General features: G+C 41.4%; 2 protein-coding genes across 4 annotated transcripts; one reads left to right on the forward strand and one right to left on the reverse strand.

The window, feature by feature from the left end:
• Positions 1–418: 418 nt before the first annotated feature.
• LOC146629127 (putative E3 ubiquitin-protein ligase HERC1) lies at positions 419–44456 on the reverse strand. 3 transcript variants are annotated; one of them, XM_085359865.1, is made up of 80 exons: positions 44396–44456; positions 40694–41711; positions 39611–39706; positions 39333–39515; positions 38742–38954; positions 38169–38267; positions 37932–38028; positions 37685–37828; positions 37418–37545; positions 36949–37093; positions 36673–36844; positions 36359–36493; positions 36099–36264; positions 35181–35306; positions 34543–34764; positions 31137–31289; positions 30833–30965; positions 30391–30594; positions 30061–30282; positions 26982–27155; positions 26684–26801; positions 26430–26547; positions 26017–26215; positions 25631–25931; positions 25490–25538; positions 25355–25400; positions 24626–24879; positions 24324–24518; positions 24065–24185; positions 23735–23975; positions 23453–23610; positions 23195–23347; positions 22998–23095; positions 22749–22844; positions 20898–21065; positions 20546–20785; positions 20373–20456; positions 19887–20112; positions 18476–18764; positions 17366–18126; positions 16790–17003; positions 14944–15113; positions 14223–14306; positions 13313–13499; positions 13103–13230; positions 12769–12977; positions 12290–12549; positions 12119–12171; positions 11822–12019; positions 11120–11285; positions 10768–11017; positions 10066–10294; positions 9705–9979; positions 9080–9207; positions 8778–8905; positions 8204–8431; positions 7820–7947; positions 7404–7603; positions 7190–7295; positions 6934–7065; positions 6684–6782; positions 6370–6543; positions 5997–6281; positions 5828–5893; positions 5591–5716; positions 5360–5498; positions 4959–5140; positions 4573–4728; positions 4358–4480; positions 4168–4270; positions 3753–3922; positions 3525–3663; positions 3267–3436; positions 2982–3151; positions 2587–2752; positions 2412–2488; positions 2063–2315; positions 1752–1904; positions 1070–1375; positions 419–965 (listed from the first exon to the last, which is right to left on the reverse strand). In XM_085359865.1, exons 2-80 carry the CDS (start codon positions 41678–41680, stop codon positions 780–782), a joined length of 14430 nt encoding a protein of 4809 aa, XP_085215991.1. In that variant the 5' UTR covers positions 41681–41711; positions 44396–44456; the 3' UTR covers positions 419–779. The 3 variants fall into 3 exon arrangements, with proteins under 3 accessions (XP_085215991.1, XP_085215990.1, XP_085215989.1); XM_085359864.1 differs by lacking the exon at positions 14944–15113 and adding an exon at positions 15572–15600 and having other exon boundaries at positions 13103–13245; XM_085359863.1 differs by lacking the exon at positions 14944–15113 and adding an exon at positions 15572–15618.
• Positions 44457–45643: 1187 nt separating this feature from the next.
• On the forward strand, positions 45644–47011 carry esm1 (endothelial cell-specific molecule 1). The gene is made up of 3 exons (XM_085358356.1): positions 45644–46074; positions 46362–46505; positions 46691–47011. The coding sequence occupies exons 1-3, from the start codon at positions 45768–45770 to the stop codon at positions 46783–46785; spliced, it is 546 nt and encodes a 181-aa protein (XP_085214482.1). The 5' UTR covers positions 45644–45767; the 3' UTR covers positions 46786–47011.
• Positions 47012–51866: the final 4855 nt, after the last annotated feature.

The following is a 51866-nucleotide window of genomic DNA, read 5'->3' on the forward strand; positions in this document are numbered from 1 at the left end:
CTTCAACGTCAATAAATTGATCTGAAGCTCAAAGTGATAATATTCCCATATAGAGCTTTTTACAGGGAATATATGGGGATTCTAAATACCACTTTACTCTGGACCTCTGATTTTCTCTTAAAGATCAAACTTTCAGAAAATGTCTTTTTATCTTTAAAACTATTTTTAAAATTCTATCGCAAATGGTATATGTCAATTCTACACATCACATTATATTTTGCATCTACATTTAACATTTGTACTGATCTCCAAACTTTTTAAAGTGCATTTAAAGACAACAAAGATAAACCAGTTTGTTTTCACTTAATTAATACATCATATGTGCATTTCAAAATCTGAATCTGTACATTTGATCTTTTGTTTTTTATTCCTACATTACTTCAACTTGAAAATGTTATTTAGACAACATATTCCTTATTTAAACACTCTTTATTTTACAGTTTTACTGATTACAGTATGTTTCAGAGGTCAATAAATTATTACACATTTTCGAACAACAGGCACCTTAACTCCTTAACTGTGGCTTATTCATGTAGATTTTTAAAAAAAATCTTACTGTTTTCCCTGTAGTAGTTTTGATTCAGAATAAGCACTGCAATAATTACAACATCTGTCACAGCTGGAAAAGAAACTCAAATCTACGCATATCTTTAAATTAACCAACATATAAACATCACAACCGTATAAGTCTGGTGAATAAAAATCTGTGTTCAGTGCATAATGTGCATGGCATCGGAGAAAAACATTCACCACCCCGTTGGAGTCTGGAGCTTTCTGCTTCAGTCCTCGGTGTCAGAGCTGTCTGCTGGGTCGGTGTTGTGAGTCAGCATGTAGTTGTCCATGTCAATGGAGGGGCAGTTGTGAAGGGAGTAACGCAGGCGCTCGGCAAGGATGGCCTGGCTCGTGTAAGGGGGCAGGCGAAGAAGGAAGAAACAGGTCTGAGCGGTTGGAAGTCCGTTGATGGGCTAAATATGAGCAGCAGAGAGAAAAAAAAAAGCAAACCTTAATAATCTTACTCTTGGTATTTGTTCATGTAACCAGCTTCGTCACCTGGTTGTGATCTCCTTACCCTATCCACCTTGATGATCTGGAACTTCTGCGGGATATCAGTCAGGTTGGAGGGCAGCCTGGACCTGCCAGAGACGAAGCGTAGGAAAAGCACCCGCTCCTCATTCGTGAACTCCTCCAAGCTCTGCCAGAGCCAGCAAATGAGCTGGTGGCTCTCGGTGATATCGCGGTAACGCACCAGCTTCTTTAGCATCTCGACGGAGACTTCTGGCAGGCCGCAGACCAGCTGCTCGAGCTGCTGTGCCGTCAGCAGGGAGACGAGGGGCAACGGGATGATGGTAGACATGCCCTCTCTCACTGCTGCCACCTGGACATAACAGAACAAGCTCAGCTTTGATACTTCTGAGGGACGAGAACAACAAGAACAACAAACAGGGTGAGCAGCGAGCACTAATGGAAGCTGGCGGGCAGACCGGGGCACAAAAAATGAAGCAGAATTAAACTAAAATGAAACAAGCAAACACAAATAAACTGAACTGAAACAAAAATGTACTAAATAAATGAAATACAAAACTCTACTCAAAAGTTTTTGTAACATGAAACATTTACTCTTAACTATAGGCATAAAATAAGCGACCTGATCAGTATGATTGCAGGCTGCATGCTCAGATACATTTTTTTCATGTTAACACTTGACTACATTTTTGCCAGTCACAGCCAAATCATCCCACAACACTTCAAACCTGGGAATCCATCTCATGCAGTCTGTATTCCAGAGCTCTCTCCACATATTCAGTCCGGTTGCCAAAGGTCAGAGAGATGTTTTGACCTCCGGGAACTACAGGTACCAGCCTTCCATCTGCACTGTGGGCCATGAATGAATCCAGTGGGATCATCTTCAGAGGGAGATAACACAGAGGAATAATAATGGGAATAAGGTGAAGGGTTGAGAAATAAAGGACTTGGAAAAAAAACACAAAGCTCAGGAGGAAGGCGTAAAGGAAACATTAATATTAATTCATTCTGCAATAACCCAGTTCACACAATATCTTACCACATGGAAATTGTCCTCAGTGATTTCACTGTTTTCGAGGTGAAGGATGCCTTGGAGGTTGCGGTAGGTGAGCAGGTCCACCTCCTCCAAGTCAGCTCCCCCGAGTGGCATCGAGCAAAGCTGCTTCCACACCCAAGGAGCCAGATGAAGGTCCAGAGGTTTCTTAGTGCGCATGGCCACTGCCATCAAGATACCCAAGAAGCGAAACTGGACCATGTGATCATCCGAGTGCGCCGCTGGATTAAGCAGGAACCTGTGAAGATACTCAGTTAGTACAAGAGGCTGTGTGTTCTGTTACACTTCTAAAACACTCAGAAATGTTTTTATTTTTTTTATTTTAAATGTGCACCTGTCAGTGTTACTGCCCACATCTGCAAAGCTATTGGGAGTATGAATCAGAAGATCCACCACACCAGACTCCAGCTCCTGGTGTAAACATATTACCATTTATCAGTTAAAGTAAAGAACGTTCCAGCCTGCATTATTAGCAATCGCTGATGTTAATGTGCGGCTTTCATCCCCACCTGGCACATCTCGGTGATGGTATCATCAAACACTCCGCCAGCATCGTCAGCTCCCTCTCCTACCAGCTTGACCTTCCAGGCTCGTGACGGCAGCCGCAGCTCCAGAGGATTCAGGCTCACCACTTGTTTTGCGATCTGCACGAAGATGGGTTTGCTCGAACGCCCTCTGCAGAGGAGTAAGAGTGAGGGAATATGACGTTTTAATGGGCACACAGAACAAGTAACAGGTCAAAACAACAAAGGTGCCAAACAAAAGCCCTGAAATTCCATTATTAATCCTGGCCGGCCAATTGGAAACACAGCAAGCTGTTCTGGCCAAGTCCTGTTTTTCCACCAGCTGGCTCCTGAAGACATTCACATGCTGCCAACACGCTGAATGTCATGGTCATTCTTACCTTGTGGAAAGCCGTTTTACAGTGATCTGAGGCCCATATGTTTTGCCCTGGGTCATTGTTCTGCCAATCGAGCGCACAAGAGGCAGAGTGTTGACCTTGGGTGATAGAAGGCCTCTGAGCTCCCCTCGTATAATGGCTGTTGTTCCTGAATTATAGCGCGAAGTGGACACCTGCATATAAGGATGGAAGGGACAATAAAAAGGAACAGATGCACAATTATTGCCAGGAAGTATTTATTACTCTTTTAACACATTAAAAAAGAGCAAAAAAGGGGATTACAGGTACCGGATTTTTGGTGTCCAGGTTGAGCAGCCTCCAGGATTTGTACATGAGATCAGAAAAGTGGTAGAGTACCCTGAGGCGCATGCTGAGAACATCAGGGCTACAGTCTTTCAGAGTGGTGTACTGGGGAGGGACTGACTGTGGAAAGCCTAACTGGAAATTTCCAGAGCCACCTGGAGATAAAAGTAAAACATGCAGTACCAGGTGTGTTTCCATTCATCCATCATAGCGTGTGCAATGTAACGCCGTATGTGTCTGTACCTGAGTTCTTCATCGAGGTAGAGGGGGTGGTCCACGCCGAACTGTGGCAGCGGCCAGCAGAGATCTGCCTGATGTTTTTACCCTGGAGGGCTGCGACAAGCGTGGGCTCTTTCACTGAGTTGGTGTGCCCGAGGCCAAGCTGGAACACACGCATTAAAACACAACATGGCAAGATGTTAAAATCTGCAATGTAAGCACAGCCTGTCATTTTCAGAGCACGCCGATTACCTGTCCATTGCTGTTGCAGCCCCAGGCATAGACGTCTCCAGTGGAGGACATGGCGAGCACATGGTCAGAGCCCACAGCAATGTCTTCTATAAACAGTCCTTCCAGGGACGGCACCACCTGGGGGCAGGATTTGTTCTTCAGCATGGAGTCCGGCAGGCCAATCGCACGCTCTGAAAAAAGTAATGCAATTTTTTTTTGTAAGTTTTAGTTTCCTTGGTAGCAGGAAATTTAAATTTTTTTTTGATGTACGCTCAATCATTCAGGTAAGGAAGCATTTTCAGTCTCCCACTGAAAACATCCAGATGCACAGAATCAACTTTTGGGGATTTAGGGAAGCTTGCAAAGAATATTTCAACCAATAATGCAAACACTGTTGGGTTTACATAACATGTTTGAATTTGACAGTAAAATGTACCTTGACCAAATGTGTAGACATGTCCATCACAGGCCAAGGCCACAGAGAACTGAGTTCCACAACAGACCTTCTTAATTCTCTTATTGCAAAGTTGCTCAACTTTCTACAAACAGGAAAAAAAATAACACAAACATAAACTTTTTGTCCTTCCAGGATTCCTAAAAGTGAATCTTTGGTAGCGCTGACCTACCTGAGGGTAGTATTTTGCTGTGGAAGAACCAGTTCCCAATTTACCATGATCTCCATCTCCAAATGCCCACACAACCATGCCATCAAGAGACACCACCAAAGTGTGACTGAGACCACATGACACCTGAGAAACGTAACCAAAGTTTGATTTTTTTCAGTATAAAAATTGACATTTAAAGTCTTTTACATTCAAAGCCAATGCTGTCCATGATTTACCTGTCCAACATGATATCCCTCTAGTGCAGCCACCCTTTCAGGTAGCATTTTGTTAGATGTCGACCTTTGACCCAGACGGCCAGATTCACCACTACCGAAGGTGAACAACTTCCCATCTGCTGTAACCACAGCAGAATGCTTGAAGCCACAAGCGAGCTAACAAAGCAAAGCTGTGTTTAATTCATCTATGACAACAAATATTTGTGTTTAAATTCACTCAGTCAGTGAACTTTGAAAATATTCATTTTTTTAAAGCTACAAAGTAAGAAGCACTGCAATCAAACAGTGGCTGCATTTAATAAAATACAATAAACTCATGATTAGCTTTATTGAAAAAAACATTAAAATATCACATGACAAGTTTGGTGCAAAGACTTCCTCGATACCTGAACGACCTCTTCTCCTTGCAACGCCTCTATCTGTTTGGGTCTCCTCTGTCTTTCACTGCTGCCATGACCCAGTTTTCCAAAATCTCCGTCTCCCCAGCTGAATACCTCCCCAGTCTCAGTCAGGGCCATCGAGTGTCCGTCTGACCCACAAGATGTCGCCAGCTGTGTCACCACGTACCCTGCCCACAGACAAGTGTAAATTAGACTGATACAAATTAGAGGAAATTAACAGTTAAGCCTAATTACAAGCGAATACATCCAACTGCAGTACTACAAGGAAACTAGTTTTCCTTCCAATCTCTTGAGGACAAAAAACCCCGAACAAAAAACCAAAACACTGAGAGATTCAAAAGCAGACCAGCGCCGACTGGTTCTTACCCCCTTTGGGAATACTTTACCTTGAAAAACAGAGATAATAGTTGGAACATAGAGATCATCAGAATTCCCTTGGCCCAGTCTGCCATATTGTCCTTCTCCTACAGCCAGTACAGTCCCATTGGACTGGAGCAGAAAGGTACAGTTCTGACCACACACAACCTGAAAGACAGTTGAATCGCCCAAAAAAGTGAAGTAGCATTATAAAAGAGCAGCAATCAGGAACAAAGACTGCACCCTGAGTGAAACAGTACCTGCTGTGTCTGTAACAGAGAGGGTGCCAGTGTAGGCATCATAAGATTGGTTCCCATTCCAGCCAGCTGCCCGAAACGTCCATTGCCCCACAGATACACCTCAGTCTTTCCCCCATGTTGCCAATCCTTAGAGACACAGGAGGGCACACAGCACTTTCAGTCAATCGAACAGCCTAATGTTTGTCTTTTTCGTTTCCTTCACACCTGAATTGTTTTTAAGAATGGCACAACTATTACCTCCGGTCTACTGGTGGCCCACGACATCAGCTGCTCATCCATCCTGAAACTCCACTTGCTATTGTCCTAAAGGACAAAGGAGAGCATAAAGTTGCAAGAAGTCAATACAAGAGAGACTATAATATAATAGAGACAAAGCAACAGCATCAAACAGAATGTCCCTGCTCACCAGTGCCTTGGCAATTTTATTGTCCTGCACATCCTGAAATGCTGAAACAATGAAGGCTTCAGGGAAGGCAGTGCCACTGGCTATAGCCTCAGCGCTGCGCACTGTGGTGGCGTAAGTGACTAGCCAGGTCCACTCTGGAGGGCAGGAGTGAGCATCGGGGTAAGTGTGGTGTGGCGGGTGTGGGTAACTGCACAGGTGTTTCTCCAAGTACAACCCAACTGTCAAGGAGGCCAGGCTCTGCAAGAAGGCACTGTGGACGAGCTGGTCGCCAGCTCCCACATGGGTCTGCAGAGAAGACATTCGAAGTCATGTCTCAGTTGCAGAACATGAAACAGCTCCAATATAGCTTCAACATGCAGTTTAAATAAATTACCCGCTCATAGTTGTACTGCTGCTGCAGCAGCAGGGGCAGCCTCTCCAGGAAGACAGCCAAACAAGGTGCCCGATTTAGACCCGAAACGTTTTGGCTTCTGAGGACCATACGACAGGAAGCTAGCACGTGATTTTGGTTGATCCAGTCAGGGGTGCAGCAGATCAACAAAACATCCTGGGAAATGACAGAACAGATATTTTTACCCAAGCAGTACTGAGGGAATTAAAATGATTATAGATGTTAACGTTATTATAAATATAGAAATAAATGAGATATACTAGCCACACATTAGGGCTTTGAGGGATTCATATTACCTTTGACCTTCCAAAACAGGTAGCAACCCCCATGTTTGGTATCCACGTAGTGCTGACAGCTGAACCCAAACCGGTAACAGTTTGTAGCACCGAACCATCCTGTAACAAGCAGAAAGAAACACATGGATTACAATTTTGCAGTGAATCACGGCAAGCAGTTCCTTCGTTACCACACAAAGCAGATGGACTTAATAATTAGGGATGTTGGCACTAATTTAAGGGGCAAACAGAAATAATCTTTTTTTCTGACCTGTAAGGACCAGATGTTGAGTAGACCCCCTATCCCGCCAGACACTAGAGCTAATCCACTGGAACAAAATGAAAGGGACTTCACAGCCATAATGTGGCCATGAAGTACAAATGCACACTTTGCACTATCCTGCTGTAAAGAGAAGAAGAAAGATGATTTCATAAGATAAAATTGGTTACACAAACAGGTGACTTTATGAAAGCAACGAAATAAAATTAACAGCACCAAAGAGCTTTAGCAGCAGATCCAAACTCACCTTGGTCTCAGTGTCTCTCTCCTGGCTGTTCAACATGCTGGGCAACGATACAACAGTGCCCCCCTGTGGTAGTGTCCAGACATACACAGAGCCATTCTGACAACCTCTGTCGAACCACACAGAAGGAAGACAGAAATCAATGATCAGCATGAAACCTACCTGAATTTTTCTTCTTCTTCTTCTCTAAAATGTTACAAAACTGTATTAAACATACGCGGCCAGCATTAGTCTGGGATCAGGTGCTCTTCCAGGGAGTGGACACCATTCGGCAATGTTAACAGTACTGGTGTGGAAGAGATTGTGGAGGGTCACCCAGGAGCTCCCAGAGCGTCCCAGTACCTTTACTACCTCTGACCTCCCCAAACAGAGCAGCAAGTGTCCTGTGGGGTCCCACTTTAAGGAGCACACGCTGTCCTATATCGTAAAGAGCAGGGCAGATGAGCAGTCAGTAAGCATCTCATGTTAGGAAAGTGAAATCATGTGGCACAGCAAAAGAGAAAAAACATGACAGATTATTTTATATTTTTTTAAAAGAGAACCCCCCCCCCATAAAACTGCCACAATATCGAGACCAAATTTTCTGCAGTGCTCACTAATACATCGCAGTTAGAGTGAGTGTGGATGGCAAACCTGGAAGAGAGACAGCACTACAGGCTGCTCGTTCTCATAAGTTTCTGTTGTGGACAACAGGATCTTCCCACTGGGATAGCCCGCTGCAAACGCTTTGTCCTCACTGTGCCAGGCTACACACTGGGGAGCTAGAAGACATATGAGGTTATTGCACGTCTCTGCATGATGAGAGTTTACTAAGAATATTTGATAGATATCACTCTTAAGTCTGTAAGTCTTCATAATTTATATTTGTGAATTTAGAGCAAGCAGGCAGTTAGCATAGCATTAAAGCAGGAACAGTTTAGCTGTGTCTCAGATTCAACACCTGTTAATATATTGATTCAATTTTGGTCACCAGCTTTGTTTTTAAGCAGCAACAGTTGCGTGTAAGACTCTCCTTACCCTCGTTCCTGTGGCAGGCAGTGAGTTCAGTGCTCCTCACAAGCAGGTCTGTTTCCTGCATTGTGACCTGCAGCCAGCACAGTGAGCCATCCAGCCGTCCCACCAACAGGCTCTCAGCGGGTCTATTCTTACAGGCTGCAGACTGGTCAAGCACCCACAAACTGAAGGCCTGAGCCCAGCAAAGAGCAGTGACCCGAGAACCCTGGTTCTCCACGTGACAGAGCGATCCTAAAAAGCAGCAGAAACACAGTCACATGGGCTAAAGTCTGTGTTTTTGTTTGACAGGTCACAGAATAATGTACCTTGATATTGTCAGTCGTGTCATATTCATCTGCAGAAAGTGAGAATTTTCTCTACATTTTCTCTATTAATTTAATTCTTAATTTTTTTTACTTTTTATTATTATGATATAGTTATTTTATCCTTTTAATTTTAATATAAAATGCAGAGTACTGAAAGAAAGAGTTCTTCATTAATCTGACATTATTACAGAACATAAATATAAATTTTACGTTTTTATTATTAGCTGCAAGTAACTGTAAAATCTGAAAAACAAAAGACTTGTAGGAACTACCTCTAATGTTCATGATGTTGATGTGTTTGTTCTCGGGGGCAGCCAAAAAGTTCCCCCCTGTACTCCAGTACACAGGAGACATGAGATGACATCTGCCAGCCCTCTCACTGCTTGATCGGTCTGTCTTACTGCAAGTATCAACGGGAAAAAGGACACGTTACAGCAACACCAGTCCATTCAGTATAATTAAAACTTTATGAGCAAGTATATTAGACTTTGAAATGTAAATTAAGGCTTTGTTAGATTTGGTAGTTAAAATGAGAAATCTGTGTATAAAATGCAAAACTACAAAAAAGTATAACCTGGTAATACAGGAGAAGGTGGTCTGTAGCTCCACGGTGTTGTGGCTAATGCTCCATAGCTGTACCACTTTGTCCTGAGAACATGTAGCCAACAAACTCTGCTCACTGCTCCAGGAACAGCTGGCCACCTAAACAGAAGAGAAACAGTGTAAATGTACTTTTAATTTACATCCACTCATCCATCTATCTTCTTAACTGCTTATCTAATTCAGGGCCACAAGAGGATCGACTCTATCCCTGCTATCACAGGGCGAGAGGCAGGTTCATCACAGGGTTAACACACAGAGACAGAATTACTAATCAACCACTGAGCATGTCTTTGATGTGGGTACCTGGAAGTGAACCCACACAGGCAGAGGGAGAACATGCAAACTCATTTTACTATATACTTCACATTTACCTGGGAAATGCAAGATCCCAAGCAGTGTAAGGTATTATAAAGTCATAGTTACAGCTGTGAGTGTAATCATTTATATTCTAAGTGGTGGTTTTTTTTTTTAGCAACAGGCCTATGGTAATAGAGAAGATTAAAACTCAATCTTTCCAGCAAAACAAACCACAAAACACATCTTACACAACACACAAAAAACAACAACAACAAAAAAAGGATGCACATATGACTCACCTTGTTATAATGTCCTTCCAGTCTCTTAAGGGGGCATTTCCGCAGGTCACCAGCCAAGTCGCTGTATGTTTGAGGTCGATGAGAACTGTCCCTTCCTGTGGCAGCCAAAGCCTGCACCAGCTGTTGTGCTGCCCACTGGCGGTGTTTACTGGTTAGCCGAGCAGAGAGGACACATGCTGCCAATGCATTTGCCAGCTCCAGAGGGCCAACTTTGGCACTGAGGTGTGGCAAAGAGGAGGGAGTCAAAGAGGAAGAGCCCCCCTGGTTTCCTGCATCTGAGCCAGAGGAGAGCTATTTTAGTAACAGTGCATTAAATCATTACACGCAGTGCATCCAGTACAACAAACAGGCTCTCTCTCACCATTAGTCTCGTGTTCAGCTTTGTCTGGGGTGTAACAGTGATGGCTCTTTTCAGTGAGCAGGGACACCAGACTTTGTGTGACCAGGAACGTTGGCGGCGTCTGGTCATGATAGTCCCTCTGCTGCTGGGCTCCCGGGTTTGCAGCTGTTAAGCTGGCATTCAGGCATGCTCTTTGCTGTGGGTCACTGATGGCTCCAATATTAACCCCTGTAGCTGCTGCCATCAGGTCCTAACAGAAATAACGTTAAACATACGTTCACGTTTTTAGAATTACTTGAAGTTCAGGCAAACCATATTAATAAACAAATATTGTTTTGATGTTTGTGTTCAGTCAAACAAGAGCAAAGTGTTGTAGTTATGAAATAAAAAAATAGGATTAAGTTTATTAGCATTTGTATTTGTTTTCCGTTTTTTGGTGACTCATGCAAAATACTGGGACACTAATTTTTTACTTTTCTCGTATAACTTGAGTTATCTTTATCTATAGACAACACTCAGCTAGATCATCAATAAAGATTTAAAGAGGACATCCTTTACTGGATGTCCATGGAGGCTATAATTACTTAAACCTTCTACACACCAAAATTGCACATAAGACTCAACTGAACCTGATTTTAAACAAGATCACATGACTTTATCAAGCTTTTAGAACTCAGAAACCTGAATTATCTATAATCAGCAGACTGACAGGAGAAAACTAACCTGAGTGCATATCTCCACCAGCTCTCTGTAAGCAGTAGGACTGTGGGACACCACGCTGCCAATGGCTGAGGTAAGAAAAGTGAGGCAGGTGGAGTTGCTGCCATCTGTCGCCAGCCCTCTCATACTGGACCGACCGTCCACCCAGGTGTGAGCCCTGCCACCTGCCGCTAAAGTCATCAAACGCACCAGAATACGGATGTCTGCCAGACCCAAGGACTCAAGTCCATTAGACTGGCTACTCACTGATGCACTGAAGATGACAATAGGAAAGGACTCTTGAAACTACTCAGCAAAAGAATAAATTTTAAAAAAAGAATACAGAAAATGTTGTTGATTTTATAATCATACTAACCTTGAGGCAGTCTGGGACAGCGCTCTCATCACGATGCTGTAAGCAAGCAGAATCTGGGCTGTGGATGTGACTCTCCTTAATGCTTTCAGTCTATCATGAGAGTCCCTCAGTGATACTGCCTGCTGTCCGAGGCTCAAAGAGGTCTTCTGCTCGACAAGGGCATTCCCTATTGGGAAGAAATACGTAAAAACATTTTAATTAAAAGGAAAAACATGATTTTGAATGGAACGGTAAAACCTAAGAACACTTATGTAGTGTGGGTGTGCAAGATATTCACAATCCTAGATCCAAACAGACAGCTGGAAGTACTGTTTGTGTTTCAGATGTCGCGCTATGATAAGTGAGCGATGAATCACCACCCAGCAGTGAATAAAACTAGGTTTTGATCCTGGGGTCTTGCTGCCAACATGCACAGAAGGAATGTGGGCGTGTGTTACAAGTCGAAAAACTTAGCAAACCATTCACCAAAATATAAAAAACAGTGGACAGTAAGCTTCTGAGTCTTTATGGCTTGATTCTTTGTGAATGCCTGGCAGTTTATGTACAAGTCTGCAGACACATTTTTGTTTTTTATCATTTTGTTTTTCAGTTCTGTACCTGTTAAAAGACATCATTTTATGCATCAAGGTTCTGTAATTCTGTTTTAACTTAAAAAACTACAGCACTTGGTTCTTTGTATAACAAAACAAAATGAAATAATACCTTTGGGAACAGGTGCTCTTGAAGGACAAGCTGAACTGTAAACTAGCGCTCCAAGTGGATCTGGCTCTGTAAAGGCAATGGGGTCTGGTACCAACTTCTTCTCAGTCAAACCGAGTGGTCTGAGCAGGAGCCCAAAATCTTCCAGTCCTGTCAGTTTCTCTGTGTCATACTCATCTTGGTGGCTCATCTCCCAGTCATCTACACAAGCAGAAGGACCATTCATATTGTATATTCATTATAAAGTCAAAGATAATTGTTCTGTTGTACCTCACGCTAGATAAAAAATACCTTCCATACCATCAGATGTGCTGTCCATCTGGCCAATTAAATCTGATGTCAGGCCTTTAACCCTAAAGCAAAAAGTAGGACACAACAATGATGAAAAGTGAGAAAAAGAGTAAATCCAAAATACATGTGGAGCATGTTCCATGAGTCTACCATTTCCCATCTGTACATTATCTCCTGTACCTTTCATATTTGGAGTTTGGATTGCTTGGATTTGCAGCCAGGTACTTTTCCCTGCAGGTGCTGCAGAGGAGGTAGAAGGGGAAGTTGGAGCCACATTCCCCTTTGAACCAAACATCCACGTAGGCCCCAGTGCTGTCATAGCCCTTACGTGCAGCACTCTGCCCACAGCCTGGGTGTCGTCGCTTTATGTGATTGTTAAACTGCAAGGTGAGGGTGTTGCACAGCTCACATTTAACCATCTGACTGTGTTCCTCTCCAGCCTAAAAGGGGCATAGTAAAATGCATGTAAGGACAGTAAGAGAAGAGCCTAAAAAGTTATGCATGTGGACTTGGACTGTCAAAAAGCATTAAAGTCAAATCTTTGTTTAACTGGACTAACTGCATATCAATTCAGTCACTTATATTTATTAAAGTCTTTAAAGAGACTGAGATAGATTAAAATGATATTTTTTCATGCACATTAAGTGCTTATGTGTCACCTCCACTATCTGCAGTGTGTCTCTCTCCAAGCTGAAGAATGAAGGGGTGAGGAGGTCCTCGTAACTTTCTTCATGGTATGGATCATCCATGTAGCCAAGCTCTGACTCTTCCTCAGCAGAGTAAGGGTGAAACTCTACCTGCTCCGGCCAATCACTGACAGCTGTGTGCTGTTGATACAACTGGGGGAGGGGGCTGGGTGATGGCAAGTCTGAAAATAAAAAGTTTTGTTAGAATTGAAAATACAATATATTAAAAGGAACTGTTGTCCGCAGCTGATCTTTGAACATAGTTTAAATGTTTTGCATTTCATTTTGATTTTCCTCTGTGTCTGACCTGCCCTTCGGAACGAGGTCCTCTGAGTGGGGCCTGAGCGTCGCCGCCGGGCCGGAGGAGGTCTGTTCCTAGTGAGGTGGACATCCAAGAAGTTCTCCCTTTCAATCCAGTCGAGCCCGGGCAACAGGCTGTAAATGAAATAACTGAGGCTGTCAGTGTACTCATTAAATGTACTGAATGTACTGAGTGTATGTTCATTGGATCCCTCACCTTTCAGTGGTGTGACTGGTGGGGCGCTCGGGGCACTGAACTGTCTCTGGCCCATCTGGGGACGGAGTCTCAGGAGCCCCCTCTGGTCTTGGTGACTCAGCTACTTGCTGCTCCTCAGTCAGAGGGTGCTCTAGCATCCAGCTGGCCAACACCTCAATGGTTTGTGAGTCCAAGTCACCTGCTACATCTGGGGGAACCACAGGGAAGTTGAACTGTCAGTTCAAAAGGAAAAGATGCATCGCAGAGTGCTGCATTGCTAATTCATGTCAGATATCACCATGCGACCACTACTGTTTATAGTCTGAGATCACCAGGCACATCTGACACACGCAAGTGTGACAAGAGAGTGAAATCTGTGATATAAAGGGTGAAGGTCTAAAATTTAGATGAAAAAAAAGGTGGTGCCAAAAATGTGACAATATTCGTATACTTTAAGTTGCTTACATGCTCATAATGTATGTGTACCATATGAGAACAATATATTGTGAATTGGTCCATTTTTATGAAAGCAAATCTTCTGTGAAGATGAGATTTTTATGAAATACTGCAAATTAAAGAAAGTGAACTGTGCAAAAACTTTTCCACAAGTGGTGAAGAGAATCTTAAACCGATCAGTAAATTGTAATGCTAAGGTGGGGAGCCATTGAGGTGTGGATTGTTCACAAAAACCCAGTTGAAAAACTGGAAAGTCTCAGTTGATGTCCACCAATGAACAGCAACACGAAAATCCCAAAACTAGAAAACTGAACTTCTTATCAAAGAAAAAAGAATTTTCTCAATCAAAACGACACTTATCCTATTTTAGATACTACAGGAAGGTTGAAACATGCAGTAAAAGGACAGCTATTAAGAAGATAAAGCACATGAAGCAAAAATGTTGTGGCATCAGACACACTACACAAAGCAGTACCTGCTGCCTCCATGGCCCAGTAGATATGTCTCATAGAGAATCCCATTTCTAGCAACCGACTGGTGACAAACATTTGTGTCCGTTCTGGTGATTGAGGAGATAAGAAAAAGTGCACAAAAGAACAGAAAACAAAAACAAGCCCACAGCTCCATTTCGGGAAGTATATGTGTAATTTAGCAATTGTTTTTATTTGTTTATGCTGCCTCTTACAAGTTTAGATTATGAAAGGCCTCCTCATCTTATGTAAAGAACTCCACTTTCTTGCAGGCTTGTAAAAATAAATGATTAAAGTTGCAAGTCAACTAGCCCTTTAATCCAACTCTATCCCATGATATGAAACACAGAGGAGACCTTTAGTCTAAAGGACCTAGCTCAGAATGCCACCAACATAAATGACAATGAAAAACAAAGGTGCCATTCAAGCATGTGAGTGCATGCATTTGATAGTATTAATATCTGACTAACAGCAGAGCAAAACACATGCTGTTTTGAGCAGCAAGTCTGCTGTGACCAAAGGCTAAACATTTATAACCATGCATAAGACAGACGATTCCAACTCAGTTACTACTGATCTACTGTGTTCCTTTGAATAAACCTCTGAGACACTAAGACATTTTCTTTTACACACTCCATTATTGATCAGAATCCTTAAAATGTGATCTTTTTCTTAAATTAGATGACTTTTTTTCTCGTGGGTTTTTGTCTCTGTGCTCATTCTTACCCAGGCTGCTTCTGGCCTGTGTGCTGCAGGGACCGGGTTCCATGAAGCTAGTCTGCTGTTCTGTGAAGGCATCACAAGAAGCAGAGCTGGCAAGGCTGAAGCAAGGGTGCAACACAGGGGGAGTGCTAACCAGTCCCGTAAGCGTAGGGAACCGAGTTAGCACCATGTGCCTAGAGGAAGTGAGGATACAGCATGTAGAGTAATGACAAAGCAGAAGCAGCGCTGCACCAGTAGGGTTACATTTTCAATAGACATTTAACATATTAAGTAAATGAAAGGATCAGTTGAGCTTTATTCATTCTGATTCACTGCTATATATATGAAAGTCACAGTAAAACTAATTATGTATTCATCTATATTAACCTATATCATTCTGAAGTCTTTGGTCAAAATCTTCTCCTTCTTCTTGTTAAAACAAGCAGAAGTGAGGGCTTTAAATGTTATCTGCAGTTTTAACACATGTGACTAGAGCTGTGTTTCTGTTTGCTTCTTGAAAGCAGACGTAACACTGACACTACGGTCAGCTGGTTGAGTTAGAAGAAGAACAAGCAGGCAGAGCTGCAGCCTTGGTTAAAGAGAGTGCAGGCAAAATCTCTCACTCTCACTTTCCATACACATCCTAACTCACCCATTCCCTGGACTTCAGAATAGCTGTTGCTGCCAAAAGACACAGGTCTGCAGCAATCAGCAACAACATGAGGACTGACAATAAGACTAATTATTGTGATATTTGTCAGAGAAGTTACCAGACCTGGTGTTTCATGTGGATTACACAATCACTTTAAATCAAGTTAAAATTAGGGATGGGTACCGGTATCCGGTGCCATTATGGCACCAGTTCTGACATAAACGATAGTAACCAGACCGAAAAGCAGTGCACATTTCGGTGCTTTATTTCGGTGCTTTTTTTCCTGAGATGTCACACACTTTGGATTCTAGCCAATCATTTTACCTTTGCAAGCATAGTAGGCGGGCCCAGGTACGCATGTTCTTTTAGAGCAGAGCTACAGATTAAAAATGCCCAAGGCGAAGCGGTCAAAAGTCTGGCTGTACTTCACAGCAAAAGATGCAAACTCAGCAGCCTGCAACAAGTGCTTTAAGGTGATACTGTGCAAAGGAGGTAACACCTCGAATCTGATGAAACACCTGGCGACGTATAGCATTTTGTTAAAAGCCGAGAAATGCACCGTATTTGATAGCTTGCTGCGAGACCTCACACCGTGCACTACTACTGTGGGTGTGGTGCCTGTTATCGGACCCGGAGCAACATCCCCCAAAAACCTGAAGAGGAGAGTCCTGGCCCCTAGCCCTGCCAGTGTAGCAGAAATGATGACAGATGATGATGCAGCAGCAGCCGTTCTTCTCTGCGTGAGTAGCTTAATGTTGTTCGTGTGTAATTTACGTTGAGTAGGCTAACCACGTTATTACATTAATGCATGTAAGGTGAACTAGCAAACACCTTCGTAGTTACACGCGGCTGTCTTCTTGTTTGATGGCAGATACTCCCTTCACCCTGGCCAAAAAGGCTAAAATGACCAAAGAAAAAGTGGAAAACAGCTAAACATGAAAAGTTTTTGGATAAAGTTTGTGTTTTTTCCATTGTTTAAGCACTGCTTCCAGCCAAGAGTGATGCCATATATGCCCCATAGCTGCAGAAAAGGCTAACATTGTTATCTTTTTACAAAAATACAGCTGAACATGGTAGGTTTTTGGACAAAGTTTGTGTTCTCCATTCTTTAAGCACCGGCACCGTTTCAAAAGTACCGGTTTGGTACTGGTATCAGATAAAACCTAAACGATACCCATCCCTAGTTAAAATAACATATTTGTCACAATTTATACTCACTGGAGGAGGCTGATGGGAAGGAAAGGGTTAAAATTATCAAGGCTGTCAGCCTGAAGATTTATTGGAAGAGAGGATGCCAAATCTGTGTTAGAGGATGAGGCAGAGGCTCTGTTTGACTGGCCAAAGACAGCAGTGCCTTCGGAGCCCACGCTGTACAAGGACACAGAGCTCGAGGACTTGGAGATGGGCTGAGAAGACAAGTGGTGGCCTGATTCTGCAGGAAAAGAAACCGTGAAGGTTTTTATGACTCCAAGTTTCTTACTATACAAATGTTTCTATTTATTTATTTTTTCAAATTAGTGGTGACAAGCACGGGTAAACTTCAAGTCTAACAGTAGAACCGGGTCAAGTTCATCATAAGAAAAATTCAAAGTTAAGATACAAATATATATTAGGTCTGAACAGTGATCATTAACATACTACAATAGTTTTTTACCTTGTAGCTATAGTCTGTTTAACATAGTAACTATGGTCTTTTATTAAGGCTTAATGATTAAATATTTATAGCATGTAGGTTTTGCATTATATATTTTCTATGAAGTGTTTTCTGTCTGGTGAATATAAACATTGACATACCCTTGTTGTCTTTGTCCTCCTGCAGTCCTTTAACAGCTCCCTTGTATATCATGACTTGAACTCTCTCCAAATCAGCAAGAGACACAGTCTGTTTGATGGGGCAGTGTCTGACTGCCCACTTCACCATGCTCTGCACCACATACTGCAGCACCGATCTCAGCTCAGCACTTTCATCCCACTGTTTACTGCCGGCTTTAGCTTGGTCACAGTTTGGACTGGACAGGGAACTCCCCGAGGAGTTGGGGGGCTCATGTTTTGGCACTAGAAGCAGATCTGACAGTTTCTCACAGCTAAAAATGACAGTCAGGGATTTCAAACCTCCAGTGAGAAGGTATGACACTCTGAGTGCCCTAAGTTCAAGTGCAAAGGCATCCATTCTGGAAGTCTGGAATGTCTGCAGAGGCTGAGCTTGAGAGGTCAACTCCTGCAGGTCAGTGATCTTTGCTGCATCTTTGGTTGAGGATGGTGACGAGACACTCTCATCTTTTTGCTCCTTTTTCCTTTCATTTTCTGTCAGCCACGTGACATCATCTTGTATGTCTTTATCCAGGTATTCTTTGATGTTCTCCCCAGAGTACTTCCTTCTCGGGGGCACGTGAGCACCTAGCCAACCCTGTTCCTCCAGCAGCCCCATCAAATAAATCAGATCTAACAACACTGTTGGTTTGAGGCCTCCCAGGCGGGTGACATCACAGCAGGATATGTCACAGGGATCCAGTGAGATGATCGGCGTGTCGCTGGGTGACCAAGAATTCATGGAGCTTAGTTATTGGGAAGGATGGGAAGAACCCACAGATACAGCATGGAGTGATACCAGGACGGATTCAACAGGGATTAATGGATTTAAGAATGAAGAGGAAGAAGCAAGAAAAAAAAAAGTAAGATCAGCAGGCTAAATGATGAAAATAAAGTAAAAATGTTAGACAGACTGTAGAGAGAGTGAAAAACAAACTAACAGAAAGGGAAAGAGTAGAATCATACACATGCTGAAAGGACCAAGACAAGAAAATATAAGAATCATTTCATGGAGGTTAATGAGAATCGTCATTTACGAAAAAGAGAAATAAATTCATCAGAAGTAAGTGGGAATATGATCTCATTTTGTAATACCTGACAGAGAGGTCTGCTTCTTCCCACTGTAGCTTGGCGAGAGAGCTTCCTTCCTTTAGAATGCCGAGAAGAATAGCTCGACGCCCGCTGGGTTTGTGCAGGCAGAGGCCTCCAGCACGGAGACCGCCATCGACTCCTCCAATCAGAGCAAATACCGGCCACACTTCAGTGCAAAGAGCAGCCAGCTTGGCCTCAGACAGACACCGACAGTGTGACAGCACGTCCTTTGTGTGATCACCAGTCAGGTCCTTGTCGTTCTCTTCCTTCTCATTGTGTGACGCACTGAGGCCTGCAGAGGAACATAAGACACTGACAGTAAAACAAAGCGTAACATCCATTTGGCAAACAAGTGCCACACACTCCTGGCATCCCACTGCAAGTTGATCATGAATCCTTAAACCTAAATAAAATCCTAAACAAGTGAAATGGACTTCAAGTGAATATTGATAATAAGGACAAAAATGTTACAAATAAAGCATAAATATAAGGGGTTAGTATTATTTTGAAATAAATAAATAGACCAGTGTGGGGAAAGCAGCTTGTTTAAAGATTAATTAATACTGCAGTTGGTGTACATCACTACATTTGTATACAGATTCAGTGGTCCCTTGATATAATGCGGTTCACCTTTTGCGGCCTCGCTGTTTCTCGGATTTTTTTGTATGGACTTTTCCATGGTTATTTTTTATTTTTTGGGGTTTTTCCAGCGCACTGTGTTCTGCGTCTTGATTGATTGACAATGGTCTACAGCCAATCTCGTGCTGTCTCTTGTACAGTACAGAATGCGTTCAACTTGTCAAATTTACAATCTTCGATTGCTAGCAGTGTGACTCTGAAGTGCTGTACTGTATGTTTGTAAGTTTTCTACCCAACAAACACAACAATGTCCACGAAATGTTTTGTCCCTGCGGGTTCCTTTGGTTTCATTCTATAATACTGGACTTATTTTTCTACGGTTTGAACTTTGAGACTGTTTAAACAAGAGAGAAAAGTGTGAACATATTCATGCCTGTCTGAGAAAAGTGTATAAAGTGTGTAGTGAGGGGTTTTACAGCCTTAAAACATCTATAATAATTGTAAAAAAATAAAGTTGGCTACTTCGTGGATTTCACCTATCGCGCATTATTTTTGGAACGTTACTCCCGCGATAAGGGACCACTGTAATATCTGAATTAATGCCCATCAGTCTTTCTCCTTACAGATAAATACAGACAGATGAATAGAGTTTTCTATACTAGCAAAGTGTTACTTAACTTTTTAAAGAAAACCTAAGTTAGGTGTGTTTAAAAGCGAGCAAGTTAAACATGTGACCGCTGGGCACGCTGTCTTCTCCCCACTGTCCTATCATAATAAAAGATTAAAAACCTAAAAGAAAACAGAGGCAGAATCACTATTTAAGGGGGTAAATGACCTGTACTGAAGTTTCCTGAGTTATCCTCTCTCAGCAGGGGACCAATGAGCTCCAGGTGGGTATGAATATACTGGTTTATGTGCGGGGACCACTGGTCACACTGGTGGAGCCGACGCAGCAGATGCACTGTTGACTCGAGTAGCACAGTAGCCCGGGGGCTGCAGAGAGGGTCTCCAGGAAGCAGACTGCTGGGCATGCCTCTCATCTGGAGATCACTCAGAGCCACCTGTGACGAGTACAGAATTTCACGTGTTTGGGGGGTTTTGCAGTACAAAATATTTTTGAAACATATTGTGCAGTATGTGAAACAACACAAGTTTTTTCCATGTATAGCCCAGTGCAGCAATTATCCAGTAATATGATGTTAGGGCAAAGCCTGTATGCGTAGCTGCTTGTGTTTCCAGATATTTAACGTTGCCCATGCTTATTATAAATCTGATTCAAATAAATAATAAATCTAATAAATCTGTGCAGTACACCGAGTACCTTCTCTCCAGGGTTACTGCTGTAGAATAACACACAAGGATATAGTTCATTAGCGACCACACTTTCAAATGCCAACTTTGGCTCCTAAAAGAAAAAGAAAACAGGCAGACAAAGATTAAACAAGAGCACAGGACTCAATCTGAGGAATACTGACAGTAAATATTTGACCAAACCTTGTCATTCTTAGCAAATGATACAGTATGAGCCTCCATGTCCAGGATGCAGGTGATGGTGTCACCCTGTGTAAAGGAGGGAAGTGTGCGCACCAGTTCCCCTCCATGGTAAAGGTTGCCACTATAAGCACGATACAGCCACATATCTGTAGTTGTATGGTGGTTGTGATCTCTAACTGGCCAGCGAGAAACACCAACACACGTTCCCTCGTTGCCTCTATTCTCTTTGGTAATGTAGAACTGTGGAGAGAAGCGGCATAGTGTGGTAAATTCTAATTTATAAACTACAATTAATATAACAAACTTTGAACTGTGTAATTGTGGTCCATGTACAGAGTAAACTAGTACTCACCTTCCATATAAAACAGCCAGAGTTAATGGCAGTGGTTGCCAAACCGTAGCCTTTCCCTCCAGAACCATGTGAGAGGATGTTCCCGCTCTCCAGAGAACAGCACATTAGTTTGTGTGGGTCAAAGGAAAAATCTCCAATGGGAATACATTCATCATTGCTGCCAGGATTCTACGAAACAATGGATTTGATACATAATTAAACATTTGATAAAATATTAAACATGTATGTTATGTATTAAACACTTAATTTATATATTAATGTTGTTTTCTTTGTTCTTCTTAATTGCACTTACAGAAGTTTGTTGTGGAGTAAAAAAAAATCATTTTGGGATCAACTTGAAATACAGGCAGATGTGAAATGTAAAAGTAAGATCAGAGGTCAAATCTTTTTGTTGTGGTGCAAACTACAATGTGGTATTTGGAAACCACATACTCCAGTATCATTTCCTAAACATTGCCAGTACAAAGAGAGGCAGTAAAATCTGACGGATAGTCTTAAAGATCCACAGACTTTAAAGACAGACCTTGAAGAAGAGGTCAGAGGTCCAAATTAATGTTTATATATAACGTTACATAGCATTATTATAACTTTGACCTTCGGATTAAGCCACTGACCTCAACAAGGAGAGCGCAGAAGTCAAATGCGACATGATATTTTAAATCTTTAAACAGTACTTTCTGTATGTTGACAATACACATCACACTTGGAAGAATGGAAGTTTTAAGGCTTTTTAAAAAACGTTTCTACCAAGAGGTGAAGTTTCAATGGACTGTTAACATGACCCCTCTACACCCCTGCAGCTTTATCAGAATGAATTCCAAAGTTTTCGAGCTATTGTGTTCATAGAGTGACACGCACAGGCGCAAACTCTACTAAAAACATAACCTCCTCTGCAAAAGTAATCTTAAGCAAATATTGCAAAATAATGTGTGTCAATGAAAAGATGTTAATGATGAAGTGTTTCTGCATACAGAGGGTGGTGGACAACACACTAAGACAAATCAGAAATCTCACATTAATTCTAAAAAAATAAAATAAAATAGAATTTTGAAAAAAAAACAAAAAAAAAAACTAGAAGTACATGACTGAAAGTTAAACTGAAAATAAACAAAGACAGGAAAATCCCATTTTCATGAAATAATAAATACAATAATAAAACATTATAGAGTTTAGTTTTATTTGAATTATTAAAATTCATTTCACAATCCTGATGTAATAATTTTGATAATTAATCCTACTTGTACATTTCTATCCTCTGACACTTTTCATCTCAGCCTACCACAGAGAACAGGCCCATCTGTTCCATCGAGTGGCCCCACTGTTTTCAGTTTCATTGCTGCCAGGAAAGCATTTCATTTTGCCGTAAACAGCATTTCCTCGTGGATTACTGCTATCCTTGGCTATTTTCAACAGAGAAAAAGTGAAGGCACTTTTTGACATTTTTATGTGGCTTTTGTTTGGCTGGATGAAAAATTTAATAGACTGCAAAAATACTCAAATGTGATCTAATGTTTTAAATACAAAGATGAGGATTGTTTATGCAACAGACATGATTTCTTTTCTGCAAATCAAGACAGTATAAAACACGAGCAAATAAAAACACACAAGTTTAAGGGTGTGTAGTATTATTTTGTGTAACCGTTTCTCTCAAAAGGTTATCAGTCTACAGTGCAGGGAAAGGACAGTTAAAAAAAACAAAAAATGACTCCTATCACTTCAGATCACAGTAAAAACACAAATAATAAAACATAAGTGAGACATACAGAGAAGTGCACATGCTTAAGATGAGCCGATAAGAAGCTGCTGCTTTATTAATATGTAATGCAGTACATGGTGTTCATAATGTCTTACCCCTTTGTCTTTTTCAGGCATTTCTTCATGGTTGCTCTGACTTAGAGGCTCCTCCCACATATAAACAGACAAGAGCTGAAAGAGTTGTTTAACAATCTACAAGAAAACAGGGAAAAATACAAGTGGGTAATCCTGCATTCATCACCTTTAACATGTCATGCCAACTTGATACTGTTCAGAACACTCAAGTATTCTTGACCTATTTTGTTCAATTGTTGCATTTACTATATTTACATGTTTACATCATACCTGTTCAATGTGAACGGGCTCAGAACAAGCAGGTAACAGTCGTTCTAAAACGTGGAAGGTCAGAAGCTTAGTGCGGAGGTTCTGGAAGCGTGGAGATCCTGAAGAGTAGAGTTTTGTGATATTAATTTTAAAAGCAAAGTGCAGTCTTAACAGTATTAACACAGATTTTTTTGTTTGTTTTTTTAAATATGCCTTACCTAAAGAGCACTTGTGTGAAATAATGGCCATGAGTGGATCGATCCATCTTATAAATGTAGAAAGTCTTTTCATTACTCTTAATGACAGTACACGCCTCAGAAACACCAAGAAATCTGCAAGCTGGGATTCAACTACTTTGCTGTTTTCTGCTCCTAAAACAACATAAAGAGAAGGAAGAACATGCTCAGAGGGGTGACTTGATTTAATGGTTTTACAAATGCCATATCCACCCTTTATTATTTCTAAATTTGCCCCACCGACTAGATTTGTGTAGGACTCCACATCGGTTTTCTCGGCTGTTCCCATCTCTGCTATCTGTTGCTGGTGGAAATTGTACAAGATGTTCTGGAGCTGCTCACACATCACCTCCATAAGGGCCTGGGATACATCGATAGGCAGCAAATCCTCACACGAGCTATAAGCACAGGTTAAATTTTTATGAAAATTTTAGACAAGGGTAAAGAAAAGAAAATAATTAGTAATTTATATATACTTTATTTATTTATTTATTTATGTTTTTATAACCTCTTCATTCTCACCTTGCAGCTACAGTCAATATCTGAAGCAGGCGGGCACAAGCGAGCCTCACGGCTCCACCCAATAGCATAGATCCAGACGCTGTAGCTGCAAACCAGCCCTGGTTGATCAGCACACAGCTGTTGTTGGTCAGCGTGGAAAGAATTTCCAGGATGCCACATTTGATGACTAGCACCAGATCCACAGGCTGGTAACGGAAATTCAGTGCAAACATTGTGGCAAGAAGAAGGTGCTGGCAAGAACCTGAGTGTGACAGAGACAATATGTTAAATATAAATATCAAATATATATTAAAACCTAAACACTGCAACACTGTGTAAGAAAAAACCTACCTGGATGTTTTCTTTCAAACAGGACTCTCTGTTTAAGAACACGCACCACCTGCTGGTAGAAGGTGTGGGCTGCAGACTGTAAGTCTCTCTGTGTATCCAAAGAAGCTGAATGTGTGCCACACTGCATTGAGAAAAGAGGGGGGGAAAAGACAGCCAAATGAAGCATGGTTACAATTTTCAGTGTCTTTCTCTTCTCCATCCAGATTAGAAAGCATATTCATTACTTCTAAACGTCTTTCCATATAGCTATAAGATGTACCATGTAGTGCTGAGTCTCATAATTAGCAGAGTGGGAGCCAATGATTTGTGTTCCTAAGGCAAAGCATCCAGACAGGAACTGCAGCTGCACAGACTGCAGCAAAGCAGGAAACTGGTTGGATGCTGTGGATTCACAGCTCTTTTCTTCCATCTTAGACAGAAAGGCTGACATCTGACACAAGGCCTCCAGCCGCATCTGATCAAAACAGACAGAGTTTGTAGATCATAAGAGACTTTCAAGTTCCTTACACAACAAACAGCATCAATTAATAATTTGTCATATAAAAGAAAGATTTGAATTACCTCAGCCCGCTGTTGCTGCTGCATAATGGCAAAAGTAATAGACTTTGGATCTGCCTGACTACAACTCTGACCAGGGGAAAACACCGTTGAGGAGGGCGATAAATGGGGCAGGCTTCCATAGACAAAATGAAACATCTGGTTAAGAATAGGCAAAGTGTTGTTGCTGTAGTGGGACATGGTGCTGGATGGGCTGATGCACTGTCGCAGGCGATCCCAAGCATCTTTCATTATCCCCAAAGAACACAGAGGTAAACCTAGAGCAAAGAGAGGCTCTTGTATGAAGGACTATAAAACATCTCATTCATTCTCTTAACATCTTTTTCTGGATATTATCTTGACTTGACAGGCAACAAGCTATTAAATTATTCAATATTATTAGATTATGCAGAACAGTTAAAACAGTCAGGCTGTCATATTGATCAAAATGTTTTGCCTAATGTGATCAGTCTTTATTTATTCTGCCTGCTACAAATTCTTATGTTATTTTTAAAGAAAATGATAAAATACAAATCTCCAAGTCCCATTTTGTGCAAAAGAGCACTTGGGTCTTGTTTCCCAAGGGTTACCTGACAATAATTTACCTGACAAACCCAGACTTGAGCTGTCTGGGTTTGTGTTTTTAGTAGAACAATCAGTGTCTATACAATCTCTTAACGACAGCGTACAAAAGAACTGCCTGAAAATGTAGGTTATAACATAATCAGTAGATGATCTGAACTTTCCACCTACCCATTTTATTCCTTGCAGATCCAGAGGTGTTTTTGGACTGATCAGACTAAATGAGACATAAGAGCAGTACATTAATACTGATGAAGAGCTGTAAAGCCAAATTCTGTTAGAAGATTTTGATAGTACAATATTGACCTGTTTTCTTCCACTGACAGTGACTGTAAGGGATTCTGCCGACAATTTCCTGAAAGATGTTGTGGACAGTTAGTGCAAAAACTGCTAACACAGAACACAAATACACTAAAACAAACACACACAGCATACCACAGTCTTTACCTCCCTCCAGTGTTCACAGCCTGAACGTTCTCCCTTTCGCTGGGTTCCACCCAAGCAGGCCTGACCCCCAGCAGAAGGAAGAGGCATCGGGACACCACCAGATGGCAGACAGCAGGGAAAGACAAGCTTTCCTCAGATTCCCCATTCTTCTCCCACTGCTGCTTGGAATCAGGCTCTCCCTCAGGGCTGACTGGGCTCTCCACGCTGCTCTGAAGGGTGGAAGTGCCGAATGACTCGTAGACTGTCACATTCTGCTGCACTTGCATGGCTTCCCGAGTGGCCATGAATGATTCTAGGACTTCTGCAGGGACATAGAAAGATGTGTGAAAATAAGATGTGTCATACTGTTTAATAGAATAAGAACAAATACAGTTTGCATTTCTAACCTGACAGGTAAACACGACTGCCAAATCTGTCATCGTCTGCAACCTCTTCCTGGTTGTGGTTTGCTGCGGGTGACGGGGGCACCTGCACCTCCCGGCTACAGTGTCCTACTGATTGCTGCTCATTATCCTTCCCCACCTGCTCCACTGAGGTACATGGCTCTTGCCTTTCCACATCAGGACTTTGAGGAGACTGAGAGATCTGCAGTTTAAGTAAATGCTTTAAATACATATCTGTAATTTTACCTGATAAAAATGATCAGATTACTATAAGTTAAAAATCAATTAATGGACAGAAATGAAGCTAATCACAATCATGCAGCAGTATTTACAAAAACATACATTTTAGATAAAGTGTTTACAAATTTGTTAAATGAAATCAGGATTACATATATTTAATTATACTGTAATGGTACCTGTTTAGTAGATGCTTCTACTTGTGTCATCCTTGAACTGCTTTTGAGGGTCATCAGAGCACTTCTGATTTTATAAACTGTTTCATAGATATACAACAGCATCTCACAGGGCTCATGGCTGTCTCAGCAGAGTAGATAAACACAGTGGAACAGGTTATACAATAATATACACTGAGGCAGGAAGAAAAAGTTTGACATACTAGAAACCCCTTCAGTGTTGTCCAATAGATCTTTGACTGCTTCAGTAAACTGACCTGTCCTGCCAACAGGCCTCACTCTGCAGGCCCGTGTGTTTCAGGAGAGCAGCCAGACAGCAGCGGCACACAATTTGCAGCAAACAATCACCTGAAGAGCCTCCATTCTCCCATTCTGCTATCAAAGCAATCAATACAGATCAATTTTAAAAAGACACAAAGAAAAACTTTCCACATTTAACCAAAATTTAAATACATCTTAAAAACAAGATTCTCAAAATAGGAAGTTAGTTCAATATAAGCTGTATTATTAACAATATACACTTTCAAAATTATAGACATAAACAAGCACCAGTACCTTTTCCGTGAGCATAATCCTCCATCTTCTGCCATATGCCACCTGCAAGTCCTCTGGATGAGCCCAGTGCCAGTTCCAGTAAAGTCCGGGTTTCTTCAGTCAAGCTCAGCTCAGTGAGTCTGGCATCAGTACTGCCCAGCAGCACTACCTCGGTCAGCCATGTCATGCTTGAGTCTACAGATTAAAGCAACATGTAGAATGTTAATGAAAACTGCTCAGGATTAACTCAGACTATTTTCTTTGTTCTTTAAGAATAACGATAATGATACCTTTCATTTAAAAAGGTCAGGCTTCTGTGTGGCACAGTATCTTAAATGTATATATTTTTATCGTGAATAAGGCTACGTTCACACTGCAGGCGGAAGCGCATCAAATCCGATTTTTTTGACCCTATGCGACCCATATCCGATCATGGTATGACAGTTTGAACGGCACAAATCCGATATTTTCAAATCCGATCTGGGTCACTTTCGTATGTGGTACTGAATCCGATACATATCCAATGTTTTAGAAAGCGACTGCTGTTTGAACGGTCATGTCGCATTAAATCCGTCTTTTACGTCACCGACACAAGACAGACGCCAATTATCAGCGCCCGAGAAGACATCACGAACGCTTCCTGGCCATCCAGTGTAGATGTTAGTGAAACTGTTGGGAAGACAACGTGAACATTTTATTTGTACTGTATAATCTGCAGATTCTGACAGAAATCTGCAACTATCCTTTGAAGCACCGCTCCTCTAAAACAGCAATAAGGATCATTATTAGGTTATTTACATTATTATGTAAATAACAAAATAACTTAAAGCAAAAATTGGGAAACGTAAAATCCGAAGTCTTTCCCCCTCTCACGGACAATAACTAGGGCTGAACGATTATGGAAAATAATCTAATTGCGATTTTTTGCCCCAATATTGCGATTGCGATGCGATATGCGATTATTTTTTAAGGTCTTTGTCTTCTGTATTATTAAACAAAGACAAGCAATACATCATATAGTATGGCCAATACTATATTACATTAATTTTAAACTGTTCTTTCCTGGAAGACAGACCTCTGTTATGATGACATGAGGTGATGCATGAATTGATGACTGACATTTTTATTTAACTTCTTCAATCACAACAGTATATTTGAACATACACAATAGTTTATTTTTAGCTTACAAACATCTGAGCATAAAGTGCTGACAAGGAACCCTGGTGTAAACATTAAAATGAAAGTCAGTACAATGTGCAGATTGCAGAAATATACATAAAAAAAAATCAGTGGCTTTACCACACTCAGTTTTTCGACATCTGTGAACTACTAGACAGTCATTCAATTAAAAAATAATATTAAATAAATAAAACTAATAAATAAAAAATACACACAGCTTACTGATCTCTGCAGTCAGTAACATTACACATAAAGTGCAAACATAATAGCAATTGTATAAACACACACACAAACACGCCTTTAAAGTTTAAAGGCGTGAAATTGGACGGTCTAGTTCTGATTAGCGTCACCGCTGTCTCGGTGGAGTTTAATAAACTCGGCCGTCTGCTTCTTGCTATCTAAAATATAACCAGACACTGGTGTAAATTCTCGACTGTCTCATACTTCTGTTTAATAAGTTTTCTGTTTGACGTTTAGTCAGCTGTGTGAAAACCAAGGAGGAACCCACCCGGGGGATTAATAAAGTTTTATTTTATCTAATCTAATAACTTTAATCTCAGCCAAACCGATTTACTCACGAACAAACAAAACACTGAAAAAAGCCCAACAATAACATTTTTAGGTTTTCTAAGTGACTTATATATTACGTTTAACCCGAGCAGCGAAACTCCGCGGTGATCTGAAAATGATGTGCCGGGAGTTGTGCCGTTCTCGGCCGCATCAGTAATCCTCGAGCTCCCGGCTAGCTGTCGAGCTGGTGGGTAGCAGATGCCTCTGAAAACGTCGAAGCACTTTTGCAAATATGGGATATCTTGATAAACCGAGCAGATATTTGATGTTTACACAACTACTTTCTCGCCTGAAAATATGTTAAAAGTTTATTTTGTGACCCAGAAAGATTAGTATGAGTAATTTTAAAACTTAGTAGCGGCCGCCATTGCTGGAAACTGGAGTTTGGCTGGGCCGCGCTATGAATTCTGGGATATGGTAGTAATTTGGACAGCCTTATAATCGCAGTATAATCGCAGCCTTTGCGGTTAGAAAATTGCACTTGATCATGTCGCGATATTATCGCAAATGCGATATATCGTTCAGCCCTAACAATAACCATATCCAACTTCTTAATAGCAATGAACTGGTCTGCATTGGTGCATCATATCTTTATTCTCTTCCCCCTCCTGCCCCCCCCCCCCCCTCTTTCTTAAATAGATAACTATCATATCTGATATCATATCTCACAGTACAATAATATTGAATGGGTTGCATTGTTGTATTTTGTCATGTTTCTCAGGTCTTTGTCTGAATTTCTACGAACATTATTGCTAAGGATTGTCTTATTGCATTGGAGTCACACTGGGTTAAATATGTACACTTGGGTTTTAAGGGGTATTTATTATTTTCTTCTTTTTTTTTGGGTTGTATGGAAGCCCCAAATGCAATTTCATTGTTCTTGACAATAAATAAATAAATAAATAAATAAATAAATAAATACTTTATATTAAGGGCCGTCAGTCAAACAATATTGTTTGCTCTGGGTCTAAACAGAGCGCGTTGTGTGTGACGTCTTCTTTTGCGCATGCGGGCTGCTTTGAGCGTTCACACTAGAGCGCGTTCTGCTGTCGCATTTTAATTGTAGTGTGAACAAGCAGACAAAAAAATCGGATTTGATCAAAAAATCGGAATTGAGCATTAAGACCTGCAGTGTGAACGTAGCCTAAAACTAAAACAATTGCCGTGACTGTAATATCCTCTTGGCCTGGAGCTATTAAAAATAACTAATGCCATTTGGCACAGCTAAATGAAGGCTTTTATTATTACCAAACCGATCATGGTAATATGGTGCAAAATAAATCTTGCATTAAGGATTTACGAAGCATTTGCACATGTGAAAACCTGAAGAGCCAGCAGCATGTTTTCCTACCCAGCTGTTCAAAGTCCATCTCCAGGCCATTCCTGAAGAGGACATTTGATAGCCAGACCTCTGACACTTTCTCCTGGAGGGACAGCGGCGAGCCTTGCAGCATACCACCAAGGCAGCGGCCAACTGCCAGCGCTACAGACCTTTCCAGGTCCAACAGCCAGGCCCATCTGCACTCCTCCTCCTCCTCCTGCGGCCCAATGCTTGTGTTTTCTTCACTTTTATCTATAAGAAATATCACTTGAGATTGTTAGATTGGTCTAGTGTAACAATGCAGCAAACAATGCTAAAGAAATAAATGTCCAGCATAAATCTAAGGGGCATTGAGCTTACCTGAGCAGGTTTTCTGATCTTTCACTCCTAGTTCTTGTTCCTCCAGCAAGACAGTCTCTGGCAGCAACCTGTTGAAGTCATTGAGCTGCTCCAGCAAGCCCAGTAGATGGCTCAGCAAAGGTTGAACTGTGCCCAGGGGCAGCAGGAGCAAGGAGTACATTACTTGGCACAGCAGGCTGCCAGACACTGAATTGTATAACACCACTGGGACAAGAGGTGAGAGGAGTAAAGGGATTAAACTAACTGAAGTGATGATAAATATAAACAATAAATATAGCAGCCAAGTAGAGATTAAAAATTACTTTTCAGATATATAAATGATTAGAAAGGAAGTGATTTTGTGTTTTTTGTAAATAAAAGAGCAGCAGAAAATCCCTTTTTAAGTGGTGTAGCTAGGTGAAAATAGCGCACACTTGCCAAACACTAAAGCCATTTTTCTTACCTTGCAGCTTTTTGATGATTTGTTTGTCTGGGGCAATCTCCTTTAACAATTTGGTTGATCTCCTGAGGGTCTCAGTAGCGCAGGGAAGCAGCAGGTAAAGATGCTCACGAAGCAGTGCTACACTGCTGTCATCCTACAGAGCCAAAAATGCAAACTTAAATGCAACTGCAATACTAAGGTTTGGTATGCCAGCACATTGTACCCTGAAACATTTAGAAATGTGTCATTCGCTTTCTATTGAAGTGCTCATTTCTGATGAGGTACCACTCATTTTCCTTCACATTTGGCAGAGTTCCTTGTTTACCTCGGGGCTGGAACTGATGTAGCAATGAGCAAGCAGGTGTTTGTGAAGTCCAGAAAGCAGCTGGTGAAAGTGAGAAGGAGGATCCATTTGTCCCTGACTATCGCCAACAAGCTGCTTGTCGCTGTTTTTTTCCAGTTCCCCAAATTGCTGCTCCTGTATGAAGATAAAGACCAACAGAAAGCATTAGGAAGAACGGGAACAAAGGATCAGTGTGTGAGATAGCTAAATACAAAAATAGATGATTTGAAATGAAATGTAAACATAGAAAAATATATATATGAGTCGGGCGGCGGCCAGGAGCGGAGGTCCTGGCGGACCGATTCCTGGCTACAAAGACTGGCAATTGGGACATGGAATGTCACCTCTCTGGTGGGGAAGGAGCCTGAGCTAGTGTGTGAGGTTGAGAGGTACCGGCTAGATATAGTCGGGCTCACCTCAACGCATGGCCTGGGCTCTGGAACCAGTCTCCTGGAGAGGGGCTGGACTCTGTCTCAGTCTGGAGTTGCCCCCGTGAGATCTTCAACGCACACCTCTGGCAGAGCTTCAATAGCATTCCAAGAGAGACTGGGGACATTGAGTCCGAATGGACCATGTTCAGCACCTCCATTGCCGAAGCCGCTGCACTGAGCTGCGGCCGCAAGGTAGTTGGTGCCTGTCGTGGTGGTAATCCCCGAACCAAATTGTGGACACCAGAGGTGAGGGGAGCTACCAAGCTGAAGAAAGAGTCCTACCGGGCTTGGTTAGCCTGTGGGACTCCGGAGGCAGCTGATAGGTACCGACAGGCCAAGCGGTCCGCCCCGAGTTCCTGAAGGCTCTGGATGTTGTAGGGCTATCTGGGTTGACATGTCTCTGCAATGGTGCGTGGAGATCAGAGTATGGGAGTATGAGGTGACTGGCCCATTGCTACGGGCCATTCAGTCCTTATACAACCGTTGCAAGAGTTTGGTCTGCATAGCCGGCAATAAGTCGGACTTGTTCCTGGTGGGTGATGGGCTCCGCCAGGGCTGCCCTTTGTCACCGATTCTGTTCATAATTTTTATGGACAGAATTTCTAGGTGTGAAGTCGACTAGTCACGATTACGTCGACTATTAAAATCGTCAACGACTAATTTAATAGTCGGCGCGTCGTTTGAAGCTTTGTTAGATCCCAAAAGACGCAGGAATAAGTAGTAGGATTTAAGAGTGTAATAACGGACTGAAACAGAAGATGGCAGCACTGCATGTACAAGGATGCCAGCTGCCGTTAAACTCCGACGAAGAAGAAGCAGCTGTGTCCCAGAATTCATAGCGCAGCCCTGCTCAGTTTCCAACGGCAGCTACTTCATTTTAATATTACTCTTATTATTCTTTCTGGGTCACAAAATAAACGTTTGACATATTTTCAGGTGAGAATGTAGCTGTGTAAACCTCAAATATCTGCTCAGTTTATCAAGACACCACATATTTTCAAAATCGCTCAGATGATTTCGGAGACGTCTGTTACCCACTAGCTCGATAGTTAGCTGAGGGCAAGGCTCACTGGAGCCCGTGAGAACACCGGACTCCCAGCAAATCGTTTTCAAACCCACCGCCGTCTTTCGCTACTCAGGTTAAACATACATAAGTCACTTAGATAACTTAAAAATGATATTATTTGGCTTTTTTTTTGTATTTTATTTGTTCCTGAGTAAATTGGTTTGGCTGAGATCAAAGTTATAGTTTTTGCACAGCTGAATAAACGTCAAGCAGACAACTGATTATCAGAAGTGTGAAATGCTCACAATATACTCCGGTGTCCCGTTATATTTTAGATAGCAAGGAGTTTATTAAACTCCACCGAAACAATCTGCAAATTTCATTAAAATTTAATAAACTATCATCTTGTCTTTATTTTTAGTTACCACATACCTTAAACACTTAAAGCTGTAAGCTAATGATAGTTATATAAGAGCAGATGCTGCTGGTGCAATAAGCTGTACGTTTTACGTCCAATGGATGATGATCTGATTAGTCGACTAATCGCAAAAATAATCAGTGACTAGTCGGCTATCAAAATAATCATTTGTGGCAGCCCTAGTGTGAAGCGGTGGGAATGAGAATCAGCACCTCCAAATCTGAGGCGATGGTCCTCAGCCGGAAAAGGGTGGAGTGCCTACTCCGAGTCAGGGATGAGACCCTGCCCCAAGTGGAGGAGTTTAAGTATCTCGGGGTCTTGTTCACAAGTGATGGGAGAAGGGAGCAGGAGATCGACAGACGGATTGGTGAAGAGAGAGCTGAGTATAAAAGCGAAGCTCTCAATCTACCGGTCGATCTACACCCCTACCCTCACCTATGGTCACGAGCTGTGGGTAGTGACCTAAAGAACGAGATCACGAATACAAGCGCCAGAAAATGGGGTTCCTCAGAAGGGTGGCTGGCGTCTCTTTTACAGATAGGGTGAGAAGTTTGGCCATTCGGAAGGGGCTTAGAGTAGAGCCGCTGCTCCTCCACATCGAAAGGAGCCAGTTGAGGTGGTTCGGGCATCTGACAAGGATGCCCCTGGGCGCCTCCTGGGCGAGGTTTTCCGGGCATGTCCCACCAGGAGGAGGCCCCGGGGCAGATCCAGGACACGCTGGAGAGATTATATCTCTCGGCTGGCCTGGGAACGTCTTGGTGTTCCCCCGGATAAGCTGGAGGAGGTGGCTGGGGAGAGGGAGGTCTGGGCTTCTCTGCTTGGGCTGCTGCCCCCTAAACCCAGCCCCGGAAAAGCGGAAGAAAATGGATGGATGGAACAGTCTGACTGAACAGTAAAAATGTGCACAATATTCAGAAAACCTGCTAAAACTTTAAACAAAACTACTTATCAAACCCCACTGACACACTATTGATTAAAGTCTTTATTTATTAAAACATCCATCCATAATCTGGGTCTACCCAGGGGTCTCTTCCTGATTGAGTGTGCCTGGAACACCTCCAAAGGGAGGCACCCAGGACTAATCCTAAACCTAAGATTCTTAAACCATCTGTGTCCTTTTGACATACGGGCGCAGGGGCAGTACTCCAAGATCTCTGTGGATGCTTCTTACAGTACCTTCCTCTCTATGGCTGAGCCCAGCCACCTTACAGAGGGCACTCATTTCAAACGCTTGTATTTGTGATCCTACTCTTTTGATCTTTACCCAGATTTCATGACCATAGGTGAGGGTTGGGATGTAGGTGGCCTAGTAAATTCAAAGCTTTCAGCTATGCTCCCTTTACCTCAACAGTTCAGTACAAACATCCGTAACAGAGTTAAAAAACATAAATACAAAATTTAGGAAAACAAAATTTGACATGGGAAAGAAAAGTTCAAAATTAACCCTGAAAGCACTAATTCAACCTAAAGTGAAATCTTTCCCCATTTAACTCACAGACAAGTCACACACACACAAATGCCTCTATTTCCTACCGTGTAAAATCCTATGCTAAGCAGCAGGGTTCTCAGCAGCACCTCTGCTAAGTGCAGAGGGTCACAGGCATCAACAGAGCTGGATGAAGAGGGTTGTCGGACTGACAAAGGAGTCACTGGAGGCCCCAGGGCTGTCACTTCTCCAAAATTGCTGTAACCTAGAAGAGAGGCTACGTGGCTCTGGTCCTGAAGGCTGCTGAGGACCATGTCTAACTGAAGACGCTTTAAAAGACACAGAGTGAAGAAGAACAGATGGTCTAGCTCTTCATAATTTAAATGTGAATTTATCAGAAACATTGCTGCAGAGAAGTCTTAACAATTTCACTATCACTTGTTTTCACAGCGTTCCAGCAGTCTTCAACACATTGCCAAGCAACACTCCAACTAAGCACATCAATTTAGCAGACACTGTTATCTGGCTCCAAATATCCATCCATTTGTTAGCTATCCAGTTCACTGTCATTACTAAAACCAGGAAAAACTAGCAGTGATGGATGAATTCTTATTTAAAACAGTTTAAATACACAAAATAAACAGTGGTTAAAAATTCAAAGCAGACTATTTCTAATGAGCTAAGACACAAATGTGGAAAATACACATCCTGTCACTGCAGCGCTGCTAAAACAGAACCTTCATACCTGTCCTTTGGAAAGAACATTCAAACTCTGAGGGCCCTGAGGAAGGAGTGAGAGGAGCAGCTCCGTTCTCTCCCGAAGTGGAGGCAACAGCAGGGCCGCACCAATAGACAGCGTGTTCAAAACTGCCTGAGGATTGATAGGAAGGGTAACAATCATCATCATCATCAAAATACATGAGATCAACAGTTAGTGCTTCTTTCAATAAATAAACAGGTTGGCCACATGTCTGATTACACAGAATGGAAGCTTGTAAAACTTTTTCTCCAATGAAGTTTATATACATGTATACTGGAATTTATATAGTGCCCTAACCACTGATGTCAATTTAACAGCCATATACAATCATCTGCAAACCTGCAATAACACAGACACACAGACACACAGAACAAGACAAAATATATAATAAGGTCCTTAATACCCCTTGAAGAGTTAGAAAAAAAATAATGGTAACAGAGTTTTCTCTCTATGTTTTAGGTCTTTACCTTACAATATAAAGCACTATGAATGGACTGTTGCTGTGATTTGGTGCTAGAGAAATAAAACTGAAATGAATTGTTTAGTAAAAGTACTTGACTGAATGGAAATATGTACCGGTGTGTTTCTTTTTTTAATGCAGGTTAACAAAAATAAAGTAAAATATATATAAGAACTGAATTACTTGAAAAAGGAACTGGTAAGAATATAAGCCTGGTCTTGGAGTGCAGCCCCTGCTCCTGGCACGGAATAAATATCCATGCCAAAATATTTCATGAAACTGACTTGTGGTTAAATTCAACCAGGAAGCTTGAAAATCTCAGATTAATAGGGTTCTTGGTGAGCTCCATAATGTTTTGGTTTATAAGCCAGCACCAGCACAACCCTACTGCTGTATTAAACCTGCTGTCACTGTAGGAATACTTCAAAAAATAGTCCGCTTACTTGTTGTATGGAGTCTGGCATGTCAGTGTCTATTAGCCTGAAGAGTAGGTTTCTCAGGGGCCTGCCCTGAGCACCCAGAACCATAGCACCAGTGCCTCCAGCGTGGGCCAGGGACAAGTGGATGGACAGCAGCTTCATGCACAGCAAAATAAAATGATGGTGGTCCCTGAGGCACAGAGAAATTCATATAATTTTAGTTTGAATGAAATTTCCTTGAGGTAGATGAGTATGTTTTTGCCAACTGAATGTAAATATCACACCTTTTACAAACGAAGGGAGCTGGTGGGGTGTCGTTACTAATTCCATCACAATAGCTTTCCAGGAAGTTGCGTAAATAAGTGAACGTACTCTCCTCCAAGTCCACACAGAAGGGCCTGTGCCACGCCACAAGCTGCCTGAAAGCAGAAGCACAAATATTTAATAACTAATATGAAACACGGTTCTGTTTAAAAGTGTTGGTTCTCCACCAATTTCTTTACATTCTGCTTCAAACTGTATTAAAATCATACGGGTGGACAGCACAGAGCAACAGAGGTACACTGTACTTTGGTTTAATGATTAGCTAAGGGATTACCTGTCAGTTGGAACTGCGGTCCAAGCCAGACTGTGAGAAGTGCCAGCTGTAATTTGCTGTATCGAAATGCCCTCTAAACCAAGCACTTTCTTGGGTTTGGAAATAGGTGTAGAAGTGTGACCCTGCCCACACTGGCCCATGGTGTTATTTCCCCATGCATACACTTCGTTCTCTGATGAAAAGAAAACCAGGTACGTTGCAGCTGGAGCACATTTCTTTTATTGTAAGTGTAATAATCATCTGTTAAGGGAATGTGAGCTGCTGACGATGTCTTACCGTGGGACAGGGCCAAACAGTGGCTGTCTCCACATGAGATATCAATAATCTTGGTGATGCTCAGGTCTTCTATCAACCGGGGCCTCAGAGCTGTTGTTTCAGAGGACCCGCATCCTAAACATGAGCCACAGCCCCACGCAAACACCTAAAGAAAGAAAATGTTTTGTTTTTAAATCTATGAATTACTGACGGATTCATCTACAGAATATTTGTCTGTAGTAATTATGTGGTAAACACTAATGAATTAATGGTCAGAACTACAACTTTATACTAAAGAAGTGCTAATAGAGAATGAAAGCAACATTTGTTAATAAGACTTTGGTGTATCCCTTTAAAATAAAAGCCTTCACCAAATAGTTTTTTTCTTTTTTGTCTACAAATTAGTTTTAGATCATGTGTTTTTTCAAAGACTTCACACACAATAGGTGGTTTAATTAATTAAAATCTAACCAAAAACACTTCATCTCACCTGTCCTGCAGAGGTTAGGGCCAGAGATGACTGGCTACCAGCACACACTTTCCTGATGATGAATCCATGCAGGGATTCTACGACCTTGGGCCGATACACACGATTGGTGTCTCCGTGACCCAGTTTACCTGCAAGGATGAGTCATATCTGAGCATGATAGGGCACAACATATACTGCTGTGGCACTGTCACACACATGAAATCTTGCTTTGAAAGTACTTAAATTACACTAACTGTGTTAAAATCGAACAGTATACCATCCACTCACCGTTATCCCCTCCTCCAAAGGACCACACAGTACGCCCATCCTGAGCCACAGCGATGGTGTGGGAGCTGCCACAGGCCACCTGCCCGACACCACTGATATCCTTCACTAGTGTGGGCATGTTCCGACTTTGGCTGTCACTTTGACCTGGACACAGGACATCAGAGGTTGTTGCTATGCTACCAGAGGAATGACATCACTTTGAAGTGGCTGAGACAAGATCGAGCAATTTGAAAAATAAGCTGTGTACCAAGTCTGCCAAAGTCCCCTTCGCCCCATGTATAAAGCTCTCCATCATTAGTCACAGCAGCACTGTGTCTGTAGCCAGCAGACACACAAACAACAACCTGTGTAAAAAATAAAATAAAATAAAAACAACAACAACAACAAAAAACACCACTATTTATTTATAATTATGCTAAAATCAATTGGCTTATAACATTTTACCAACATTTTTTTTCCCTACAAGCTGCCATTTCCTGCTTACTTTGCCCAGCAGCGGTCCTTGTATGATTTTGGGATACTTTTGTGTAGCACTGTTGCCATGGCCCAGTTTCCCATATTCTCCATCACCCCAGCTGAAGACCTGAAAGAAATATTTGACAATTTACACCTTATTAATCGGATTAATTAAAATGCAGTGGTAGTGGAAGACAGTGAATTACAACAAGTATAAATCATCACCCACACATGCGGATGTTTGAGTGGGTGTGAAATGTGTGAAGTTTAAAATATTACCAAACTGGCCTTTGAAAAGCGGGAAAGCTCCATCACTTTTTCACAATGTTATCAGGTATACCTGTTCAACTGCTCATTAATGCATGTGTGATGCTATGGTGGTAATATGGACAATATTTCTGATAAATATTTCCAGCACCTTGCTGAATCTGTGCCATGAAGAGTTAAAGCAAGTTTCTAGACAAAAGTCCAACCTGGTACCAGAAAGATGTACCTAATAAAATCTCCAGTGAGTGTATACATATTATATGGCAGTTGTAGTGTCACAAATCCCGCATGCAAACCTTTAAAATATTTACTAATAGTCATTCTAACTTCTTACCTCTCCCTCGACAGTGATGGCCAAAGTGTGACCATCGGAGCCCTTGGAGGAGGACACTTTCTTAATGTTCCTGTGTGGTTCAAGTACAAGCTTCTTGGGCATAGACTGGTTGTTGGAGTCCCCCAAGCCCAGACGGCCATAGCTGCCCTTCCCACATGCTTTCACTGAGCCATCCGCAGACACAGAGAAGGTGCAGTACTGGCCTGCTTCAATCTAACAGAAGATTAAAGTGGACAGCATAGGAAATGTAAACTGGCACGCTAAGATAATTCTAATGATTTATTAATGTAGTTCTGGTGTGCTTTCAATTTTATAAACTCACAACAACACATTCAATACAGCACTCAAATCAAAGACCGCATTTTCACCTGTTTTATTTGGAATTTTTGTTTTGTTAGCACAGTTGGGATTTTTAACATCTGTAACCATTTTTTAAAAAGACAAAACCCACCTCAAGTGTGAGGCATGTGGAAAATCTATTAATACCACCACAAAATTAGAGATTATCAAGTGTAAAAACTTCAATAAATAATAGGAACATTAATCATTTCATTGAATTAGTTTAAGCCCTACCCTTGTGGCTTGTCATACCATTTGGGCATCACTGAAGCCCTGTGTCAGTTTTGGCAGCAGGATTTTCTCCAGTGTCCCCTCTGCCAGCTGATGGCTGCTGTTGCTGCCCCACACATACACCATGACTGTATTGCTCTCAGTGCCGGGAGCAGCTGCATCCGTGCTACACGAGCACAGGCAGTAGGACGCTAGGTTACAAATCTGTCGGCGTAGAGAGAAGCCTTTCAGGTCAGTTACTGTAAACGGCCATGAATTCTTAATAGTGTCGATATGCATGTCAATAAGACTTCACTCACCTCTTCAAATAAGCAGAGAGCTGCCTGGGAGAGTCGACAATGTCCATCTGCATCCTTCTTAAGCACCTGAGTATTGACGGGATCGCCACGAAAACCCTAGAAATAAATAGTTGTTGTTGATCCTTCAGCATAGTACGTTTTCACTTTGACCTGACATTCAGTGTATGTAAATGTTGCATGCAGATTTGGATTTATAACAAAATGAACTTGTATTTGCAGTCTGTTGTTTTCGGTACCAAATATTTCAAAACCTGATGTATCAGAAGGAAAAACATTTCTCTCCTTAAGAACAGCGACATGCCACAGCATGATCAAACAGAGACAGAAGACAAGCAGGCAACAACATAGCTCTTTGTAGGCACACTAGTGAGTGGAGAAAGCAGCAGGCTGTATTCAACTTGTATTTGTCTCACTAGAAACAAATGAGCAATCTTCATCTTTTACACTCACCAGCCACTTTGTTAGATAAGGCCAATTAAATGTAATTCAGCCTAGCTGCACCAGCTATGACTCCAATACTTAGACTGAATTTGACCACCTCTACGTGATAAATAATGTGCAATATAATGAAGTCATTGGCAACGGCCATCTCTGGTTGCCATTTGTACAGAAATATTACAAAGCTGATTAACCTGCTAAAGGATGACTCAATGTGCATATCTATAGAGGACAGCAAGGCTGACTCAATCCTAATCCTTATCTGCACATTAACCCATCTACAAGCTTCAATGACACACTTCATTTCTGAAAAGGACAGCCTACAGAAGCATGAACGTGAAAAGCCATTTTCCTACTTTAGAGACAATGGGGCTTTTATCAGTATGTTCATGAAAGGCTGTGAAAGTTACCAAAAATAAACGCATGAAGCAACCGTGGCTCTAATTCAAATCACTCTGAAAGTGGAACAGAGCCACAGCATGTGAACTGATTGTACTTAAACTTCTGTAAACTAATATGTCCAATATATCACATGATTGCAGGACAAATCTATCTCAGGCAATTAAAGAAATACCATCAGTGACCGAGTGTAACATTAAAAAAGTACGATTACTCCAAAGACTGATATGAAAACAAGTCGCATACCGAATATTGCCTCATTTGGAGAAGAGTTTGATGGATGACATCAAAGCCCACACCGGCTGACTGCTGGGAGCTCAGTGAGGAGGAGGAGGAGGAGGAAGAGGAAGACAGTGTAGGGGTGGAAGAGGACATGGAAGCAGCCAAGGCTACCTCCACCCACTCTAGCAGAAACTTCAGGGAGCCTCTCTGCATGGCCAGGCCGAGCAGCAGCTCCAGCGCCAGCCTCCGACCAATCGGGTCTGCGCCACCGTTCCCGCTGCTGACCGATGTCTTCTTCAGGAAGTCAGCCACCTGTGCCAGACAGTCCAGACCCACTGACGGGATCTTATTCTCATTAGCCAGAGAGAGTGGTGGCAGCGAAGTCAGGACAGAGGACGCTGTGTTGAGCACATCGTTGCAAAGCACAGACTCTGGATGAATAGAAGCTGCGTATCTCCAGTTCTGCTGCAGTAGCGAGAAGAGCAGACTCAAGCCAGTCCTGACACCCATTTCTATTAGAACATCTGTACCCGACTTGATTTTGGATGCTCCCCCTGGTAGGAAAGGCTCTGAGGCCGGCTCAATTTGCCCACATTCAGTTCCGCTGTCTTTGGAGTGGGAGGGCAGCTGCACACGGAATTTGTCATGGTATTTGCTGTGAAGTGCATAGTAGATCCTCTGTAGAACTACCAGCCTGTGGTGGAGATCCACGGTGTAGGAGGTTTGCGTCAGCACGCGGTGAGCCAGCCATCGCTGGCTACGAAGCAGGGAGGACAGGTACTCTTCCTTCTCCGCAGATGCACTGGACTCACATTCGAAGTCCGGAAGGCGTGGGCCTGCGAGTTCTTGAACAGGTTGGGCGAGGGTCACCACTTCCTTGTTGTGAAGGAGCTTATCGTAGAGCGCGGCAGCACCATGCCTCCTGGCTGTCTGCAGGCTGTCCTCTGCCGCCCAGGAGCTATTGAAGTGCTCCTGCCACTTCAGCAACACATGGGTCTGACAAGGCACCATGTCTGAGCATTATCTATACTCTGATGTATACCTAAAAAAAAAAACATATCAAAAGAGAGGATGAGGCTTAAAGAAAGTCTAATATAGAAAATTCACACATATCCACTCCAGTACAGATTAACACAAAGAATTGCACATCTCTCTTCATCACAAATTTACAGGCAACATTTGCTGCAGAAAGCCAGTGTTCTGATGCGTTTTCCTGCCAAGTGCATTCAGTGTGAAGGTGTCGGGTTTCTCCTTAGCGTCGGCACTTGTCCAACATACACTACATCCAGGATATTGCCATAGGCCCGGTGGGTATCACTGAAATAGGTCAGCGCACCCTATGATGGCAGCTAACTAGCACACCCACACTAATGAGGAGGGTGTGTTTGTCTTACAAGTTATTACGCCACAAAGCACAAAGGGATGCAATACAAAATAGCACGTGTCAAATTTAAATTCATAATTCATTCATTTAAAGTTGGTTCCCTAACCCCACATCCTCACCTAGTGATCTGCTGCATTTTTGTTGGCTTTCCAACCAAAATAAGAGCGTGTCTGTTTCTGTCGCCTGGAAATGATGCATCTCCAGCCAAGCAGCTTTCCAGCTAGTGGGGAAAATAATGATTTTACTCATAATATTTTGCAGATAATCAGACACCAGCTGGTTAACTGCATCCACCCCCTTGAAAGTCATTACATTCATAACAGAAGCTAAGCCACAACAGTCCTTGTAACGGTCACAATACGAAGGTCATATTCATAGCACTAGTAGGCATGACATTCCCCTGAAACACTGCTTATGCACACTCATCTTAAATATTCTAAAGCAGGTTAACCGGTAGACCTGATACCCACTCGTACATTTACTGTATTATTTTTTAATCATTTTAAACATACATGAACTAATACTTCTAGTTAATGGTGAACAAAACAGTGATATTAGCCATCTTGATTACCATTATGTTGATTATCGGATGACCCTACAGGTTCTAACTGTACCAAACTAACGGTTGCTCAACATGTGAGCCCACAAATTTATCCATAGTCCTGTCACAGACTCTCATTTCTCTTGCTGTCCCTGAGGCCCATGGGGCTATATAGTTTCCACTTTGGCCAAAAATAACAGCAGGCATTGATATAGTAGTGAGCTCCATGGTCAGACGACAACAAGAAACTGCCAGCAGTGTAAGACGCAACCATCACACACTGCAGACCGTCTGGTATTTAAGGATATCAACATTCAGGACACGTTGTGAATTTAGTTCTCTGTTCTCATTTCAAGCAGCTCATGTCAGACTTCAGTCAGCAAATGTCAATCTACATTATCTAGAGTATCTAGAGTATACACACAAAACACTTCTTCCATTCCTGATTGTTTAGAACAGATACTAGTTTGGGCCAAAGATCCCAATTGGTTAAAATGAAAACAAAGGCTCAATAAACCTACATAGTTTGTTGGTTTTGTTTTTTCTGATTTTTTCTGCATTAAATGCAATGAATTTAAGTATATAGAAATGTGCTATACAAATAAAATTGCCACTGCCATAGGTGGGATCAAGCAATGGGGGGGGGCAGCAGTATATCAGTAACTCCCATGCATGGCAGTGATATTTTCCAAAAAAAAAACAAAATCTTTGGACCAGGATGATAAAAATCTGACAATTTCAATTTCACTAAATGTGTTTTCTATGGAACAAACAAATGCTTTTCACATAAAACAATACAACTTTCCCGACATAAAAATCTTTTTTAATGTAATCTGTACATTTTTCTTAATTATTATTATTATTATTTTATTCTTTAATTTTTACTTTAAGACTACATTTTTGTGCACGGTAGCTGAGCATAAATCCACAAGAAAATAATCAAGACTTTAAACGCAACCTCCTTCATACTGACTGCTGGATGAGGTGAGCTGACACTAGGACGCCCTTTCGGCACGATGGGGTTTGGAAGTTTTCGAGAATGAGCTGGAGGAAGTTGCCGACCCAATTAAGGGACGTTTGGGCTGCTGTTGCCAGGACAACCCCATCACTAAAAGCATAATGAATACTTGAATGACAGTTAACCAAAACCAGGACTGGATAACAAAGAGAATTTGTTCACCATAATACAAGCTACCGGTTAAAAATACATTAAATTTATTAACAACAACAACAACAACAACAACAACAACAATAATAATAATAATAATAATAATAATAATAATGATGATGATGATGATGATGATGATGAAGAATACAATTTAATAATAATAATTCTAGCATAAATGACTTGGGCACCCACGCTTATGACAACCCGGTAGGACATTTAGTATTTAAATTAACAGCATGACACAGTCCTGGCTTCTCACTTTAAAGCTTATATCAACATTTAGTACCGTTACTGCTACGTGGCTCTCTGGTTTATTGTTACATAGTAGCTACCGACCTGCACCAATAAAAACACCGACAAACGTGAAGCGCAGATTCCGCCGTGTCATTCACAAACACCGGTAACATTATTCTGCGTCTGCGGTGACAGCTGAGCTAACGCTGGCTGCAGTGCAGTTGCTAGTCTGCTCCATGGCTGTCAAAACCCGACCAAGCCCCTCCACTTGGTGCCTGTCAGCTCCCGGTAAAATAAACCCCCGCGTGGGTCGCTAACGTCGTAAAGGTAATTTTAAAATGAAAAGACATATAAGACACATTGACAGTAAAAACACCGCCAGTGAATGTTTTGCGTTACCTGCTGTGTCCCAGTGAGGTCTCCCTTGGACGCAAATATCATCATCACCCTTCTCCTCGCTCCCCCTCTTCTTCTTCGGACGACTTTTAATCCCCGATGGCAGTCGGTGTTTGGTCGACGCGTTACCGCCACCGTGTGTCTCGGAGCGAAGCTCGTTAACGTCACTAACACCTTTGAGTTTTTGTTAAAAAAAATAAAAATAAAAAATCTGCATGGCCAGAGAAAAAGTCAAAGTGAATAAACTGTAGCCACATTGAATTCCCCAAACCACAGTTGTAGAAAAAATGATTATACCCCATTAAACCGCTCTTAAAAAAATCTTATTATAAATTATAGAAGTTTTATAAAGATACAATACTGACGGGAAATATGCACTTAATAGTATTAATTAGGCAAAATGAAAATTAACAAGAAACACAGACGAATGATCCTCTGAAACTTTGTTGCATTATGGGAAATGTAGGATCTGTATAGACCCTGGGGCTAGGAACCAGGTTAATTCCTTCTCACGTTTCATTTCTGTTCTCCTGAGTCGCTTATGTCTAGTATCTTGTAATGATTGCTACTCTTGATGTCCAATAATAGTATTTTTCCAGCCTTACTTTTTAGGTTAAACGAAAATAGAAACGTAAGGAGCTCTTTTTAACTTAAAAAAATAACAAGGGAGCAAAGATTTGTCATCAGAATCGTTTCAATTTCCCCTTTTCTTACTATAAAACTCAACAATATTAATGCAGTAAATTTAACAAGGAGCTAAACATTATAGTAAATTTATATGAATTTATTTTTGAAAGCATTTCCTCTGTGATTTCAGGTGCACATAAAATTCATTGCAATCTGAATTCAAGGAACTAATTTGCGTGTGTTGTGGGGGCTAAAAAGACGTATCTCCAATTGTGTAACATGTTAACGAATGAGAGTTCTCACACAGCTACAGGCCCAGTAACTAGCACAAAACTAAAGTTGAATCAGTGGCGACAAACCTAATGCAACCGGACCTCTGGGGGTTCCCACTCAGACAAAAACAAACCAAACTAAACTTGTGACATCAGTTCACACGAATTTCAATTCCTGGATGGCGGTCCAGAGTTAATCCCACTTCCAAGCCGGATTTCTAAAAAAAGGGACTGACAAAACTGACTGACAAAAAAGGGGGGGACAACAACACCGGAATGAGGAAATTGACGAGAGCAAGCCATGTGCAAAACAAAGTTGTTCATTGCAGATAACCATGCAACCTGATGAACCACAGGTCACTCCGCTTAAGTCTCGCAGGGGTGCTCAGCTTCTCTAGTCTCACCAGGACACTCATCCAAAAGACAGCATCACCCCTTTCAAGCTTTCTGCTCATTCCGCTTCTTCCCGTGCAGTGATGTTTTTTCTGCTTATCACAGTGTCGTGTTCACTCGTGGTGCATGATGCTGAGGCATGGAGCGCCAGTGTGAAGTACGCGGTGAACTGCCCCGACAGATGCACGGCGGAGCGGTGTGGCGGGACGCAGCGGTGCTCTCGGACGGTCCTGGATGACTGCGGCTGTTGCCAGGTCTGTGCAGCCGGCAGAGGGGAGCACTGCTACCGCACAGTGTCGGGGATGCACGGAGTGAAGTGCGGACCGGGATTATTCTGCGAGTTCTACAAGGATGAAGACGACTATGGAGACGAATATGGAATTTGCAAAGGTATTTTCTCATTAAATAACCTTACAAAATCTGGGAGCTGTTTGTGCATGCTGCAGTTTGGTAACACTGATGTTACTGCACCAAACCCAGTATCCATTTATGTTATTACAGCCTTTACCCAAGGTTTTAGAAATTCTCCCAAATAACGGCACACATCTGTGAGCATGTGCAGATGCGGACATCCTTGCTGAATATTTAACTTGATGATCATACCTTGTATAATCTGAGACTTGCAGTTTATGATGTAGCAATATCCACTAAATAATAAATGTTTTCTTTCTTTACAGACTGTCTCTATGGAACCTATGGGGTTGAGTGCCGTAAGACCTGCAACTGCAAGGGAGGCATATGTGACAGAGAAACCGGAGCTTGTCTCACCCTCACCTTCTTTGCCAAAATCGCCCGCAAGCTTAAGAATGAACCACAAGCAGGTAAAGGAGAAATATTATTTTCATTTAAAGTTGAAGGTTTGAAGCCTTTGTGTAATTAGTAATAACTTCTCTATGGGCTAGTAGAAGCTGAATGTCTTGCCAAGTGGACTAAATTAAAATTCTGAATATGATGTATCATTTGCATGAACTGAAAGGCTAATGGTCTCCTTTACTTGTATTCTCAGGGACTGAGGTGGGCTCGGGAGAAGTGAACGCTGTGCAGAACACAGATCAGAACACAAACAGATCCACTGCTCCAAAGCGGCTCAACCCTCGCTGACAAGTGCTGACAAGACTGAATCTATTCAGTGTAAATGTAGCATTAACTTATAAATTAACTGAAAGATATATTTTATTAGAATACGCCAGATAACAAATTTAAAAAAAAAAGAAAGAAAGAAAGAAAAAAACACTTTGTTACAGCTTTTGGAGTTTTTAGTTGGTTTGCTTGGTTTTTGTTTGACACCATTATCTTTTCTAATGAAATATGCAGACTATGTTATTCTTTCCAGATCTTTCTTTGTTCCTCAATAAATTAATGAAAATGACCCTGCAGTCTCTTCCCATTAGCTTCAGTGTCACTTAGAGTGCCTTTGTTTGTCAAAGTTGACCTGTACAATGATCCAAAATGGGCATTATCATATACAACACTGGGTGTGGTAGAGAATGCATTTGCAATTAAACCAAAGTTGTCACTTAAGGTTATCATTTAATTGCCTAATTTAGCAATACATATTTTGCCTTGGTTGTTAAATCGAGCCAGACATGAAACACTGAGTGGGTATGTTGTAAAAGCATTAATTATTGCATGGTAATTAACATATTGTGCAGTTGTAGATTAAACTAATTAAATATAAAGGACAAATAAGCCCATAAATAAGTGGAATCCATTCATGTTGTTAACTGTAAGTACATTGTGCAAGGCGACAGAGTTGTTTGGACACAGCAGATTAATCACTGTAAGCCAGGAGCCTCTCCAGGCTTTGCTTGGCTGTGTGCTTTATCGCCACATTACTGCAGCAGGGAGCTCTGCCATTTCTTCATATACCTCTGGGTTTTTCTCTTTTTGCAGTAGGCTGGGTTCCACCAGAAAAAAAAAACTCCACAAACCAAGACATCATTTTTTTAAATCTCAGATGAGCATTCTCCTTATTCCCAGAGTATGTTTGTGTGTAGAAAATTTACTGTCCAGATATAGTTGTAAATTTGGACCAAAGTGTCACGCATATAGAAACCTTGGCATTTATTTAAGGGAGGGAAAGGGGTCTTGCAAAACTATCAAGAAGACTGATGAGAAGTGCATATTTTGAGCAGAAGTAATTTCTGCCAGTGTGGTTTCCCATGATGATGTGACATGATGTATCCAAACACAGGAGCAAAAATGGATTTTATTGCTGAGACTTTTTACAGACATCTTTGACTTCACATTTTTTGGGTGCCCTAGTTTCTTAGCTCTCAAAAATGGGAAAATATGCTTTTTTCCCATGCAGAACACAACTCTCAATCAGTGAAAAACGTTTTAATCCAAAAACGCAAAAGAAAAACTGGAGGAGGAAAGAGAGAGGATTCAAAGAAGGAAGGTTTCTCAGTCTATGTAATGAAGGACACAGACTTTTAGTTTTGTAACAAAAACAAGAAAAGCAAACATTATAATATTGTTTATTTACTGGATTTTCTTCTCCACTTCACCCATCGGTTTCTTTAAACACCAGAGAAGATAGACACAAATTTTAATTCAGCGAGCGTCATTAAGAATACACCCTTTTCAGAAAATGGTATCTAACTTTAGATTTAACAATTTTATTTAAATCCTAAAATTATACAGAAAAACAGTGGAACAAATTCTGTGCAGATTATACAAAGCACTTCAAACAGTGTTGTGTAAAAGTACTAGCCACCCCTCATTTCTTTATTTTTTGCTCCCAAGTGGAGACAGGCTGCTTTTATTAGCAGCCTATCACAAAACATTTCATTTGTTTCCATTTTTTAGCTGAATCCATAATGAATGTTAAAAATAACCCAATTTGACAGGCATAAAATAGTGATGTTTGCATAAATAATATGATTCCCACTGAGGTATTAGCAACAAACTTAGCATATGTCTCCAGTGTGGGCAGTCTGTCCTTAAAAAAAGAAAAGAAAAAAAGAAGAAAGAACCTGAGAGATGCATTTAGCCCTTTATTTGATCATCTACTGTTCATTAGAAATAGTCTCAGTGGAAGGGTGGATGTCAAGAAAACAAAGGAAAAAAGCTGTGGTATGCCAAATTATACTGACAAATCACTGGCAACAAGTCTGAAATTTTGAATTCAAATCATTATCATTATGTACAGAGGGGATCAGGACAGAGGGACAAAATTTGTGAAACCAACACGGTGGAGGCCTTGTCACGGTTTGGGGCTGTATTTCAGCCAGAGGTTTAGCGATCTCATCAGAATTCATGGAACTGAGAACAGAAAAATGGATTTTGATCCATCATACAATACCATCTGGAAAGCATCAGATTGGCAACATCTTCTTTTTCCACCACAATAATGTTTCCAAACACGCTGCCAGTGCAGTACAAACTTACCTGGATAGAAAAACATACAACTGAACACTATGAGGTGTGGATTGTCCTCCCCAGAGCCCCGACCTCAACATTACTGAAGCGGTGGTCATACCAAATATTGATTTTCAAGACTTGTTCAAACCCTGTTTTAGCCTTATATACTGTGCATGTTTACATGTGTTCTATTATATTGCTGCACCTTTGTCTATAGCAAAATATTTAGAAATGAGGGGTGGCTCAACATTTGTGTACATTTTTTAACTATATGAGTTCACGATAGCATTTGAAAACAATAATGTAATACTCGGAGATAAATGTCAAAGTAGTCATATACATATATATATAAATTTATATATATATACATGTTTTTAATAACACTTATGACAGTTCAATGAAAATTTAAATTAATTCTCTTTAAAATCGTAAGGAATCCTCATGGCATTAATGATCATTCATTATATGTGGCACTTGATTAGATACTTATCATATGTAATCCTCCATAAAGCAGCATTAACTCTGCTGGAGATTTAAAAAAAATAACTACACGACATCCAGGACAATAAAAAGATTTCAAGAAAATACTGGCCGAGCTAAAAATAACTCTTATTAGCCTCACCTCTGACTCTTACTGGTACAAAAATGTTTTCCAGTATTCAGCTTGTTTATTTCCTGTGCTTCCTGACACCTGTGAAAATGGTCCTTCTTCCTGTTGTTGTTGTGTCTGCCCAAGACAGGAATTTAAAAGCATGGGGTTTTTCAAGTGACACTCCGAAAGCTCTGGAATTTATACGTGACACACAACTGCACATGCCCTGTCCTTGTTTTGGGAGCTAGTTAGAGAATGCTTCGTATCGTTTCAATCAACACTTCACCTCTAAACACTACGACAGAATTAAAATGTGGCCAGTCTGAATTTGTTTCTAAATCATAAATATGATGAACAGGGGTGTATCAGCATATCTGTATTATTATTATTTACAGGAACATTCATGATTTCCCAATCCTCACATTTCCTTGACCAATAGCCATATAAAGCAGAAAGGATGAAGTTTCCTGAAAAAGACACAAATTACACTGCATGTGTGTTGGTTGTCAGTCCAAGGACAAGGTGACACACACAAACACACACATACATATAGGTATGGGACAGTCTGTGTGTGAAGGCAGTGAGCATTCACACATTCAAGTGCTTAGGCTCAAATGTTCCTGTCATTCCCCTGAGAACCGACCGGCCGAGGTCCCGCAACCAAACAAAGGACCCTGGAAAATAACAGGAAAGAGTTGGTGAGAAATACCCTTTATCTGACTCCCTGAACACGTCACTGCCGCCTCTGCAGAAACAAAGGTGCGTGAATGGAGTAGTAAATAACACTGATTTACTGCAAATAGATGTTCTGGTATTTATACTTTGGCTCTGCCTCAACAGGTTGTTTATTGTAGCAGTGGACTGACAAACACTGCAAACAAGGAAATTAAGTGATGAGTTTGATTACACTGATTGCAGGTAATCAAAACTAAGCAACAACAAGCGCGTCGTGACCATCCTGGTCTGTTCAAATGACGTAAATTCGGTCGGATTAATCAACTCTTTTGGTTCTTTTAATCAATGGTTTCACTCGCTTTTTCTTTTTTTAACGGTTCTCAGAAACCTCACGTAGTAAACTGATAGCAGCAAAACAACAGGTCAGATCCTTGACCTTAGCGACCTGACAGATTTCTGACCCCTGGAGGGATTGTCTTTTCCATCATGACGTGACGTGAGGAGGAACATTCCCAAGCAGCGTTATCATCACACCTCCAGAATATGGAGACTTACTTTTAGTAGCCAACAAACAACACAAAGAAATAAATGACCTTTTTTTCATAATTGCTTGATATATTTATTCATGTAACTCTTTGCTTTAAGGACCTATTCTGTTACCTAAAGAATGGGGATACATTTTTTATTATTATTATTAATTTGGAAACAGTAAGGAATTTTCTGGCATTAGAAAAATGTTCTCCTGGCGAACGTCCTTTTTTTTTGCAGAAGTCAGAAATATTTACCATCAGTACATTTTGGTTCTTTTAATCAAAGTTTAATTCTATTGTATTCTATTCTATTCTATTCTATTTCCTTTACTCTCAGTTATGTGCACTAAACACTATCAGAACAAATGAGTCACAAATGTATCTTTCACAAGAAATGTTGACCACTAAAGTTGACAAGATACATTTTCCGTTAACTGGTTTTTAACAGCATGGCTGTAGATCGGGACCTCCCTCCTTGCATGTGCTTTTGTAAAGGATGTAGTGAGAGCAGCAGCAAGACACTGAGCAGAACACATATCAGGGACACTGATTAGGGTTAGGGGTTTGTAAACATAAAAGGAAGTGGGTTGCTAAGCGGCTCGCAGATATTTAATGGTTGCAGGCAGAATAGAAGTTGAATTTGACTTAATCGCCTTTCTAATCTACTGTTAAGGTATTTACTCTATATCAAGGATTTTAAACTCATTTTACATTGTGGGCCACATGCAGTCCAGTTTGAGCTTAAGTGGACTGGACAAGTGAAACTCCCCTTTTTTCAGTGAAAATAAGTTGAATGACACATTTAATCCTTGACATACTGTAGCTTGATATAAGACAAAGAAGTGAAATTTCAACAGTACGCCTCAGTTGTTTTCTTCATAATGAAGAAATGTTGCTGTAGTAAATGAAAGAAATTTGTGAGCACCACTCTTTGGGCCGAAATTGTAAGGCTTAAATATGTTAAATCACAGACACAAGTTCTTGTAACTCATTGCCAAGACTGTCTTTTAATTATAAAA

Source organism: Diplotaxodon limnothrissa, linkage group LG7 (genome assembly GCF_057381915.1).
Source record: "Diplotaxodon limnothrissa isolate DT_005_m linkage group LG7, D_limnothrissa_male_GT1.1, whole genome shotgun sequence".
Taxonomy (NCBI): Eukaryota; Metazoa; Chordata; class Actinopteri; order Cichliformes; family Cichlidae; genus Diplotaxodon; species Diplotaxodon limnothrissa.

What these genes read in the sequence shown, in the direction of transcription:
- LOC146629127 (XM_085359865.1), bottom strand. Translation starts at nt 41,680, where the DNA reads ATGGTGCCTTGTCAGACCCATGTGTTGCTGAAGTGGCAGGAGCACTTC. An exon ending in GAGGCCTGTTGGCAGGACAG is followed by an intron (nt 26,548 to 26,683) that starts GTCAGTTTACTG and finishes CTGCTGAGACAG; the next exon opens with CCATGAGCCCTGTGAGATGC. An exon ending in GTCCTACACAAATCTAGTCG is followed by an intron (nt 23,348 to 23,452) that starts GTGGGGCAAATT and finishes ATGTTGTTTTAG; the next exon opens with GAGCAGAAAACAGCAAAGTA.
- esm1 (XM_085358356.1), top strand. Translation starts at nt 45,768, where the DNA reads ATGTTTTTTCTGCTTATCACAGTGTCGTGTTCACTCGTGGTGCATGAT. An exon ending in CGAATATGGAATTTGCAAAG is followed by an intron (nt 46,075 to 46,361) that starts GTATTTTCTCAT and finishes CTTTCTTTACAG; the next exon opens with ACTGTCTCTATGGAACCTAT. An exon ending in TAAGAATGAACCACAAGCAG is followed by an intron (nt 46,506 to 46,690) that starts GTAAAGGAGAAA and finishes TTGTATTCTCAG; the next exon opens with GGACTGAGGTGGGCTCGGGA.